Source organism: Haemaphysalis longicornis, unplaced genomic scaffold, assembly GCF_048455015.1.
Source record: "Haemaphysalis longicornis isolate Haplotype H1 unplaced genomic scaffold, Haemaphysalis longicornis Haplotype H1 scaffold_2, whole genome shotgun sequence".
NCBI classification, from domain to species: domain Eukaryota; kingdom Metazoa; phylum Arthropoda; class Arachnida; order Ixodida; family Ixodidae; genus Haemaphysalis; species Haemaphysalis longicornis.
Genome location: NW_027526295.1, coordinates 71,787,567 through 71,859,655, shown reverse-complemented (window position 1 = coordinate 71,859,655; position 72,089 = coordinate 71,787,567). Strand labels below are relative to the sequence as shown.

The following is a 72,089-nucleotide window of genomic DNA, read 5'->3' as shown; positions in this document are numbered from 1 at the left end:
CCACTCACTCTCATTAGGAAGTGTGAGATGCGTTTGGCATTACAGGAGGCGATGGTGTGTGTTGTGGACGCCTTTGTTTCGCGATTAAATGCGACGTTATGCTTCTGCGGGTGGATAGTGCTTCCCATGGTCTGGATTATCTTTCTCGAGCGACGTACGACTCAACGTCGCATGGGGTATGTGCAGTGTGCGTGGCTAAAAGCCATCTCGGCTTGCGCGCCAGAGTTATGCGACTTGCTGTTCGTCCACGCAAACCGCTTGCGAGGTGAGTGCCGAATTTACGACGGGCAGGAGGAGGCAACCCATCGTCTGTCAATCGCGGTTCAGACTTGCAACGCATGTTGTGACGTTGTGTTCGTTCGAAACGCAGCTCTGGATTGTTTTGAAGTGGAAAAAAATGTATCCGTCAAAACCGGGCATTCGGCTCAGGGCGTTCTCTGCGATTGCACGAAAGTAGTGCCACGGGGCTTCAACGTTTTCTTTATGGAACGTACTCCGGTAAGAGAATATCCATGTCGTGTTATGGCCGTGTTGCATTCAATACGAACGGTTAAGCGTTTGTTTACACTTGTTTCGTTTGTCGTAAAATGTCCAAGCACTCCGGCACTACGCTGGCAGATCAGCCGGCGAGTCGACGCTGAGCAGACGACTCATCTCTTTGCCGGAAGTGCGTGAAAAAGCTGCCCAATAGCAGGATGTCTAGCTCATGACGAACATCGGGGATTCGATGATGTAGACATGTGAAGATGGCGGCGTCCAAAAACACGAAGGAAAGGGTGAGAAAAAAGCGACAAACTTTGCAACAAAAGTGTGAGCTTTCCGCTGCGCGTAAAAGAGTAATACTTGGCCCAGATGACCTTGACGACCTAATCTAACGATTGCGCTACTTCATTTAGTGTGCTCAAAATGCCTTTCAGGGCCCCTTTAAAGTGGGCACACTCAGCCCAATACTAACAATCGTTGTGCACACCTCATTTTTTTGCACCAACTTTTTTGTTGTTGCATCAGTGGAGTCATTATGGGTTCCCTGTTCTCGCTGGGCCCCTCTGCGATGGTCTTTCTTTACAAGTGTAGGAGCCTTTATGGATGTCTCTGATCATAACTCAAGCACCAGGGTACACCGTGATACTGGTTCGAAAAGAAATGGGGTGTCATCAGATACCTGGACTTACATCGCAACAGCACGAAACGGTAGTAATCCGTGGCAGACTTCCTACTGGTAAAACAGTTCTTGTCGCCTCGTCTTACTACAAGCCGATCACTGGATCTGCTCGACACACCTTTTCAATGGATCACCGAGCTCATGCACCAATATCCTGCCACGCAGACCATAATTGGTGGACATTTCAACGCCAAAAACACAACGTGGGGCTACACAGCTACGGAATATCAATTTCTTATCATGGTAAGCGAATCCGGACGGAAAAAAAAAACTTTGTAATTGGCGAACTGGACTTCCTTTCGTGAAATTCTCAACGAATCGTCAGATCACGCAACAGACTTTCCTACTTTCATAAAGCGTATTCAGAATGCTGCCCAAAACTCGAAAGAGCCCATCACATGCTGTGAGGACACACCTGCCATGGAGCCACCTGGCAACCTGTGGAACCGAGCTAGACACCTAACTCGTTAATACAAGCGCCTAGAGAAACTAAGCCATCAATAAAAACTGATTCAAGAATATCAGAAACAATTGGCTAATGGACACTGGCAAGAGCTATGCTCAACTGTAGGCAAAGAGCACAAACTCTTTAAGCTTAGGCGAATCTACAGAGGCATGGCAGGAAAGGGCAAACAACGTCTTCCCCTCTTCTCGACGCTCCTGCTCCACAACACCCAGGAGATGGTCGAGCGGGATATTATAGCAACACTTTTCCTTCCCTTCAGCAAGTACGCAACCCCGCACGTACTATACCTACCATTGAACTAGACTCGGACGACCCAGCTTTAGACAGCCCTTTCCCGATGGCAGAACTTCGCACCGCCATCCGACAAATCAAGGTGAAATCGTCCCCAGGACACGATGTAGGTACGGTGAAACACATCTGTAACCTCGACGAGCCTCAGCTAGAACAACTTCTTGGCCTTATCAACCAGCATGGACCTGCCCTGAAAACCCATCCCTTGGAGGTCAACTCTCCCTCAGACACGATGGTGCAACTGCGCTGGAAAGCGAACTCCATGCCATCAATGATGTCCTTAATTATATTTGCTACGAGCTCAATACCCGACCACCTGCCAAAATACGGATTTTAACGAACTCGTTCGGAAGCCACTTTCCCTGAACCCGCTCGGAAACTCTATACTCTTTCACAAAGAGCTCCTCAAAAGCCACAACGTGCACACCAGAATTGACTGGTTTCCAGGCCGCGAGGAAACCGGATCAGGGAACCAGTCCGCCCACGGGGTGGCACAGGAGTGTTTGAACTTTCCGCCTCCACTGTTTCCCCGTTCAGCCTCCTCACCCACTCCCCCAGCCCTCTTACTTCTTTGAGTGAAGAAAAGTAAAAACAAAACAAAACAACGTAAACAACAGGTTACACCCCCTGGGTATATTGCCAACATTGTCTCCTGCAGCAGATCCGAGGAAGTCTTCATCAACAAGCTATGCGCAGGTGCCGCCTGCACTCCTCACTTTTCCCAGAAATGGACAAAATGCCCCAACGCGCACCCGCGATGACCCTACTGCAACCTGACGCCAAATCAGATCTCCACCATCTAGTGTGGACATGCACATACTTTACCAAACATCACCCAGAGAGCCTAAAAAACATTAATCCCAACACCCTACAACATGAAGCACATACTGGATTAGAAGGATTACGAGCAATTGCCGCTTTTGCAGTCAAGAGGGGTCTGGCGCGAGTAGCCTAACTGGGGACGACCCCGGCGAAGACTTTCAGGCTGCTATAACAAGAATCCCATAACAATATGGTCCTTCATTAGTTGTCCCCTTCCTTCCATCCCTTTCCCCCACGTACGGCTCACGCCCTCCTTGCTGCAATAAAAGATTCAATCAATCAATCAAGTGTAGGACAGCTTCTTCCGCGGCGGAGGTCTAATTGCAAGTTTCTTTTTTTTTTCTTGTTTCCGCTCGACTCAAGACAAAAAGGTATTAAGAAATCACCCTAAAAATAGACCTCGGTCTTCTGCAGGGAAGATAGCCCTCTTAGGGACGTGTTCTCCTAAACTGCGAGGGTGCGGTGTTGTGAAAATGTGAAAGGTGGAGAGGATATGGGAAAGAAGAATGTCCTAAAAAAGAGGAAAGCGTGAATAGTATGTCGGCCTTTAACTAGTGCTGCTGTTGGGTCAATTTATATAATGTAGGAAGTAACTGTAACGGCGTTTCCCGTTACTCTTACCAAGTAAAAAGCGACAGTGTTACGGTTACAAGTTCCCCTAACTTAAAAGTAACTAGTTACAGTTACAAGTTGCTGAAAAAATTGGCTCCAATCCACGCTGTTAACGTGGTTGGACTGCGAAGCTGTAAACGACACCAACACCGATTACCAGTGCGGCGTCGCTTGAATTCACACACGTGGCTCTACAAAAAGTGAAACCAGAGACTCTGGTAGCTGTTACCTGGGATTCGCGAGGGTGAAATCTCGAACACAGCGGGGTCGGCTGAAAGAGAGCGGAGAGGAGCGTCTTTCGAACGTTGAGGAGGAGGGCGGCACGAGCGCGGCTGTGGCGTCATCTCTCTCATTGCCTCCCCCTCACTCTTGTTTCTTGCGTCACCTCCAAAAAGCGCCCTCCTCCTCCTAGGGGATCAATCCAAACCACCGTCTGTCTTCCCGTCTCCATGTGTGGACGTAGAGTAGTCGGCTAGACGACCGGCTCTCGCTCCACTTCTCTTAGGCCCAGGTTCGATACCTGGCGGTACCACTAGTTTGTATAGCCTGGGTGTAGCCAGTAGTAGCCTGGGATGTTTGTTTGTGTAGCCAGTAGTAGCCTGGGAGTTTTCTGCTGACGCGGACCCGAAAAGTTCCTTGGCTGGTGAAAGGTATTCTGCCTCACAGTAAAGGTAACTACATGTTTTCCCGTTCAGTTGAACAATAGCCATACAATTTATTTCAGGCACCAGCGAATTTAATCCAAGTGCCATCTAAATTAATCCAAACGACATCTAATTTAATCCAGGTGCCAGCGAATTTAATCCAAGTGCCGACCAATTTAATCCAAATTAATCCACTTGTCAGAAGGTTGTTCAGGAGTGTTTTGTGCGAAATTAGGCACAGCTTTGCGGACTTTGTTGCGCGTGGTGTGGTGAAAACATGGTGTTTCTTGATCCATTATGTGCAAAATACCTTACGCGCACAGCTTAATGAACATTTACTAGCACGCGCAGACCAGGAGAGGGGTCTTGTTTGATCCGTTGGTGCCGTGTGCTGATCGTCGGCGAGGTGGTCAGGAGTGCCGTCTGGTCGCGTATTGTCTCGCCAGCAGGCTTTCCAGTGTAGTTTCACGCTAGCAGACGATACTTCTGACGCGAGCTGGCGATATTGTAATTTTGAAATAATACTTAACACGGCAGAAAAGCATTCATTAATTCAAAATCAGAACGCAATGGGCATTCAAGTAATGTGTCTTTATCAAATGAACTTCTGAAGGCATTTCTACGCGAGGAGCAGACGATGCTTCTGACGTGAGTCATCGACGGTGCTGTCGCAGACGATCAGCTCACAGCACGCGGCATGAGGCAGGCACCAGCGGATCAAAAAAGACCGCTGTCTTGGTCTGCGAGTGTTAGTAAATGTCAATTTAAGCTGTGCGCATAGGATATTTTGCTGCAAAAAAGAAACCAGCGGCAAGCACACGCAGGACAAGAGAAGGAGGGACACAAACACAACGCTGGATGTGTTTGTGTTGTGTTTGTGTTGTGTTGTGTCCAGCGTTGTGTTTGTGTCCCTCCTTCTCTTGTCCTGCGTGTGCTTGCCGCTGGTTTCTTTTTTGCAACAGTATGAACCAACAAGCCCAGCATTTCACTCTCTTGAGGATATTTTGCGCACAGTGGATCAAGAAACATTGCGCTTTCACCACACCACGAGCAAACACAGTTCGCAGAGCTGCGCCCAAGTACGCACAAAACACCCCTGAACAACCTTCTGACTGCTGGATTAATTTGGTTGGCGCCCGGATTAAATTGGTTGGCATTAGGATTAAATTCGCTGGCACCAGGAATAAATTAGATGGCATCTGGATCAAATTAGATGGCATGTGGATTAAATTGGCTGGCAACTGGATCAAGTTAGGTGGCGATTGGATTAAATTGAGCGGGAAAACATGTAGTTACTGCCCAAAGCTGCGTAGCCCATGGAGTAACGTTGGCTTTTTGCACGACACCCCTGCTCTGCGGAAAAGCCAGACACACAAAAGGCAGCTTGTATGTGTTTGGGTGACTGTTAGATGAAAGTGCAGATTGTTTGATAAAATGACACGCAAGAGCATAAAAGTCAGACACAAAATTTTGACGGTCATTGATTGAGTATGTTGGAGACTAGCTGCAAGTGCAAATTCTTGGAAATTACGATACGGGTCAACATAGTTCAACGTAGGGTCCCCCATCACTTTTTCAGGCCTTGAAAGGTCCCCGACACACTCATGGTTGAGAACCGCTGGCTTATAGCATTACTCGGACACCATTTATCTTTGAGATAACAAAAGCTTATACTCTTGCCTCATACATGGCTAGTACTGCACATCAAAAGCTCGCGTGCACAAGAAGCGTGTAACACACGCTGCCTGATGTCTATCTGCTATCAGGGCCTTCCATTTTCCTTCCCTGTGACCAGGAGGTAGTTAAAAATGCTTGTAGCCCTAGTAAAATAAATGTGCTAGAGGTACGGTTGGGCTATCAGCGCCAGCATGCGTTCGTGCGTGGGCTGTGAAGAGACAACTGACCCAGAGCCCCACACTTGCGCTGTTACGAACCGTGGAAAGTTGAAAGGCGAAGGAAGGAAAACAGCCAACGGTGGCTGTGAATCTTGCCCAAGCTCTGGCCGAAAAAAATTGTGTGTCTACCAGGCAGGGAGCTCCGGAACCTTACTGGGTACCAGGGTAGCCCAACCCGACTGTGGACTATCATATGTTTTTTTTTGTATGCCGTGTAGAAAATGCAACACTCCTCACACAAAAACATTACCAGTCCATGGAAAGAGGCCGAACCTAAGTTCCCTTTCCTTTACTGCCTGTAAACGGTATCCCGAAGGATGACTACTATAGAAGTCGTATAGTAAAACGAAAGTATACTTTTGTTTTTTATTATGAATACCCGTAACGAAGCAGAGAGGACATAATAAGGTAAACCCGTTGCTGCATCAACATAGAAAGCAAAAAAAGGGCAGTCGTATAAAGCAAAAAATAAAATTGCCGCGGATTGCACTAGTGGGGCAAAGCATGAGAAACAGCAGAGCTGGCGTCCCCTCTCCCTTCGTCGGAGACTCGGCTGTTACCCCTCGCATGGATTTCCGAACTTGCCGCTGAAAGTTCTCCGCGACTGGCAGGCCCGGATCATTCAGCCCGCAGGCTTTCACATCCCTCCCAAAGTAGATTGCGATATCATGCGCTAGAACCGGCGGTAACCGTCTTCGCACACCAGGCGTCTGCAGCGCAAACTCGGGGTCTTTGCTACACATTTAATGCGTGAATGCACGTGAACTGGCGAAGAGAACAGCACGTGTGAGATCACGCCACGAACGCTCAGCAGAGTGTCGAAGCACTTATGAAATATTTGATGCGCTTTCGCGTGACCCGCGGTCATGGAGGGAAGTGTCAATGCTTTCTTTTTGCTTGTAGGGATTTATTCACTCTAAAAATGTAGAAATCAACCCCCCCCCCCGCAATTTTCCCTTTAGTCTTTTTGTGAGGGAGCCCTTGAAATGAAAGTCAGGTGAATATCTTCAGATGAATTGGCTGTCCTCATTGTACCATCGGTACCTGATGTCTGTGAGCCATGGTGAAAACGTGCGATGGCAAAGAGTCAATGCGCTGAAGGCAGGACAAAGCGGATGACGGAAGATTTCTCGGCTTTTCTTTGCTTAGTTCATAAGACGCGGCCTTGAGTCACAACCAGTGCCTCGCGTTAGGTATATCCTGGTAAACGCAGCCGGCTGCAGCATTGAACGTAATAACTATGTCCGGGCACTGTGCCATGACGTGCCTGAATATCGTATCGCTCGACGAGCGACACCCTCGTAACACCATCGAACCCTCGAGTCACGCAGATGCTTACTTCCAGTAGCACGACCACGAAGTTGCTTCTAGAGAAGGTCATGCTGGGCAGCTGGGACCAGTGGCCCCTGCGCACGTCCATCCTCTCAGCCGTCTCCATACTGAAGGCACCGTCGAAGCCACCGAGCACGTAGACCATGTTGTCATGCACGACCGCTTTCAGGTCGCTTCGGGGACTCGACATGATCATCGCGTACGAGCACGCATCAACCGACGGGTCGTAGCACTCGACGCTGTCGAGCACTTCGCGGCCTGTGAAGCCACCCGTGATGTAGATGTGTCCGGCGGGCGAGGCGGCGCAGGCGTCGCTCCGGACTGCGTGCATGGACGCGACGAACTGCCACTGGTTGCACTTGGCGTCATACCACTTGCAGGACGATGTGCGGTCCTCACCGTCGAAGCCGCCCATGGCGTATATGTAGCCCTGGAGGACTGCTACGCTGATGTAGCAACGGGCCACTTGCATGTTCGACCTTGAGGTCCACTTGCGCCGCGACACGTCCAGAATTACTTCCGTGTCGTAACATTCGTGGCCATCGAAGCCATCCTCAAAGTAGATGAGGCCGTCCATAGCCACGCCGTGGTAGGCCCCCTGATGCGTTTTCTGAGGCTGGAGCAGCCAACGACTGTAACGGCAGTTGTACGTGAGCAGGTGGTTGGTCGCGCCGCTGCTCCAGCTTCCGAACATGAAGAGTACGTCCTTTAGAGCCCGCGGCGCGAGCCATCGCCTCTCGGAAAGGTCCGGTCTGGTCCTCCAATAAACGTCGCTCACTGACTCCTGGATCATCATCCGCTTGATAACGGCCAAAACGCCGAGGGCCTCCTCGCTAGCTCGTACCAGCGGATCCCTCTCGACTTTCGTCCAGTGTGCGCGGCTGCAGAAGGCGAACCTTATCAGCGGTAGGAGTCGCGGCAAATCGCCTCGCCTGTCCTCGACGTTCCCGGCGATACACCTGAGAATGGCCCCAAAGGCGCACTCAACCTCATTCGGCGCGAGAAGCTCGTCATGGTGCAGCACGCGGATAAGGTCGTCGGGAACCAGTGATTGGAGCTCGGAGTTCGCGGCCCACACCTTGTCAAAGTTTCGCACTATGTAGCGAAAGGCATCGCCACGAAGGATTGCGTACCCTTTCCTCCTAGCCAGTTTGTAGGTGCCGCCGCAGTTCTTTGATTCCAAATTCTTTCCCAACAGCTGAAGACAGTGGTTCCGTACCGCTGCGATGCCCAGCGCCTTGGCTATATCGAGCACCTCGCGGACGTTGCGAAGGCCTACGCGCTCGTGAACCGGGACCCGGTAGGCAAGGTCCATGAGGAGCACTAACATTTCTGAGCTCAGGTCACTTACGACTGCTTCGCTGAGGGGTGGCCACACAATGTCCTCGAGCTCCGGTACCGGTTCGTAAAGGAGGCACGTTCTGTCTTCAGAGCCGGAGCAAAACGCCTCATAGCCCGCGTATCTGGCGGAGAGCACGAAGCGGTAAGCCCAGAACTCGGCACCGTCGGTGGTCCGGAACACGACATCGCAGTGCTCGCGGGCTCTCCTGAGCGCTCTCAGCGCGGGAATGGAACGGGCCGTGAACTCGGGTTGCAAGTTGAGCTGGCAGCCGTGATCGCTGAAAAGCTGCCTGGCAGGAGTCGCTGCCGTGTTGTCCTCGCAGGCGCCGCGGTCGTCAGTGCCGGCTCCGGTTGCTTGCACCCTGGGGCGGCCGAGGTGCTCACGGGTGGCACGACGTCGGAGCTCACGAGGGAGGGTCATACGAGCGCGGATGTCGCTCTTCGAGCAGCAGTGCTGGGGCGCACGCGTGTTTCCCAGCTGATCTGCGCAATTGCCGGTTCGAATCTGGCCAGTAGTGCGGAGTGGCGCGAGCTGCAGTCGTTGTTGTTGTTGTTGTTGTTGTTCCTTGATAGTCGTTGTTGTTGTTGTTGTTGCGCCTTTTGGTATGGCACATACCCAATCAGGGGATCGGCCAATCAACAGAGGATGGTTAAAATGAATGGAATTCTTTTCTAATCACGCGACTTTTAGGAAAGATAATTTAGACCGGTTTGAAAAATTTTTGAGAAAAAAAGGAAAAAAAAAATCCTGAAAAATCAAAGCGAGGGTGACCAATCGCAATCATAAAGAGAATCGTTTTGAATTTTCAATGTAGCGCAGGAGGGCAGAGCATACATCCCGGCGGCAGAACCCCGTTTCGGATGCCCCGAACGATAGAATAGCCGGCACTGTTAGGGATATCCCCAAACTGTTAAGCGGCACCTCCAGGGACTGACGTCTGACTCGGGAAAAACGTCGGCATATCAAAAGGAAGTGATCGACAGACTCGTCTTCGTTGCAATAGCTGCACAGAGCTGTTGGCGCCAGACGAGACCTGTGCAAATACCTATTTAACTTGGGTACTCGACAACGTAAGGCTGTAATAATCACCTCTAAGTTGCGTGAAGGGCACCATTCAGGTTTCCATGAAAATTTAAGATGATTGAAATCCCTTAATGATAATAAAACCGATTCTTGCTGTACTTGGAGTTTCAGCATCCTACGGTACCTAGCTGCTGTTATTAAAGGTGTCGGCTCTACGACGTCTACTACAGGCCCAGAAAGTGCTACCCTTGCTAGAGAGTCGGCAGTCTCGTTGAATGTGATCCCTGCATGACCAGGAACCCAAAGAAGGTGAATTTCAGTGAAGTGAGGTGGCAGGAGTGACCGAAACGTCCGCAGAAGGGGAGTGTCTTTAGGGGAAGAAAGGGCTAGGCATACAGAAAAAGAATCGGAAATTATCATTGGAGATGTAATTCACACATCCAGCTTTCGTAGCGCCAGGGCAATTGCCAGAAATTCCGCAAAGAATATCGGGATAAAATCACGCAGACGAACCGAAAAGGTCCAGTTAAGGGAAAGGGAAAATATTCCGATACCGGATTTTTCTTCTCGTTGAGAGGCATCTGTATAAATTATAGCACCTGGCTGCATAGAGGCCAAATAATCTTCGAGAAGGCGATTGAGTAGCCGGGCTGGTAAAAGTTTAGCATTTTTGGGGAAAATGTTCCGGAAATTGATAGAAAGAGGTGAACTCCTGTCAGTATATGGAATAATCTGATTTATTGCTACACCCAATGGAGAAAGGAAGCTCTGTATCAAAGTGCTTTGTGGACATAAGGACCTGGGCCATTGGTGCACCATAAACGCACTTGGTTCTGCAATAAAGATAAACTGCTCCCTGTTCACCTCAGAGCTATAAGCTCTCAGAAAAGTTTCAACCGTCAGAATCCGGAACCTATTAAGCAGAGGAGGAACGCGCGCTTCCAAGTAAACTACTGCATTTGCTGCATTCTTAGGCAACCCTAAACAGCAGCGAAGAGCCTGGCGCTCCAGAATAACCAGACGATGAAGCTTATACGCGGCGCACCCAGAGAATAACACGCACCCAAACTCTAAAATGGGGCGAACGTACATTCTATATATCATAAGAAGGGTCTCTCTGCGCATGCCCTTCTTTCTATGACTGAGACTTCTCAACATCCCAACAGCACGTGCACCTTTGGCCTCAATGAGGGCTATATGTGGGGTCCAGTCAAGTTCACTGGTGTAAATAATCCCGAGGTACTTTAAAGAAGGAACCTGAAGAATTATGCACTGTCGGTAACTGGGAGTAATGTTAACAGGACCTGATATTGGAAAAACTAATAAGTAACATTTGTTCACATTCATAGAGAGACAAATACTGTTCAACCACGAGGCAATAATACTCAGATAAGACTGCAATAATTTGTGAAGAGATTGAATGTCAGGTGCTGATGCAAAAAACGCAATATCGTCGGCATATACATATGTAGAAACACCAGAAACCACCGGAATAGCGCTTACAAGGATGTTAAAAAGAACAGGGGAAAGGACCGCCCCTTGCGGAACGCCCCTAGACTGTGGCCGCTGTGAGGAGGTAACATTAAATTTTACACAACTGAACTGCCTGTCTCTCAGAAATTCACAAATCCAAGCTATGATATACCTTGGGAAGTTTAAGACTTGTAACCGGGACAACAACACAGGGTATTCGACGCTATCAAAAGCTTTTGCTACATCTAGGGTTACTAGGGCCGAAAACTGGTTAGTGCGACGGGCAAGTTTAATCCGGCTTTCAAGGTCCATATGCGCACTCCAAATCGAACACCCAGGGCGGAAACCAATTTATCTTGGGCTAAAGATTCTAGAACTGGACACCAATTGCATTATGCGCTGCTGCAAAATCCGCTCGATTAATTTAACCACATTAGATGTCAACGCAATAGGCCTGACGTTTTCAATCGAGAGGCCCTGACCAGCATTCTTAAGTACCGGAAGTATTTTGGCGAGACGCCAGACATCGGGGATCCATGCATGTCGAATAGAATAATTGATCATGTTAAGTAAATGATTGGGAGCCTCGTCAAATAATAACTTCAGCATTTCAGTTGTAATGCCATCTGGGCCAGGAGCTGCAGCAGTCAATTTAGTCATGACGTCAGCGAGCTCTGATAGCGTTACCTCTATGAAGTCGTCTACCACGTCTGGCGGAGTAAATGACATCGCTAAGAAGGATGAAAAACGAGCTTGAAGCCCATCAGCTATCGACTCTAGGGACTCTGAGAGTTCACCTGACGATAGCACCACGGAGTCTGTATTATCTGGAGAGGGTACTGCTTTCCGCGATCGAAGAAAGCGAAAAAGCGCACGCTTATTGTTAGGCTTGGAGAGACACAGAGATCGATCTGTGTCATAAGTCTGTTTAGCATTAGAAACAGCGCGTTTGAATACCGCTGAAAAATATTTGTAGTTGCACCAGTTAAGCGGGGATAGGTTATGGCAAAGTTTCTTCCAGGCCGCCTTTCTACGTCTAAAGCAGCGAGAACATTCTTCGTCCCACCAGGGACTCGGCAATACTGACTTCTTCGGCATCACTTCAAATAATGACGACTGAGCTGAAGAGGAAAGGGCGGAACAAAGGCCTGTCGCACATTCAGCTTCATTTTGTGTGACCAGAGAGGACAGGGACTCCTTCAGAGAGGTTTGAAACCTTTTATATTTATCAAAAGAACGGCTCTGGCGGTTAACGGAACGGATGGGACACCCAATGTCAAAAACTATTGGGATGTGGTCACTACTCGACCCGCCATCAACGGTCGACCAAGAAGGCACTGAAACACCTCGAGAAGATATAGTTAAATCCAAAACAGATTGCGTTTGTCCCTTATGGTAGGTTGGAGAATCCGAATTTATGCATGTTAAGTTGTTATCTGTAATCCAATCCAACAAGCGATTACCGCAAGAATCCGTCCGGAAGCCCCAAGTAACGTGGTGGGAATTAGAGTCTCCTGCAAAGATAATGGGAGGTACAGCCGAAGCAATAGCCAAATCAAGTGGTTCGGAATCAACGACGCCACTAGGAAAGTACACGTTGGCCAATGAGAAGGGGAGGCAACCAGGTAGCTTTAATTCCAGCACTAAAATTTCACAGTCTGGGCGTTGAAGTTGGAAGGACACCTTCGCGGTGTGGGCAAACTTTGTAAATATCAAACTTAACAGACCGCCACCTCGGGTTGGCCTGTCTAGTCGAAAAGTGCGGTAATTATAAAGTCCAAATTTTTGGTTGCTACTAAGCCAGGTTTCCTGTAGCAAAATTACGTCTGGGGAAAATTGGGAGCACAAACAAAGTAAATCCGCAAAGCCTGCCGAAACGGAGCGACAATTCCACTGAACGACTTTTAGAACCCCTATGATTCAGAGAGACCGGCTGCAGCAACTGCAGCTTGTAATATCTGATTCTTGGGCTTTGAAACAGATTTACCTTTCTTGGATTTTGCTTTTGGCTGCACTTCCAGGGTTTCGGTACTAGGTGATCCGGAACGTTTACTAGACTGAAGAACAGTCTCCATAGGCCAAGCCTGAAGCTCCATGTCCGAGTCTGAAGAGGGCGAAAGGGGAGGAATATACTCGTTGTCGGCCGTAGGACCACGAACAGACGAAGTACCAGCCTCAGCGTAAGTAGGATGTTCCGAACCACGCACCGAAGTAGCGAGAGTAGACGAGACTTTAACAGAATCCGAGGCAAGATTAGCTGCTGAGAGCAGCGGACCTTCAGGGACGGTGGAAACTTGCTGGATCACTTGGGGAGAGGAGGTACACAAAAGGGGAGCGGGCTGCAAATGTGGCGCCAGCTGAGTCACCACTGTGCGAGACACGCACTCGATTATGGTGGAAGTTAACTGGGTGATTACTGAAGAGACACCCTTCTCAACAGCCGCTGCTACAACGGAAGCAAAAGCTGGGTCAGCGAGGGAAGACTGTTGGAGCTTGGCAACGGCTTGTTCAACCGCTGCAACAATGGTATTCACTACGGCTGCATCAGCGAGTGATGGAGAGTGTTTGGCCGTAACTCCAGCATAACCATGTGTCCTTTCTTTGACAATTGTAACAGCATCCCCGCGCGAGCAGCGACGCTTACCCATGACCTCGACAACTTGGACTTCTTGAGCTCTCGCAGGGCAATTAGAATAGTCAGCAGGGTGTGCCGCTCCACACAAACAACATTTGGCATCTTGGGCAGTACATAGCTCGACAGAATGGCTCTCACCGCATGCGCGACACCGGGGAGACGATTTGCATGCCTTGGATGTGTGGCCAAAACGCCAACAGTTGTGGCACTGAAGAGGCCGGGGAGAGAGAGGTTCCACACGGTAAATGAGAGGCCATACTTTAATCTCCGATGGACATTGCGTCCCAACAAATGTAGCAATGACAGATTCTGTTGGCACCCTGTTTTTCTCTACAACACGGCTGCAACGGTAAACTGAGGTGACTCCCGCTACCGAAAACTGCTCTAGTACCTCCTGAGGTGTCATCTGAACATCAACACCTCGAACGATGCCCTTCACGCAAGCAAGGTGAGGGGGGATAAATGCACTCTCCTGAACAGAGGTAAACATTGTACATTTCAAGAGGTCAGCGACACAGGTCTCGTCTGACGATCGGCACAAGACGCCACCTTTGCCAAACGGGCGGACCTCCGTAATGTGCTCGAACTTCTCAGTAGCCGCTCGAAGTGCCGCCTGTACAGCCCGCGGGTTTTTCAGCCGGACGAATCCGCCACTTACTGGCACCAAGGCCACGGGGATGCTGCCCACCCCACTGCGCTTTAGGGCTTCCAATTGCATGTCCTGAGGACGAATCGAGGCCGCCCAGGGGGAACTCCCCCGGCCAGGAGACTCAAAAGACATCCAGGCGCGGAAACCAGCAACCTGGAAGAAAAGAAAAGACCAAAAGAATGGCGGGAAACAACCGCTAATCCGCCTGAAGGTTGGCCGATCACGTAACCAGGAAAGCGAGAAACCAAGCAGTTCTTTCTGATGCTTATGGCAATACTGCTGGTAGGCTAGCATTCGAAATTGACGTTCAACGGCATGTGTCTTAAGGGTAATGTTTCATTCCGAGGTAGGTGCAAGCCATGCACTTGCGGTGCGATGTGTTGATATAGTGCTCCCTGCTCCTAAAGCGACTTGAATGATACTAAACTACCTTCATTTACGAAAACAATAAGCACAATTGAGATAGCAGATAAGAGTACATCTTAGAGGGAACAACAATCAGGGGGTCTTTCAAAAAATAAGCATTTCGGTGGCTTGAACCCAGGCCGTTCGGTCCAAAACCTACGATTCTACCTTAGGCTACTCAGTCCAAACAGCGGAGTTCGTTTAGCAGTTGTTCAAAAGGAGTGAAGGCGTGTGCCAAGTGAACGTGTAGGTGGCGCTGAGTGCGGAGAGGAAGTACTTGGCTTGTTACAATTGTTGCTGCTGCTGTGGTGTGGCTTGCACGCGCCGGTGGGTTTCTCACAACACATTCTGCTGACGCTTGTCCCACGCATCTGGGACGGCGATATCACGGCAACGTTTCAGAAAGACCCCCAAGCATCTTACTGTCGTGCCGGTTAAGCTTGGTTCCAGCCAACAGAGAGGCCTAGGCCGCGGTGGTTACATTCGGCGGCGCGGGCGCGCTCAGATACATGACCCTCTAGTTCAAGGCGTAGTTGTTCAACCACTTCGCCCAGTTGGTCAATTTTAAACTGGCTCTGTGTAGTTGTTTGTCAGCATCGGAGCTGGTTTTCTGTGAGAGCTAATTGGAGAGCAGAAATAGCATCAATTCCGAGGCGGGATTTGCCTGTTGGCACCACATAAAGCAGTAGGTGTTCTTGGTGATTTTGAAACATGACAGTTGCTGTGAAACGTTTGCAAACAGGCATGATGGGACCCCAGCAGTTTTTCACGATCTGCGGTGAAGCTTCACGCACTGTTTTTGCAACAAAATAACCTTAAAATATCTTCTCGGTTAATATTCAGGCAGCTGATCCTGTATCTACAAGAAGGGAAAGCAAAATTTCATTCACCTTGACGTCAGCGTAGAATCCGTGGTGGGATGGAGCGGACTGATGACCGAGCTGGTTGATCATCGCGGGTTCCTTGTTGGTTGGGTTACCAATATTTCGTACCGGTGAACCTGGGTGCCATTTGACACGAGTTTCCTCCGAATGCGTGGCTACAGGACGCGTCGTAAGGTAGGCATTCCTGAAGTGGCCTCTTTTGTAGCACCTAAAGCCCGTTTTTCTGAGGGCGGGGCACTGCTTAAGCGAATGCCGCGTCCTGTCACAACGGCCACATGTTGTCGGCGGTGAACTTCGGCGTCTGGTCCTGAAGGTGGTGGATCGAAATTCGCGGTGTGGAAATCGAACCGGTTGCGTTCATTGAATACCGTTGATTGCTTGAACTATTTCTTCTTTCGCTGCACGATATATTTTAAGTAAGTCCTGGACTTAGGGTATGCCTTGGATAATTAGGATGGCTTTGTCAAACATCAGGGGCGGGCTTTCTGCGAGCAGGCGTTTCAGTGTGGCGACTTGGATACGTTTTGGCTCCTTTGAGCATTGGTGGTTATATACATTTTGAGGCCCGTCCGTTGCCTCACGTTCTACAGAAAAGAGCTTATATGACCTTTCAGGCCATTTCAGCCGTCGGGACGAACTAAACAAACAGAACAGAACAAACTATTCGGCGGATTACGGTGATCTAACAAAGTCTAGAAGAGGTCCCCAAAAATTAATCACTCAAATACACGACCGCACAGCGCAACTAACTGGCACAATACGTGTCACCTAATTTCGTATAAATAGTATGAAAGCGTGCAATAAATTCTGTTGGTATAAAGTGTAAGGTTTCAGTGGTTTACGGGAGTTTGAGATTTCATGTGGAGCGGTGAAAAGTGTGTATGACGATGTATAACAGGCACAGGAATGTAAAGAGGCAGCGAAAGTGGTAAAAAATTGTGTGCGGTCAACGCCCGTTGTAAGTTATTCATATTATTTGAACGGTTTACCTAAACTAGCATATTTTAGCCTTTTTATAGACAGTAGTTCACGGCTGTCGCTGTCCCGCCCCACAGCAAACGAATAAAATGCGAAATGCGTGACACGGTTTTCTACCTTACGGAATTTCTGCATTTTTCATTCGAAGGTAATCAGAAATTACTTAGTAGCATAGCCTTGATGCGATGGCGGCTTTACTTGGCTCCTTTTCCAACATTCTCTTTAAGGTGGCGACTTTTTTGGCTACTCTAGGCGATTTCCCTGCCAATTTTCTGTCCGGGGCTTGGAAACCCTGTTGGGTTGATATGTAACGGGGTCTGGCGACACCACAGCAAAATATTAATGAGGGAGATAAATTTTTCGCCAGAGAATTAGGGCACCTGTCAGTAGCTAAGGTTTTGTAGTGTCGTAGGCATACAATAATGGTTCGGAGTTAAAAACACAATCTGGCAGGTCATTGATGTATATCAAGCAATGACGAGGGGCACAAAACTGCACTTCCAGAACTGCAACTCGGCCTCCCCCAGGAACGCCTTTGTTTAGGGGTTTAAAGCTGGATACATTTTGCGAGACGCGTGCTGCTATACTTCTAAAAGATAGGTAGCTTTGAACTATTGGCAGAACAGGACATATAACGCCTGTTGCAGCCAGCTTAGCTAGGTCAATTTGTATTTATTTATTTATTTATTTATTTATTTATTTATTTATTTATTTATTTATTTATTTATTTATTTAGAAAACACTTCCAGGCTCCAGGTGGAGCATGGGGTAAGGAGGCAATACAAAGAAGAGGAACTTGAGGGCGTATAGGCAACATATAGGAAAGGGAAATATCAGCAAGATTGTTAGAACATCTTCATACATTTTTAATGAAAAACTACCCTTAAAATTTATGAACAACCGAATCAAGAGCAAAACTCAAGGAAGGAATAAATAGGGATACAACGGTATCGTTATAGAGTATGTGGGATGCACAAGCAAAAATAATAGCAGAAAATTTGCGCATTTAAGATGTTCTCGGAATCTGTCACTTCTTTATTCTGAAACTAATCTGTCTCTTCTTTATTCTGAACGGGTAATGTAGAAACGTGTGTGTTCAATATCAGCACAAAGCAGAACTTCCCCCAGTTATAGCATACCGATGTAAATAAAGGTGATGTTTACTATGAACGTTTAATTTCCGCGCGTGCGCCTTCAAAACGCAACTTAATAGTCACCCCAGTCATTGCATACCCAAGGAACGGATGCTTTTAATTAATCTCAACGCGTTGTTACCTAACGTTTGTATTCAAAGCCAGAGCCTAATCAAACAGCCCCACTCTTCTTCGCAAACCCATCTGATTGATGGTTTCATTTTCTCAGCGCCAATTTCCTTAAGGGCGGGCTTATATATTAGGAAACTAACAAATCCGAGTTGTTAGAACACACCAGTGTCGTTAATGTTCTTTTTCTGTATAAACACGTAATCGTAATGTTCTTTTTTACACAAACACGTAATTTCCTAATGTGTGTATTCAAAGAACAACCCAATAAAGCCACCCACAGTTATAACAGACGGGCAGTCGGACACTTTCCAGTAACGGTAACTATATATACTGCGACAGTACAGTCCCAAACAGATTTGAGTTTCTCCGCTCTAATTTCGGGATGGCCCGATTTCTCTTTGCAACTCGTTGCCTTGGAAGTGTGCTGATACTTCTTTTACCCAGAATAATAGGCGCTGAAGAAAGTGACGTGAGCCGAGACGCCAAGCTAGATCCGGTATGTTCCAATAATCTTTTTTGTCTGACTCAATGAACTGTTCACACGGTACCCTGGCTCTACACTTTCTCAAACTTTGCACTGGCAAAGATTTGAGCGGGGAATGCAACAGTTATGCTCGACATTGTGGAAAGCAGCCTTTACTATATCTTAATTTAGCGAAGCCGGGTATCCTCACCCGAATTGGATACCTCTGGCTTACGTAGCCTCTTGATTTTTATGATAACAAGGTAACTTAGTGTGTTATAATAGCTCTTATTGAAAGGCCTTACAGTTTGTGATTGGAGACCACGCTCCCTATTGTGAGTTTTCCAGCAAATCTAAACGCAAGTCCGCACAAGGATCTTGTTGAAATATCCGCATCCTAAAAACGGCCCGGCTGACAGAAATCCGGCAGCTCTGTCGTTGCCTTTTCCAGGAAGAGAACAACGTTCACATTTGATACACCCTGCTTTGCCAACCAATTTTACCGACTGTAATGAACTGGTTTTTTGCAACCGCCGCATTTAACAATGTTATATGGCTGCTGTCTAAACAACATAAGTGGTAGCTGGACACGCACCATATGTCATCAAGTTTATCAAGATCAAGATCAAGTTTAAAGCTGTAATATAGTTTAACAAAACAAATGATTGAATGCTAGCAGCTTAGCTCTCAACCGAAAATTTAATGCGGCATGAAAACATCTGGGTGGGGGCTTGCGAAATTTCACAAAGTGTAACAAAAAACATTCTGCACAACACATTGTGCTCAAAAATACCGCGAGCGGGACAATTTGGTTTGTGTGTAAAAGTGCTGCTGACTGTCACTGTTATTTCCCAGCGCATGAGCAATGTGTGTTTTCTGGGAGAAGTTCAATTCAAGTGTAAAATCATTTCTTTTGTGGTGTGTGTGAAACTTAAACTGAACTAAAACGTAAAATCGTATCTTTTATGCTCTGTACGTGTCATTCAAAAAATTAAACCGTGTAAGTTTGTAAGGATATACTTGAGGCACGGGGATGCCTATGGTAGTGAAATTGCCCGTACGAAAGTAAAACAAGTACAATATGACCAGACTACTTATTGCATAAGTGAAGCGTCAGTTTGACGCAGAAAGCACGCTATGGAGAAAAAAACCAACCACGAGCTTAGCCACGCCAACTGGCCATCAGGAGAAAAATGGGGGCCGATCGTGACTACTACGCGCTCCAACCAACGAATCGATATCCCCAACTGTTTACGCAACGGCGGGTACACAACAGCAAAGTGGGGCGGCGTTCGTAGAACCGGAAACAATTTGGGTGAGTGCAGTCAGTGGTGCTAATTTGCCACAGAAATAAAAAAACCCGATGAACACGATAAAATACGCAGTGCACTAATGCAAACACCCACCTCTACAATTTATTTTAGTGCCCTGATGTAGCTGCCTATTCTTCTGCTATAAATATATAAGCTTCTGTTGAAAGCAGGGCTACGCATCGGTGCCGAGGCTCATGTGACTGTCGGAACCAACATTCGATTGTCACGGAACGCAGAGACAAACAAACAAATTGCAGGTAGCTTAGGCCTCGACTTTAGGCTTGGAACGCGATAGTTTTATCATTCCCGGTAGTGAGGAAGGCTCGGTACTGCGCGAGGCACAAATGCCGCAGTGCGTCCATCACAGTGCATGACAGCGCACGCGAACGTAGTCCTTTGCACAAGTGAATAGGCGTACGCGCGGTAACTATACATATTTGGGGAGTTGGCGTTTTAGCTGTTTATGAGCAGGCATTTTGCATAGAGCAGCGGCATGCGCTTGCGTGATTATAGTAATAATGGCTGAATATGGCTGCCCACGTAGTAGGGCGGTGGAAAGTCAAGTAAATGGCGTTTCCTATTTCTTTTACTGTAACACTGCCAGCAAATCCTAAACGGCCGACGTGTAAAGGTATTGCAATGATTTGAAACCAACATTTAAAATGATGTGCACAAATGTAGAGAATATTCTGCTAATTCTTACGCGTTCTCATGATGTTTCACTTTTTTTCTGTTTTTCCTGTTCGAACAACAATGTACAAACATGAGAAACAGTGCGAACGAGACGCACAGTAGGAGAGACGCACGCACGGCGGTGACTAACAACCAAGTTTTATTTTTTTTCAGGCGCCTTAAATACAGATTTAAAAAGAAAAGGAAAGGGAAAGGAAAAGAGGAAAACAACAACAAATGAACAAAAGCTCTTGTCAAACAACGCATTGACATTGTCATCAAAAACCCAGTTACCACTTGAAAGGTATATGACTTCATTTTCAGACAGTAAGGCAGACGGTTTGCTTACACATTTGTCGACCCTCTGACTGATGCAAAAGGCTTCATAGATTTCACGTGTGCCTTTGTCGGCATATCTTGAAATGGTGGTGGTTGTGGTTTGCGACAGGAAAAGTAAAGGAAATACATTGGGGATATTTTGAGCTTGGCAGGTAGCTCACCTGCATACAACCCAGTGCAGGGGAAGGGAAGTAAAGGGGGAGGAGTGAAAGGATAATATATATATATATATATATATATATATATATATATAGAGAGAGAGAGAGAGAGAGAGAGAGAGAGGTTTAAAGAGAGCTGTCAGTTCGGGCACATCAGTAAATCACTGCACTCCGTGCAACAGCTGCTGCGTGAGGCCGGTCGTCTCCAGGTAATGGAGCAGATGGGGAAGGCTTGGTTGGGTTGCCGCAGGCTCCTTCGGGAACAGAATGTCCTCCATGCCTGCGCTGGGAAGGCCTCGACGCTGGAGCGCTCGGTGGAGCTCTGTTCTCGGCCCCGTACCAGAAGCAGAGTAGGTGCTCCAGCGTCTCTGGTTCCGGACAGTCCATACATGTAGGGGAGTCCTTGCGCTCGTGTCGGTGCAGACGCTCCGCCACATTGCAGCAGTCGAACCGAATGCGGAGAAGCTTCGAATGATATGACAGTGATTATAATCTGGTTCGCACTTACACTGGCGACAGTGCGCAGCTCAGTGGCCGCCGACATTCGCGTTTAGCGAATTTTAATGAAGCTGGCTGCTTCCATAAAGAAAATTAAGGAGAACACCCTCTCTGTCGTCTTCTCGGCGAAAACGCACAAGGACAACTGCCCCTTCCGAGTCATGTTGTCGGAACGGGGGACATGGCAACGCCACCTGAGCACGTTCCTGTAAAAGTCGCTCTGAAGCATCAAAGTCGACGACCCTTGCCTCGTCAGGAAACTGCATTTGGTCGATGAGGTTCTCTTGACTGTACGTCCAAAAAAAAAACTTGAATGGATTTTCAGTGGATGTGGAAGACTTGTATACTACTCGTTGCCACTGTAGTTAGCCTGTGAAGAGGTGAGCGCAAGAACCTTTTGTGAAGAGGTTAGCGCAAGTATAGATGGGCATGGTGCAGTTATATTTCACAAGTGCGGGGTTTCGTAGACAGCTTTATGGAACTGCTGAGCTATTAAGTTAGCATACCCTCATCAGACACAAAGGGAACATTATCATTGAAAGGGAGGTTATATGCATAGGCTCATCTCTCGCCCCAGTTTTAAGTCATTCGCTTTTATTTAGCACGCTTTGACCGAAGCCTGATGAGCGCTCTAAATTAGATTAACATGACCAAAGTGTACGGGTGCGTGGACGATTATCTACTTCTGTACCAAGTGCCCGAGGCATGCAAACAGAAAAAATTCGTTAATCTAATTTTCGAGGTGTTGCAAAATTAAGTAAAATGTCTGAGCTTGACAAAGGAACTACCCGATGACAACGTTTTACGTTTTTTCGACCTCACAATCAAGTTCAGCCCTGATAATGTGTGCCGGCGTTTTGAACCCCGTTCGTAAAAGGAACTTTTGCCTTTTACTTCGCCTATTCAAAGTTAGTGTGACGAATCCGCGCGCCGCTGTGCTGCAAGCTTCGTGCAGCGCTTTCCTGCTTTGTGGCGGAGCATTCACTACGTGCTCCTTTCGAGTGGGTGCGTCTGTGTCGGTGACTCATGCTTGCAGCGACAGCCAACGAATCCTAACACGCCACAACGTGCATGGAAAAGGCCAGCGCAGAGGTGCCTTGCGTTCTGCGTGATTCAAACTTCAGCGGCGGCAAACGCGACGCGTGGCTACATGCCCGAAGGACGTGGACACAGTTTCGGAGACCTCTTCTTTCGCCTCTCTGGGACTCAGCGTGCGGCACTACTACCGACCCCTTACGAACTCTGGAAAGAGTGTCGTGTGTGAAAAAACGCCCGTCCTTTGCCAGCTCGCCGTCAATTACGGTTACGAAATCATGCTTCCGGATTAGAATTGCGTTTCCTCCCGCTCACGTAGGAGTGAGGGTGTAAACAGCGTTCTTTTGTTAAAGCCCAGTTTGTATTTCGCGCGTTCGGTTTTCTGACTGCCTTGATGGTAGTTCGCGTCGCAGCTGACAGATGGCGCCACCAGTCCACGCCGCGCGCGCCGCTCGTGGGACCTTGTTCTCGGCGGTTGCACTCGGTCTTGCAAGAGATAGCGTCAAACATCCCCCTCGCGAAGGGCACGATCAAATGCAGAGCATTTCCGGGGGCGCACGACGTTAAGTAGTTTGCGTTACGTTAATGTTGTTGCACTTGTGGCAACTGCTGACGAGAGAGCGCTCGTCAGCAGTAATTTGAATGAGTCAACGATATAAGGCGCGTTCATAGCGTCCCATTCTGTGTCGGCTCTGTGGCGCAGTGGGTAGAGCACCATGTACATTGCGTTCCGCCTGCAGGGTCGAGGGATCGAAACCTGGCGCCGGATAGTATTTTCTTTTATATAGTGTAGGGGGAGGGGTGCGGCCAACGACGGCGCGGACTACGACGGGACAATGCGGGTGACATCGTGAGTTACTGAAATGCTCTGCATTTAAAACAGAGGTAAGGCTTGTTTGACCGTTAGAACTAAGCACTTTGGGCATAAATACGTGGTGGGTGCCCCAGGCGCAGAATTTCATTACTGTTGGAGAAGCGAATCAATGCTGTCACTCTGCTCGAGCCCTGTACGGTAACCTCGCCCGGAAAGGCATTGTTCCTGTATCTCTTCGGCTCACCTCTCGCCATGCAGTAAACCAGTGAAGTTTGCCTTCGGCTTCTTGTCATCTTCAAGGCAGCAACATTTGCTGGCCGCGCTCGACCATTACGCTACCACTCCCATGACGGAGGCGATGAAGCTGGGCACGGGGACGCCTTTCCGAATGCAACAACGGGTTGCCAGTTGTGGAATGGCAACTTCGCAATTATTGCGAAAAGAGGGGTGGCCATATCATGTTTGAAGTCAGCATTAACTAGGTCAGGCGAGCACCCAGCTTAATGTATTGTTGACGCTCAAATCAGTAGATTGGAAGTCGCTGGTCATCAGCCTCAGTTTTAAGTGCGAATGCACCTCTTAAGCGAGCCTGAAGCGTCCGCCGCCGTCCGCATAGCAACAGCTGCGGGTGCGCGCGCTCCTCGTCTTCCTTGGCAACGGGGGGAGATGGGCGCGCGCTGCCTGGCCGCTGACATGTCACATACCCACGTGGGGGATTGGCCAGGAATCGGGCGTGAGAAGGGCTAATGCATGCCCCGCTTAAAATGACACGAAATTTCAAAGCTCAGATCCGCTCTATCAATCAAGTACAACGACAACACAAATAGGTGTCTGTGAATAAATGCATCTTTCTTTCTTTGTAGTTGTGTGTGTGTGTGTGTGTGTGTGTGTGATCTCTCTTTCGCGAACATTACCGAACCGCGCAAATTCAACTCGTGCATTCGCACTTTCACATTCTTCCCCTCGGGGAAATGCGGGGAATTTTTGTTTATCAAGCATCGCTGCATCCCTGTTACGGCACCTCAGGAAACGAAAACAGAACGAACCGGTACTTACCGGAGAAAGCGAGAACGTAAAATTCCACGCAAAAGTTATTCCGTACGTGCATCACGTGTCGTGCACAGTTAAGAAAATTGCCGAAAGAGGGGGCGCAAAGGTTCTCATCTCCGCGTCCAATAAACTGAGCAAGCAAGCTCTGTGCGATGGTAAATAATGGGGATAAAAAGCGCGGCACATGTAAAACAAAACACAAAACGAAGTACATTCGTTGCTGCCAGCCTGTCATTTACGAAATCGGCCTAACATGCAAGTGAAGCTATGCTGGTCAGACGGGAAGATGCGTTAATGTACGGCTCCAGAAGCATGCAAATTCGCTGAAAGCGAATGTCGGTGGCCACTTAGCTACGCACTGTCGCCAGTGTAAGTGCGAACCAGAATTTGATCAGCGTCATATCATGCGAAGATATGCTGACAAGCGCACACGTGAAATCCATGAAGCCCTTTGTATCACTCGAAGGGTCGGGGAATGTGTAAGCAAACCGTCCGTGCTACTGTATGAAAATGAAGTCACGTATATTTCAAGCGAAGAATTTGGCTTTTTGATGGCAATGTCAATACTTTGCTTGATAAGAACTCTTGTTTATTTTGTGTTGTTTGCCTCTTTTTCTTTCCCTTTCCATTGCTTTGTAGATCTGTATTTAAGACACCTAGAAGCAATAAAACTTGGTTGTTAGTCAGCGCCGTATGTGTATCTCCTACTCTGCATCCCGTTCGCACTGTTTCTCATGTTTTTAGCATGCATCAACCAGCCCACTTACTCCTCGTTCTAAGAATATAATGTAAATTTACGAAATTATAACGAATAAATCTGTTAACTTTATCAATTCGGCGTTTTTGTGCAAACACAAACCAAAGAACAGAGTTTCGTTTTGTTTTGTGAAATTTGTTTGCTTCGTCGTGTGAGGGAGGCGTATAATGTTGAGATTAACTGGGAAAACTCAAGAATAATCGACCAATAAAAGAAGTTGAAATCGCGGCTTTATCTGGAGCCGTTGGAGATACAGAGACCCGTCACACACTCAATCGAAATGAAGAACCCCCCCCCCCTTTCCTTGTACACGCGCTGGTTACGTCACCTACTGAAAAAAATGTTAGCTTCCATGATCTTTCCTTCACACAATTTTAAACAAGGCTTTATTAGAGAAGACAAAACGTCTCTTTTTTGTTATTTTTAAATTTCCTAGGCGTTTTTTGGTCGGTGTCTCCGTTTTATTGAAACCTGTCTCCCGACCAGACGGGCTTCCGTTAAACCCCCTCGACTTCGTGTATAGGATTGGCGTGAGTGAATTCGTTAGGACAGTGCGCAACGTCTATAACACTCACTTAAACTTCAACTAGTTACCTCTCAAAACTGCGGACTCAAACTTTCAACAAAAAACGTTGAGGTGAAAATACATGGTTAATACTTCAGAACGACGCAAGAGTTTTCTTCAAATGCTTTTCGGCCGAGGCAAGATAAAGCTAGAAGTAGGATACCTGTGCTATAGACAAGTGTGTTGCCCTCTGTACGTTTTCAAAATTTTATTTCGTATTTTGTTTGCATTGCATTAGGCTTAAGATTTTTCCACATTGTTTCTATAGTTACCCCACTACAACTGCGAGACGTTTGCTTCGCCTTTATGCATTTATGGGCAGATACAAGGCTGACACAGTTGGTGTTAATTTCACATTTTTCCCGTTGTGATGTGCCTTTGATTTACTCATATTTTTTGCTCTTTCTAGTGTAGGCAGAGTATAAAATAGACATTTTTTATTTCGAAAGTTAGTTTACGAATACGTTTGTTTTATTGTCCTTTACTTTCAAATTTTTATGTAAAAATGTTTCAGCAAAAAATTTTGCTTTACAGCATTACAGCGATTGACCACAATAACGAGTGTTTGTGCATGACTGCGTTAACCTTGTAGCCTACCCATTTTTTGCAGGTACAATGGATATGTGGTTGCTGCTTTTTCACAATTACTTTTCTTGGGAGAGGCATTAAAGAGAGAGAGAGAGAGAGAGAGAGAGAGAGAGAGAGAGAGAGAGAGAGAGAGAGAGAGAGAGAGAGACGTTGTGCGTGGTATGAGTTTTGTTTGTCTTTATTTAGGCATTATCATCATCATGTTCAACGTAGGTGACGTCGAGCTGTGGTTGGCGTTCCGCTTTGATTATGACCGCCTTATGGTCTGTGAAATGTAAAGTCAAGGGCTGTTGTAGTGGATGAACCCTAAAGTTGCTGAAGATGAGGTCGATGCACGTTGCCCGGATGGTTGTGGGCTGCTTATAATCACGGCACACCGAGACTCGACGACGCACGCCGCCGCCGCCGATGATGAAACGTCGAAGCGTGAAGCGTGCTCGTCTCGTACCGGCCCAGGAACAGACCGGCAACACTGTCGCTCCAGGAGCCCTTAAAGGGGAAGCGTGCTCGTCTCGTGCCGGCCCAGGAAGACACCGGCAACACTGTCGCTCCAGGAGCCCTTAAAGGGGAAGCGTGCTCGTCTCGTGCCGGCCCAGGAAGACACCGGCAACACTGTCGCTCCAGGAGCCATTAAAGGGTTAGACACCACCGGGCGTTCAGCAAGCCGAGCATGCGCAGTGGGGGTGTGGACGGCGCAACAACAACAAGGGAGGGACATAGCCCCGACCATGAGAGAGAGATGCTTCGATTCTAAAAAACTTTTATACCCTGTTGTTAGATGCTCTGGAATGGCCGCAGTATAATAATAGTGGATCGGGAATGAAGTGGCAAGAGTAAAATTTTCTAGCGCACGTTAAAACTTCAGCCGCAGCCCGGCATGCACCACATTGGAGTATTAAAATACTTTAGTAGCGATGAATGTTTAGAATTTTGTTATTAAGCTGTTATTGCCCACCGACGGCAGTAATATTGCATTACCTTTTTCTCATGTTTTACGTAACGATACCTGGAAGTGTTTTAGGCAATATTGAGCAACCGCAGTTTTGAATGCTTGCCACGAAGACATTTGGAACCCAGTAAGTAGATTAATCTTAGTGGAAACAGTAATATTCAGTACATCGCAGCAAGAAACTCGAATATGTGTCTTGCTTGCCTTTTTTCATAGGCTGGCCTCATGGGCAGGTTTGGCCACCCGGTCGAGATTCACAAGGTGACCACCGAAGACGGCTACATATTGGAACTGGACAGGATGCAAGGAATGGGAGCGGCCAGCAAAAGAGGGGCCTACACGCCAGTGCTTCTTGTGCATGGGATCTTTAACAACGCTGGATGCTGGGTTGTAAATTTTCCTTCCCAGAGCCCAGGCAAGAAAATACCAAGAACGCGGCTTTCTACAGATATGCCCGTTCCCGGCATGACCTTTTATTTTGATTTTGCGGCCCGTCTAACTACACGAACTGATTGATATACGCGAGGTGTCTGTCAGATTACAAGTTGAGTGCTTTAAACGGCAAGAAAACTCAAGTACGAGGAATGTACAATTGCCTGGCTTGAGCGATCGTAATAGCAATCTGATTTTAACACAGGTTAGGCAAATTATCATAAGTGGTTCATTCGACAGTTATTTGGTCGTTCACCAACGATAATCGAGAGCACGATCTACTTTATTTCAATAAAGTGAGGTGCGAAGGCACCAATTCCGGAAAAAGAACTTTGTACACAAACAAATTATTGTGTAGTGCATTCCAAATACGCCACTAGTAACTGTTGCATATACAAATAACATCTTGTTCCTGTACTAACCGCGAACACGGGGCTTAAAAAACAAAAAAAAATCACTAGGAATATCTCAGGGTTTCAAATCGGGCTCTCATTGGAAGACACGTCTCCCAGAAATCTTAGCCAACAACTCCTGCCTTACACAGAGGGTATGTAGCCACATTAGGTCGTTCCACAGACGAGAAGCACCGGGTGTCGACTGGTGTTCAATGAGCGATGTGCGTCGTGTTGAATGTACACATTGCAGTCGAAGAAGAATTTAGGAAACAGGACAGCCCAGAGGAAAAACTAAATCGGAACTGGATAGGGTGCAATATCTTCATTTAAAATCCCATTAGGAGCTTCCAAAGAAAGACATAAATGCAAACGATTTGAGTCCTCAATAAAAACGAACAGCTGATTTCACGCGCCGCTGATTACGGAGCTCTTTGTTAAGTACATGCAATATCCATCCGTGATGTGTAGCTACGCAACCAATTATAACATAGCGTAACTAAATTAAAGAAACATCCCAAGTTGCGTTCGGGTTATACAACAAAAAAGTTCTATCGCCGCGTTACTAGGCCCGCATTACACTCGTAACTCACGGTATCGTGCACAGCTTTTCAGAACACGATATCCGATATGGCCACTCCCGTTTTGTCGCTCCGTATCGCGATGCCGAAAGTGAGGGGCGCTTAGATCCGAAAAACCTAAATTACCCTCCCCCTCGCTCCCCCCTCCCCCCAGCCCATTTTTTTTTTTGCGGCCGCGTATTGACGAGACGGGCGCAAGGAATAAAGTTTTATTTAGCAAAGATTCAAAATACAAATAGGGCCACACAGTGAACACACCGCTTACGTCTGATCCTCAGTCACCCTCACTACCATTCAGCCGCTGCTCTCAGTACCCCCACATGTCGTCTTCTGTTCCGTTGAAGTAGTTTCTAATTAAAAACTTTATAAATGACCTCGCCCCAGCGTCAACTTGGGCCCACTTCCACGCGTCTGCCTTGCGATGGTTGCTTAGAAAAGGGAGTGCTTAGATTTGCGTACCCACTTTTTTTCCAAGTTTTTTTACCGAAAGTAGGAGAGCGTGCTCAGTTTCGGGGCGTGCTTGGAATCGCGAAAATACGGTATATCGAATTCTTTTTTTGGAACTCTTCTAAAGTATGTTAATACTGCACGTACAAAAATATACTTTTATTTAGTGCCAACACAGAAACGAAACAAAGCCGGATAGGAAAAATAATTAATACCTTATGCTCAGAAGAAATACGGCCTCAAATAAAAACACTAGGTAGTTCGTATATGTTAGCTTTTTATTGCTTGGTACATAAATTTGCTAGCATTACCAGCACATTATTGTTTGAGATAGTAGCGTTTTCAATTTAAACTACGGCTGTGTCGAGCTAGTGAATGCGTGACATTATGGGGAGAACCTATTAAAGTCTCCAAATGCTGACCTAATTGAAGCTGAATGTGTATTCAAATGCATTTATTGCGATTTTTGCAGTGATGAGCCAAACCTGAAGCTTTAATTTACAAAAATGCCTGCCCTTTATGACTACATGCAGAAGGTAAAAATGCAGAACAAGCAAAAAACAAACTTTGAAATAGCACTTGTGCTGAACCGCTGAAAAATGCGTCTCGTCCGATCTATGTATACTTCGAGTCCTTTTCGTTGATAGAAACCTGCTCTACGTTTTAACCACGTGCGAACCTTTCAAAGCAAGTGGAAATTGCTACAATCTCTCCACAGAGTCGTGCGCAGGAAAACATAATCTTTGTCGTGTCCCACCAACGCCCTTTCGGGGGAAAAGTGAACGCGAAAATAAGAATGGAGGCAAATTTCTGCCGCAAGCCATCAAGATGAATGTTATGGTTTTACCTTTACGTCTCGCAGGGCATTTGTAGCCTCTTGCATCTCCAAACAAACTCTCCAAACAAACTACATAAAGAGCAGGCAAATGAAGCTCCTACTTTACAACAGTACAAGTAACGAGTGCCACTGCCTTTCTTTCATTTACGTGGCCTAAAGTTTTAAAATGTTTTTAAGTCTCTTAATGTCATTCAGAAATACTGAACATTTTTTTACGGTGTGTGGCAACTCAGAGGCACCAGCGAAGGTACAAAAAAGTCCATTCCAAACTACCTCCACAAGCTGTTTGAAACCTCTGCTTTTGGACCAATGGTTGAATTGTCACTCAATTTAAAGTTGCCGAAAAATTGCGCTAGTTAGCGGTGTTTAGTTTCTCTTCAGCATGTGTGATGGAGGCTTTTCACTGCTTTTGCAACGCGGATTGAGTGTGTCACTTGTTGCACAGTAGAAAACCATTTATCTGGCTTTCGTGTATTGTTTCAAGTAATCGAAGGCTTGAAATGGGAATTATCTCTGCAAATGCTCATGCGTGTTGAGATCACGACGAGCATTAGCTGTGGCCATGAAAACCCCGTTTTTCTTTCCTCACATAACCAAATTTAGGTTTCCTCTTGGCCGATGCTGGCTTCGACGTGTGGCTTTTGAACACTAGAGGAGCTCCGCAGTCCAATTTTCACAAGACACTGACAAGAGACGACCCAAAGTTCTGGGAGTGGAGGCAAGTTTTCATATGAGAAGATAATGTTCAAGCAACCGTACGAGCATTTCGTTATTCTACGGCAGCAACAGGGTTTTGCTTAGTATTTTAACCAAAAAGTCACCTTTGCAAAATAGGCTGAGTTGGCTGTAGTATTTTTATGTTCGTATGAATATTGAGACTGCAGCTAGTCACTAAATATTAAAACTACCAATACAATTGCCCACCCTTGCAAAAAAAAAAATACCAGCGCCAACTGTGAAAATGTTAAAATTGCTTTCCCAAGCGTATTTTATGCACATTTTGCCGGAGCGCTTAGAACGTTTGCTTTGCTACAACAAAATAAAATATTTTTTAACAAAACATATGAGAAGTCTTATACGAACACTAATATTTCGCCAAAATGATACCAACAATTTCTAGGGTCTTTAGTTGGTTTGTAGTTTGCATTCGGTACCAATGTATTACTTAGAACGGGAGGATTAGAGCGCTACTCTCAAGTCTTCACGAGTGCATTCTCCGACCGATTTGGGAGTGCTTCAAAGTTTTGAGCCATTCCTTTAAACAGTAAACTTTAGTCACTTAGTTTTGCATCAACATTCATAAAAGATATTGCAGAATGAGTAATAGACCGTGGCTTAACGTTACATGTGCTTAAAATTGGAGTCTTTCTGGCGTCCCGTTGCATCAAAAAAAGTTTTACCAATTTTGTAGAAAGTCCTAAAACGGTGTTAAAGTTGTAAACTTCACTTTCGAGCCATTAGTGCACATAAATATAGGTCACATTTTTCTGTTCGGAAAGTAAGGATGCTCTCAACAAGGCGGGGGAACAAAACAGCGCAAGGGAAGCTAGTGAAGCACAAGTCCGTTTTTGTAAGAAGAGTGTGACGTTCCTGAAAATTGAGGAGAAAAGGGCACCGTTTTACCATATGCTGGACGGGCGTTGATTAATACTTGCAGTTACGGCTTTCTTTTCTGTGACCGGTACAAGTTTATGTCTCATAATCACAAAAATCTGCCGAAATTCAGAGAATTGTCTACAAATGTGTAACATTGTTATGCCGCTTGTCTAGAGTGAGTCCTTTACAGCCAAATATGGCTATGAGTAGTGAACGACGTTGAGTTATATTATTATTTTTTAAGTTGTATTTTGTTCTCTCTCGCGAATGATGTAAATACGTATATACCATTTAGCGATTAAGAGCTGTTACTTCGCTAATTATATATTTCTGCTTACTGCAGAGTTGGTGCATTTACGCTATTTTTACACACATTACAGACGTTCTTTTCCGGGATTTTTTTCTTGATTCTTTGGTTGTGGGGGGAGATGTATCAGGTGCATATTTCTGATTTTGTTGGATCATTCTTACGAAAATTTTATTTGTTTTCAATTTTTTTATTCTTCGGTTTTTCCAAATTCTGTTCAACCAATTATCCACATTTAAGCTATTATAACGATTACGGGTGTTACTTTCTCCAAAACTGCATTTTTGTGGACATGCAGGGTGTTACCGGGTTCGCCGTTATCGCTGTTTTTTATTCCTATTTCGAAGGCTCTTTTGCATACTTCTTTAGTTTATTCTTGGGTCTGAGGGGGGGGGGGGGGGGAGATGTAAAAGATGCACATTTTCGATTTTGTGAGGTCTTTTTTGTTGAAATGTTATTTTTCCTATTTTTCTTATTGTTAGGATTTTCAAAATTCTGTCGGGCCAATTATCTCCATTTACGCTATAATAACAATCCCACGTGTTACATTCGCCAAATCTGCATTTTTGTCGAAATGTGGGGCGTTACTGGATTCGCCGTTTTCGAAATTTTCTTGTTGGTGTTCTGAACGTATTTTTGCCGACTTTTTGTGTTTGCTTTTGGGTTTGTAGAAAAATGTATAAAATGAATATGTTAACAGCGATAATATTTAGCAAATCGTAATTTTTTGTGCGCGCAAAAGTACCAAGCGCGCGTACTTGAGCGCGGGCCTTGCGGCGACAGCCCGGCAATTAACAAAACCTAGAGAATGCCTAGCCCTCATGTGTGCATGCCTCGCGAATACCACCCAGCGTCCCCTGCGCACGTTTGTCTATCCAAGCATACCCACTTAGGAAGACTGGCCAAGATTGCGCCGACTGCACGGCCATTAAACAAATACAAGAAAATGCCGAGCGCTCGTGTGCACGTGCCTCGCGGCGACCACACAGCACACCCGGCGTAGTTTGTCCAGCTAAGCATACCCACTTAATGAGATTGACCAATACTGGTAAAAAAAAATCAAACATTCAACGTAATAGTGGCAACACTTGCTCGGAACGAGAAAGACCGGTCATTCAGTGCGCCCCTCCAAGGTGATGTCCAATAATTATCACTTCCAAAAACAATGAAAAGAGTTCGCACTCATAAGCAACGATGATGGCCGTTGCGGTCGCGAAGAGGAAGCAAATCGGCTGCAATCGGGGACTTAAACCCTGGTGATGGTTGTGAATTTTGCGTACAGCTTCGCTACCTGCAAATCTTACGCGGTAGTATGAGCGTCCTTCATTTTTTTTTATTTTGTCAGATAATTTTTGTGAAATTTTCATTTTTTTTTATTTTTCTTGTTTCCTACTTTTTTTAAAATTATGTTCGGCCGACTATCTACATTTACGCTATTACAACAATTTCAGGTGTTACTTTCGCCAAATCCGCATTTTAGTGAAAATGCATGGGCGTGAGACGGTTCACCACTTTCGGTGTTTTTTATTCGTATTTTGAACGTCTTTCTGCTGCTTTTTTCGTTTATTGTTCGGTTTTGAGGGGATGTGTCCAAGATGCATATTTTTGATTTTGTCAGATCATTTTGTGAAAATTTTATGTTTTATATTTTTATTATTATTTGGTTTTCCAATTTCTGTTCGACCATTTATTTCTATTCACGCTGTTATAACAATTACAGGTGTTTATTCCGGGAAATCTGCATTTCAATGGAAATGCAAGTCTTTACTGTGTTTATTCTGCCCACGTTTTTCAAACACTTCCTCTGTAGATTTGAATGCAACAACGGGAATAAAGTAAGAAAACAAAAATAAGATATATATCGCGCGCAGACTATCTTTTTAAAGTTTTTTTACCTGTGGGATATAACATCCCTGGAAAAACATTTCTGCCTACACTACTGGTCATCGGGAGTCGTTCGCTGCTGTTTCGCCTTTTTTCTTGAATGAAAGTTGGCCTTTAAGCGCACTAAGGCGTTGGCGTTGCCGACGACATAACTGAGGGAGCGATTTACAGGCACTGGGGAGGGTTTTTGTGAGCGAAGGCGGAACGCAGCGGACACTGAACATCGGTGATTACGAAGGAAGCGCGGCAAAAAAAGCAGCGGTAAGCGGATGATAAAAAAAAAAGAGAGTGTGCCTGCTCGCGCTTTCAGGGGCGTTGACGTCGGCTTCATTTTGTAAGCAATTAGGTGAATGTGTAAAATGATGCATAATTTGAAACACAGCGCTGCATTGGTCGAAGGTCTGTCTGCGGCGCTACCAGAGGGGTATTTTACTCTACATACCTGCATGTGCCTCTCAAACGGTTTACCTCAAAGTATTACAGAATCAGCTCACCTAAAGAGCCGCGCTCAACTTTCTCCGTAGGAAGAAGCATTCACCTGTTCTGAGATCAACGCGTGTGAGATCAACGCGTGTGCGGTGAAGATTAAGATGACAGAAATTAGAAAAGATAATGCCCCTTTGAGGGCAAGACTAATCTATATATATTGTTTCCCGAGGTCTGCTTTCACGAGCCCAAAGCGAAAATATTCGACCTCGAAGTCCGATACATTCTCAGCATTTTTAACGAAAATGCAGTGTACTTATTAAAGTGAGTTAGGGCTCATCGCCTTCTGATGGTTAGAGGGCACTTCTCAGCTGGCTGAAATCATGGTAATCCCCAAACAGCTTTGTCGTCTGTGCTATCACGTGCTGCCTCTGCTGATAAAAAATGCTCATGTGAATAATTTTGAAAATTATGCAACAAAATATCTCGTATTTGCTATTACGACCAAAATCAAAACATTCACTTTTCTACTAATGGCGTCACGATATCGTTGCCGTCTATTCCTTATAAATAAAACAAAATATTTACGAAGTGATGAATACATTTACAGTTTTGACGAAATTGGAAGGTACGACCTTGCGGCAACTGTGGATCACATCCTTAACGTGACGAAGTTCTACAGGCTTGGTCTGCTCGCATTTTCACAAGGATTCACATCGTCCCTTGTTTTCCTCTCTATGCGCCCGGAGTACAACAACAAGGCGAGTAGCAGAAAAGCTGAACACCTACCAAAGACTTTGATGTACGAGAGACAGAACATTCGAAACTAGTAAGAAAGACACCTACAACTTAATTAGCAACGCATGCAAATTCTTGGTTTCTTTACAAAGTTCTGCTTTAACCATGCTAGAAATAGTCTTTTTTTATCGTAAAATATTGTTTCCCCTAGAATACAACAAAGTTTGTAAAAGAAAAACATGCACCTTGTTTGATTGATTGATTTTGGGGGTTTAACGCGCCGACGCAACGCAGGCGATGAGGCGCGCCGTAGTGGAGGACTCCGGATTAATTTTGACCACCTGGGGATCTTTAACGTGCGCCGAAATCTCGTACACACGGGCGTTTTTGCTTTTCGCCTCCATCAGAAAAGCGGCCGCCGCGGCCGGGAACATGCACCTTGTGTTTTGTTTTCAATCTTCATTACTGCCATAAAAAGGAAAAACAACCGAGGGTTTCGCTCTTATGTATTTCACGGTGTACATAAGACGCCATGATTTTCAGCTACCTTGGTAGTTTGATCAATGCCGCGCGTGTGATATTAGTTATTGTCATTTAACCTCACAGATCTGCAACTTTTTAAATGAACGTCACCACAAAAATGTTAAAGGTTACGGGCTTCAGTTTTTGTCTCTGCGACAAGCCTAATGAATGAACATACATAGGTTGAAGTAAGTGTTCTACTATGAATCAGACGTTTTCTGGTGAAACAATAGACGTTAAGACAATTAGTGTTTAATCTGATGATAATCTCTGCTGCAGAAAATGTTTTAGTTAGGATGTTGAGTTGAAATTGAACTTAGCCGCTAAAATCCGTAGACGCCAATGTTGCACCTTACATCAAACCTGAAAATCTCGTTTTTTTAGTTCGAAGGTTCCAGCTCCAACAAACTCTTTAGCCAGAAAGATAATCATTTTTGTTTGGGGACTATTCATGTTAAACACTGGTTGAATATATGAATATGAATAATCTGCTCAAGAAACCTTTCCATAATTCGTTAGCGTTAAAAACAGTTCGCAAACCGAATGGTCATGTCATTGGCAGAAATATATGTTCCGTGTTGCCGCACGAAAAAGATGCTGCATTGAACCCCAAGCACCTTTAATGGGCACTGCTTAGTGGTTTAATACTGTAGCGTTACTTCACGTCAAACGATGGCTGCTGAGTGCTTCACATCGGCCGCAGTACGGAAATTACAGAGTTTCAGGCAGTGCACGCGGTACAAGAGCGAGAGCATCTATTTTGATTCCAAAAACGCGTTCCGCCGACAACAGATTGTTTTAGATGTCGTCTTTATCGCTTTTTGGGCGTAGCATAGGCTTTGAGGTCCTTAAGGAAGTTTCACGTAGCGTGTCCTTTATCTCCGAGGTCATCGAGGGTTTATTCGATCTGAATCTTACTGTTAGCTTCATGTGTGGTTGGAAAATGGCACCCGTGCTATCAGTTATAGTGAAGTGAAAGAAGACAATGAAGGGTTTCGAACAAAAACAACTTCTTAGAAATGGCGGAGAACTGCGGATATACGTTTAATTGTTTCAAGTGGCTTAACCTGTTATTTCTGCTTTAAGCTTGTCGTAGCCATATTGACTGGTACCTTAAAATTCCAGGTGAACATTTTGGTGGGGTATGGTGCTGTCGGAAACATGACACACTTCACGTCACCGATACGGGTCTTAGCGCCCTTTGTGGAGGCGATAAAGGTAAGCCGCTAAAAAAGTATTGATACGCGCTCGCGTTTACAAGGAAGAATCTATGCGACCTCGGGAAGGCCATACATCATTACCGAGTTTTTCTGTTGGGTTGTCAAATGTTGTGGGCATGGGTATGCTTATCTGAAGCAGCTTAGCAGCTTTTACGGCGTCCGTAGTTGATTATTAGTGCAAAGCAGTATATGTCTAACCCCCCCGTTTTCATTCCGGTGTCACCGATTTACTTGGCGCCGCTCCGGGGGGCTCCTCCTCACCACCGCTGACACCTCTTTCACAACTATTTTTCCTCTCGCCTGCACCGATGCCCCTTTGGCAAGTTGCACAGCCGGCAGCTAACGGCGGTATGCGGTTATCAGATGATTGCGAAAAGTAAACTGAAACACGGATGGGCGTAAAAAATGCACTGACGATTACTACAACCCCTGATATAAAATTTGCGCGCAGCGCGAGCTGGAGTCTTCTCGGTCACGGCGCATTTCTGGTGCGCATCAGGAAGCGTTTGCGTGGTCAGCGAACGTACGGCGGCGTGCGCTACTCTGCTGCTACCTCGCAGAGCGCCGCCGCCGCCGGTTAGCATGTTGCAAATTGTGTTAGAACCTCCGGCGCACATGTCACGTGGTTCGGATTAGCCCCGCACAAGGGAGCTGCGAGCATGTTGTTGCATATCGTGTTTGAACCTCCCGCGCAAACGTCACGTGGTTTGGATTAGAGAAGAATGGAACAGCGTCTGGGGAAAGTGTCAAGGAAAGGGCGCTCCTTGGTGGGGACACATGAAACATGTGTGAGGGAAAGGCAATGAGAGAGGTGACGCCGTAGCCGCACGTGCCGTACTCCAGTTCACCCTTCGCTCGACGCTTCGCTCCGTTTTCTTTCTTTCGTCCCTGCTGCGTTCGCTCACTGGGTTACGCGGACAGACGCCGCTCCCGCGAAGCCCAGTTAACGGCTGCCAAAGGGCTGCCCTCCAAAAGGACCGAAACCCGCCGTCGCGGCGTCTGTCACTTCTAAGCACGCGCACATGACCGTTTGCCGGTTTATGCGGGCGAAGGTTTGTAGTGAAGAATAGAGGAGGGGAGGTGTGCACGCGCAGCTATAGGAGTCATGCCCGTACTGATGGATCGCATGTCTGTTGTGCTGGTACGAGATTTAACCGTGGACGTCAAACGACCCAGTGGGACCTGTGCGGAGTCCTTAGTGGTCGAGCGGATTGGTTTGTGTGTTAGGCTATGTTCAGATTATCGACACAAAAACCATATCGTGATCTATGAACGTAAAAAATGCCATGTGACGTAGTTCGGTTGGCTGAAACGTGTAATGACGTCATTCTTTAAAGTCATTACGACAGTTGCGGCAACAATCTGAACCCGGCCTTACACAAACAGTAAGATGCTTACGACGCAGGAGGGGGGGGGGGGGGGCACAGGCAGTTCCATGTTTATCTGCATGAAGAAAGCTTGGATCCTGGAGAGGTTCATTCAGCTAATTGGCTAGGAAATATCCTCCATCGCAAATTTCGATAAACGCGTTTTGTTTCGTGCACTCAGGTGGACTGCATCCGGCTTTACAGGTCATCCTTCTTCACAGGGTGGAAGGGAACTAATTTTTTGCACCTGGCGTAGTAGTAGTAGTTATATTAAATACAATGACAGGAAGTAGCTGAAAAAAAATTCTATTTTCTTTTCGCTTCCAATTCCCTTCCATCTAACCATACCCTTGTAACTCTTTCCAAGCTCTCCCCCAGAAAGAAAGATCGCTGTCTGTTAAAGAATGTGAAGAAGACTATTACGAGGTAATGTTGGCAACGCCCCACGGGGCTTGTTTTGAAACTGACTAACTGCGTATATTTACAGTTGTTATAGAAAAAGGAGGAAAATAATGTCCACAATGTCAAAGATGCAAAAACATGACAAAAGCTATGTATAGCTATGGCTGCGTTCCTAGTCAACACAGTTCTGTCCCGAAAGGGCCTCTAAAAATTAAGTACCACAAAAAATGTGCTAAACCTAGCTCTGCCACAACGATGTCGTAATGCCATGGGCAATCAAATTGCTCGTTAAGCTCAGCTGTACTAGAGCGCAACATCTAGAATTGCGTGGGAAATTTATACAGGCCGTCCTGGCGGCTACGGGATCGATTCGACTCGTGACATGCGCTTTAACGGCAAAAGTTATATTCATATGGTTTACAGATAAAAAAGCTCTAACGGTAAATTCAAAACAAAACTAAGCGTTTTTTTTCAATGCGTGTGATGTTATATTTAATATAGCCTTGTTGTGAAGCTTGTCGTGGCGCTTTCAGTTCCTCTTGCCGACGGGCTGCACAGGGGAAAGTGGACCGGATAACCAATAAGCGCCCATTCATGGTGGCTTTTCTATTGAAAAGGGGCGGAACGCAGAGGCAAAGTTGGCGTAACCTTGGTGTAAACCATAACAAACTGCGTTACGTAAAGCACAAATTTTATTTTCGCACTTTTACGCGAAAAGAAATACAAAATTGTAACGCGACGGATAGAGTAGGTCCGAGCAACCGGCGGAGTGACGCAAAACAGGTAAAGAGGTCTCGACAGAGGATACGCATAGTATTTTGTGGGCGCAGTTAGCAAATGCCAAAATAACTAGGAATATCCGGAAAATAATCCCGCACTCGTCATATGCAGTTCCGATTTAGGCCTCTCAGAGTTGTGCCGTCCTTTCGCTTGTGTTTTTCGTTTCGGCCCTCTGAAGAGGAGGTAATCCTTTCGCGTCGTCGAATATTGTTTCATGTATAAATATTATTGCACTACCTTTCACTGCAGGGCGTGAATGACCTACTTACTGGAGGCGGGATGCTTCTATCCAGCCCATCCACCAGAAAGTTGATTTCAACTTTCTGCGACTCCCCGATTCGCACCATCTGCTGGTCGCCTTTGGCCCTTGTGATGGGAGTGAACCCCAGGCAGCTGAATGCGGTAAGCGGTACATTTACTATTTGCCTCTTGTGCTGCTAGTTCGGCGAAAACAATAAATATCCCGTGGAATGAAAATCCGGCGTCGGTGTTGTCCAGCGTTTTCTGGTGCAGGAAAATGGCACCCAAATTCCCGCGGCCTGTGACGCTTCATTTGAATTCACGATGCCTGACTGAGAAATAAAACCCAGTGGAAAGGATTGTGCAGGTCTCAGAAATAAAGCACGCCCAGAAGAGGTACTTGCGAGCTCGCGCGGAACCAATGCTAAAGGCGCAATCCTCGGTAATACTTCCGGGTAAAGTGGATTGGTTTGAGCCACGCATCGCAGAGTATCACACTCCGACCGCTTCGGCTTTAGAACATCTAGCGGACTAGCAGTTACCAACAATTCGTCAGTACTAAGGTTCAATTCGACACTCAGCCGAAAGCAGTTAAACTATAATGCTGCAGCATTCAGAAGTCAGAGGAAGGGCGTTGATGTCCTCGAAGATTTATTTATCATCAGAAAATCTTGGTGTGCAGATGGCGGGAGCCGGGAAAAATGACTAACATTACAAAATACCAGAACACATTTGTATCGGACAAGCACACCACCACCATCATCAGTTCTAAAGGTGTAAAGAGAATATTAGAAGCTGGTTTATGAAACGTTTACTACTTTTGACGTTTCCAGGTATGAAACCAACGATGACGTGACTCCCCCCGACACTTGGGAGTGCATTGGGATGAATAGTATCGTTTGGCTTTCTAACGTGGGTCACCACTTTTTCTGCATAAACGCGTGGTCCCACCTGGGCGAAATGACGCCGACGGCAACACACATGGCCCCGCAGACGAGTCATTGACCTGTTGGGTGACCGCGTGGTCACACTACGCGGACGGCGACCCGAACTCTTTGGGTGACTAAAGTCGGAGTGCAGGGTTGGTCACTGTCATGTGGTAAGAACCCATACCCGGAGGGGGATTGGCCCAAGAAGAAGATGACGGAAGAAAATACGAAGAGAAAGAAAATCGGGATGGCAAGAAAGATTTGGAAGAAACCAATGAAGGACATACACAGAGTGATTAAGAGGGGGAGGAGGTTGGCTGGACCAGCGAATAGGATCCTCCTCCTCCTCTTCGATTACCCTGTGTTTCTTCTCCCAACTTCTCGTATAACTTCTTTAGGCACGGGTCTTTCCTCTGAAGATCCGCGACCTCAGCAGGCTCTATGTCTAGCATCTGCACTGCCGGAACTTTGAGTGGAGTCACGCGCTTCTTCGCTGCTGTCTGTCTTCTCGTAATTACAGCTCATGAAATTCTCTTAACCTGAACATCCCCATCTTCCCCTGGGGCGCATGTAGACTTCGCATCTTTTCGGGAAGCGCTGTCTGTAAGGTGTTCTGGCACATCTGGTGATGTTAATGAGCCCTGCCAGGTGAGGTCTGGGTCGTCGACCTTCCGCACTTCCGAGACGTTTCCTAGAATCAGGTCATACAAAGGCTCATCCAGGCATAATGCTAGGATCATCCCGGAGAAATATGGAGTCGAGACCTTGACTCTTGCTTCTGGTAGCTCTCTCACAGTGCTGTCAACCAGGACAACCGAAGAAGACATGCCAGTGAGGTATTCCGGCATACTCCTGATGATAGCAGTGTTCGTGCCGCTATCTCGTAAAACGCTGATGAGCTGGCCGTCAATTTCTCCGTAGACGACTGGCATACTAGGTTCTCCACCCAGCTGTGTTTTCATTCGCTGCGTACCGGGAATCATTGGTGCCTCATAGAACGCTGGTCTTGGCTTGACAACACATGCCGCCTTGCCTCGGGGCTGGAACCTGCACTCGTCCGCCCGATGTCCCCGCCTATGACATATCTGACACACCATAGGCGTCGACTGGTTACGGTTATGACCAGTTCGGCAATCCGCAGCACGATGTCCTACTCGACCGCACAGGAAACATTTCATCTCGGTTCCAGGACCTGCGACTTGATTTTTACGTTGTGAATCGGTCTCTTGTCCTGACCCGTTTTCCTTTTCTTTGCTTAGGTTCCTGAGACCCTGCGCTTCTAAGAATTGGTCGGCATGATCCGCAAGCTCGCCCAGAAAATTCAGTTTCCTCTCCTTCAAGAAGATTGCTAGCTTGGTATTGCAGCAGGACAAAAACTGTTCGGCGACAATTCGTTCTCTGACCCCTTCATAGCTCTTATCTGTGTCCGACATTTCTATCCACCGCTCAAAGTAATTGGTCAGTCTCGAAATAAATTGTTTTCCTGTTTCTGAGTCTTCTGGTCTGCAGGCTCTAAACCTCTCACGAAACCCTTCGGCCGTTAGCCGAAATCTCTGCAGGAGCGTCTTCTTCACTTTCTCATAATCCATTGAGTCGGAAGCTGGCATCCGTCCGAAAACACTCAGCGCTTCTCCCACTAAGCAAAGGCTAAGGGCTGTGGCCCACTCACTCCTGTCCCAACCTTGACCTGTCGCTATCCGTTCAAAGCGCTGTAGGTATGCGTCTAAATCATCCCTTTTTTTCATCAAATGGCGCCATTAGCTTGCTAGGACAGATTTTTGGTGACCGTGACGGTTCCCCTCCGCTAGACGACCAATCGTGTTCTACCACACTGTTTCGCTGAGTCTCTGCTAGGCGTATCTTGAGTTCCAAAATCTCCTTATCTCGTGCGGCTTTCCTCTCATCTTCTTGTGCTATCTCTCGTAACCTCGTATTTTCCCGCTCGTACAAGCTGAGTGCCTCCTCCTTGGTCATACCTAATGTACCTGCCAAGCTTAAAATCTTCTCGAGATCCATCTCTCCACCGGGTGAGACGTGTGGTTGGGCAAGGATAGAATCCTGGCAGGCTCGCCAAAATGTTTGTCACGCGTCTCACGCGGCAGAGAAAGGAGGCTTGGGTTCATTCATTTCGATGCCAACACAATATATTTATAAAACATCAAAACCTCAAACGAACGTGATCATAACAAACTCACAAGCATATCACACTACACAAATAAAAAACAAGCATGACCTCACACTACCAACACTCTACTCCTAAAGTCACTATAACACATTAACTGTCTCTGTCAGATTCAAAAAAATCCTACCGCCGGTACCACGGTGCGATGCCGATGACGTGGCCCAGTGGGTCGGTTGGCTTATGCGTCACCAAACGTCGCCGAACGTCGCGATGGCCCGTGCTGGTGCGTCGTGGTCCGGATGACCGCGGTGCGATGCCACGGCTTCGCTGAGCAGCGCGGCTCAGCAGGAGGCCAGCAGAGCGAAGCTGCTGGTAATCGGTGGTCCCGAGCTGCCCGCTGCCAGACGGTGCGATGCCGCTGGTGCGTCGTGGGGCACGGCTCGACGGGTCGCCGGCGGTGCGATGCCGCCGGTCAGCAGGAGGCCAGAAGAGCGAACCTGCTGGTAATCGGTGGTTCCGAGCTGCCCGCTGCCAAACGGTGCGATGCCGCTGGTGCGTTGTGGGGCACGGCCCGAACTTGTCACCGTTCCTCCACGACCTCGTTCCACTCCGTCTACTCCAACTTTGTTCTCTTCCTCTTCACCTCGCATTCTATCGTGTGAGGATCCTATTCGCTGGTCCAGCCAACCTCCTCCCCCTCTTAATCACTCTGTGTATGTCCTTCATTGGTTTCTTCCAAATCCTTCTTGCCATCCCGATTGTCTTTCTTTCGTATTTTCTTCCGTCATCTTCTTCTTGGGCCAATCCCCCTCGGGGTATGGGTTCTTCTTACCACATGACAGTCACATTGACCTAAGAAGCCAATAAAACTGGTGGAGCGACCAATCTGCTGGCGGGTCATTGGCAGGCATGCCCTCCCACAGCAGGAAAGAGGAGCGCTCCTGTCGTGTCTTCCAAGCAAACACGTTCCTGTATACCCTAACAATATTCCCTTATTCTTGCCGATGCAATATGTCTCACCGTTCCCCTTCTGCAACGCGCCCTGCACTCTGTACCAAACGATGTGGGAGTGACAGCTTACCGCCACTTTGCCCAAATTCTAACTCATTGGTTAAGTAGTGGGAGAGAGAACTTCCTAGCTGTAGCGTAGGTCGGCTTCGGCTGATCCACGGCGCTGAGACGGCTACACGTTCCAACGGGGTCCTGAGCTGAGGAAACCGACCACTTCACTTGTGGCGCCGCTGTCGTACGTGCAATACGGCCTGCCTTGAGGGGTAAAGGTACCGGCGGGGGAAAACAGGTGGCTTTTAGTGGTGCGGTGAGTGCGCAACAAGCTTTACAAGATGCTGTACAAGGAGCTGCTCAAGTGCAGTCGGGCGCGTCCGCAGAGTTCAACGGAAAGTTCTACAGCAGACTAACGGAAGGTCCTACTAGGCTTCCGCCTTCACATTCTGAGCAAGTTGGCAGCAGACCCGTAATTGTTTGCGTCAATTTGCTCGTAATGCTTTCACATTTTACATAACTGATTTTTTTTTTAAATTTTAGCGAAAGATATAACAAAGTTTCTTGCTACGAAATAAATAAGAATAAGTATATCAGTATTCAGAGAATCTTAGTTCTGGAAGTGGATGTGCACGCGGTGAATATGATTGAAGGTGTTTTAATTGATGGTCATGGCTCTGGATGTCTACCAGTCATGTCAGCAGTGCCCCAGAGTAATATTTTTGCGCGGTTGCGTATGCTGTAATGACACTGGAAATGTAGTTAGCACCTCCACCTCTCCACCCCCAGTTCATGTGCGACTGCAGATGAATGTGTGTTATTCCGTGAAATTTAAGTATAGAAGGTAGAATGGCGCTTAGCGCGCACCTGGGAGATTCTTGCAGCTGAGGCTAAGAACGGGACATGTGTACCTAAGCTGATCAACAGCTTCAAATATTTAGGCCTTATATTTTTCTCTTAGTACCTGCACACCGACATGAGATCAGGCCCTTTACGAAAGCTTTTTTATTTGAAACGCAAACTTCTTCATTCGCCTCCATGTGGAAAACTTGGTTGCTAACAATCATATGTTTAACCGGAGGTTAAATATGCTGTTGCAGAATGGGAGTCGCACATTAAATTTAACGTTGAAAAATTAGGAAGGGTTGAAGGAAAAGCTGGTAAATTAATTTCTTAACATTTGGACGTACGAATTCTCTCTTCGAAATAATGATTACTAACAACCTTCTCAAACCTCAGTTAAAGATATATGTCTTTGTGTACTTGTTAACCGTGATTTGGCTATCGATCCCTCGCTGTACATATCCGCCGTGTCGACGAGACCCACGCGGCATCACCACCGAAGAGTTCTAATACCGTACCTTATGAAGAGTGTCACCTACAGGTTTTCATTATTCCAGACACCCTTTTCCTAGTGCAACTCCGTCACTGAACCACACGCCATATAAAAATATACATTGCTTAACTGTGCATTTTTGTTTGTTGCATGGTGGCAATTTCCAACCAGCGCCCGGAGTTTACTTGTTGCCAAATGCGCGACTTTTGATGGTTGTGTGATTTTCGAATGATCGTTATGCCGGGACACATGGGGGATACGCAGAATGCACTGAGTAAAAAAGAAAATCAGTTTCAAAGCATCACTGCTATCACGTGTTGATTAAGCTGACTGCTGCAACGCCTTAGGGACAATTCCAAACAAAGTAAAATACCATCCGCCAAAGCTTCCGCACAGATGTGGTGGCGGCTATCTGCTGGTACAGGACCAATAAGCCACAACGGTGCCTCAAGAACACTCTCGAGGAAAAAGCAAGATGTAGCTTGGAATCTCCGTCCAGCTTTTTCCACGCACCCTTTCCTCTTCCCGCGGCAATCATACGGCCGTTCTTTCTCCGCCACTATCGTTGAAGAGCAAACCGAGCGTGAAAGCGCAGCAGTTTTCGAAATATGAAAATTCTTCCCCCACAACACAAAAACAAGGCAGAACTTGAACTCATCTCTTACGTGAAGGTTCAGTTTGGGATTACCATGTGGAGGCTCTTTTCAAGGAACAATGTCAGAAAGGTCATAAAATGCCAAGGGCCTTAAAGGAACCATGAAGAGAAAACAAAAGTTTGTTTTATTCGAAAGATTAGGTGTTTCATAGTATCCCAAGCGCTTTCCCGGAAGCAAATGATGCTTTATTCACTGAGAAATAAGGCAATTTAAGCCAAAATTTTAAATCTCCCGCTAAAATTGAACATTCCGTGACGTGTACAATGGCGTCATAGAGCCGGTCCATGAAACAGATACTTAGTATGTCGACTCCATATAGCACCCACACGCGGGAGTCGATCGAGACGGCGGCCATTTTAAAAATACTAGTAAAACCTAGTGCACCCGCAGCCCTAGTCATGGAATCGCCTGATCCGGAGAACAAAACTCTCGCCGAGGAGCTGGGGCTTGTAGGAAGAAGAAGAAGAGCTGCGCTGATCTGACGTGTGTTCCACTGGCTCCACAGATTTTCGCCCAGTAATGTGGTAATTTCGCTTCGTTCTGCCTTGCATCCAAGACTACCGGACTCATCAAGTTCTTGCGATCATCTGGACACCCGCCTTGACCACGTGGGTTGAATATTTCCTGATTTATCTGTTCATAATTCCCGAGCCATGCCTACTGCCATTCGGTAGGCGCAGCCAAGGAGTTCATCATGCAAGACACCTCTAGCCCCGTGCCTGTGCGTTTAGACAACACTTCCTCGGAAGTAGATATGGATTCTGATAACACAGAAGAAGGTCGCTCAGTCGGTAATCAAGAACCTCAGCCTTCAACCAACACAGCCTCGGACACTGAAATGGACCCCGGTATTACAGAAGATCACTCAGTTGAATCTAATCATCACGAGCATGACTTCATCGAGGTGGTCTCCCGAGCTCAACGTCGCCGGCAGCGCAGTGTCGCCGCAGGAAACCCTGCCGCACCCATGTCACCACCACGGACCAAGCAAGCCCCGGCACCCACAAGTAAGTCTTCCGTCAGGCCTAAACCATTGCCCAAGGACGATTTCAAACTAGTATTGCGACCCCAGGGCGGACTCCCGCTTGGCAACATTCAATATGCTGATCTCTCCCTGGCACTATTGAACGCCATCAAGGTTACGTGGCGTCAGGCAAATCTGCGCCTCCGAGTGGACGTAACTCAAAACACTGCCACCATCAGTACTCCGTCCTCTGACGTGGCACGAGGTCTCAGTCAAATTAAACACCTAACCCTGGAAAACAAGCAGTACCCCGTCCAACTTTACGGCCAGGCCCCCGACGACTCCGTCAAAGGCGTCATCAGTGGGGTCCCGATCCGACTCACTGAAGCAGACATTCTCCACAACATTGATCAGTCCTTGGATGAGGTCTACACAGTTCGAAGACTTGGCACCTCATCTACAGTGGTTCTGACCTTCGCAGGGCCCAGGGTTCCTTACACAGTCCGGCTGTACGGCGCCGAATACCCATGCTCTATCTACGGGAAAACTATCCCAGTCTGCTCTACATGTCATACCGTCGGCCACAGAGCCACGGCTTGTCCTCGCCCAACCACTCCCGTCTGCCATAATTGCGGGATCAAAGAGCCTCAGCCGAACCACCCATGCTCGCCTACCTGTGACCTTTGTGCTGGCGCCCACCTGTCCGGGGCACCTGGCTGTCCTAAGCGTTATGCCGAACCGTTTGTTCTTCGACAAATACGACTCAGACAAGACCATGCCAGCACATCTACTTCTCGAGCCTCCTCCCCATTTCGTGGCCGTCATCGAGACCGTTCAACAACTCCTTCAGCACGGAGACGCAGCCATTCTCGAAGCAAACAAGTCGCCCAGTCCCGGGATTCAAAGCCTTCACCCGAGACGGAGTCCAACCAGCCAAAACAAGTAAGCTGGGCCCAACGGGTGTCTCCCACAGCTCAACCCCAGTACCTATTCACGCCCCCTCAACAACAATCCGAGCACCCAACTGCCTGTGTTGAATGTAAGCGCCTTACTCAAATTTTGGAACAGCAAAACACTTTAATAGCCTCGCTCCAAGCTCGCCTTGATGCCCTCGAGAAAGCTGACTCCACTGCTAGCGAAAAGCGCAAGAAACCTAACCCTCCTAGTCCAACGCCAGAACCGTGTAACTCACACCCCTCAAAACAGACCCAACAGCCACCGCCAAAACCGCAAATCCAAGACATGTTTTCTACACTCGCTACACAGCTGGCCTCCATAAACCAAGACCTTCACACTATTCGGGAAGAAAATCAGAAATTACAGCAAGAAATTGCATCACTTCGCACGGAATATAACACATTCAGGAAAGACGTCGCCTCAATCAGCACTCCATCCAGCTCACTCGAGCACAACCATGATCTCGGCCCCATCCGGCAGGAGAGGACTACAAAAGGTTCTTCAAGGACCCACACCCGCGCCGTCCCATACGCCCGAAACGCCGACAATGCCATCCCAGCTTCGTTACCTGATGGCGCGGAGACAGCCTAACCCACCTTCAACGACACTCCTACAATGGAATTGCAGAGGCTTCAAACAAAAAGCTGCGGCCCTTACTCAATACATCACCACCCTTGATTCTAAACCAGCAGTCATTGTCCTCCAGGAGGCGAATTCTCACATCAAGCTCCCTGGGTATATCCCCTACGGCCCGCCAAATAATTGCTCCACCCTCATACTAATTCGTAACACCATATCTGCAGTTGCACACGTCACCCCACAACGGGGATGTAATCATGTGTTCACCGAGCTCCTATCTCCATCGATCAAACGTAAATCAAGCCTCTACGTTCTGAACATTTATTGCCGCCCTACCCAAAATGCCCCCGATATTTCATCCACAATACGCGATGCCATCGCTATCGCTAAAACAGGGCCCCTACTTATTCTCGGTGATTTCAATGCTGCACATCCTCAATGGGGCTACACGTACAAAACAAAAAGGGGCGTCCTCCTGGCGCAAGCAGTCGATGATTTTCAACTCCTGCTGCTTCATCAGCCCGGCTTACCAACAAGAACGGGAACCAGCACAGCGAGGGACACTTCTCCAGACCTCTCTTTCCTCAAGGGCACCTTGGATGTACTATGGTCATCAACTCACGAGAACCTTGGATGTGACCATGACATTATCCAACTCACCATTCGCAATCATAATTACAACGTCAAGACAGGGGTCATCCGCCTCACCAACTGGGATGCTTTTCGCAAGGCCAATTCGTCGCGCCCCATAGACCCGGACCAACCTTTCACCGACTGGATTGATGACATAATTCAAACAGTCCGACTGAACACAAAAACCATCGCCACTTCTTTCCAGACACCTAGCGTGGATGCTAAACTTTTACATCTCTGGGAGGCCCGTCGACGCTTAACAAAACGATGGAAACGGCAAAGACATAACCGCAAACTCCGCCTCAGAATTGCAGCACTTAACAAAGAAGCCACTGAATACGCCAAACACCTCTCCAAAGAGAATTGGCTTCAGTTATGCGACAGCCTCCAAGGTACCCTCACCACTCGCCGAACATGGCATTTGCTAAGGTATCTTATGGACCCGCTTTCCAGCAAGAATGAAACTCAGCGGTCTATTACCCGCACCCTACACTCATTCAACGGATCGGCCCACGACCTCATACAAGCGCTCACGGCTAAATACCTCAACACCTCCCGCCACCTCACCCCACCCCCCTATACGGGGTCGACGAACAATGACCTGGATAAGGACTTCCAACTGTACGAACTAGAAGCAGCTCTCTCCGAGTGCAACAAAAATAGCGCTCCAGGTCCAGACCAAGCCACTTACCGGCTTCTTGCCAATCTGGATGGCGACTCTCTCGATCATCTGCTCCACCACATCAATTTATGCTGGGGCTCAGGCCAACTCCCTCCCCAGTGGAAGACAGCTGAGATCCGGTTCGTACCCAAGCCTAATAAGTCCCCTCACCTAGATAACCGTCGGCCCATTTCTCTAACCTCCTGTGTGGGAAAATTGGTTGAACGATTATTATTGAAGCGCCTTCAAACCTTCCTTGAAAACAAGGGTCTCATTCCCAACACCATGTATGGGTTCAGGAAGCATCTGAGTACCCAGGATATTCTCCTTCGAATTAAAGAAGAGGTCCTTGCCCCGGCTACACGTCACTCCCCGCGAGCCATTCTTGCCTTAGATTTGAAAGGCGCATTCGACAATGTGTCGCATTCATCCATACTATCCCGTCTAAATCAAACAGGCTGCGGCCACCGCACGTACTCATACATTGCTGACTTCTTAACTCAACGCCAAGCTATTATCCGGGCAGGAGATGTTCAATCTCAGCCTATTGCACTGGGTGATCGGGGCACGCCTCAAGGTTCCGTCCTCTCTCCACTACTTTTCAATCTGGCCCTCCTGGACTTACCCCATCGACTCGACGCCATCCCGCACGTTCATCACGCACTTTACGCTGATGACATCACAATATGGACAGACACTGACTCCATTGGAAAAATCCAAGACTCACTTCAACAGGCTACGGATGTCGTTAAGAAATATGCCTCATCAGTCGGGCTTCAATGCTCGCCACAAAAATCGGAACTTATCGTCGTACGCAAACATCCCCCTGCTTCACACACACATTGAACCGATTTGTATCCACCTCGACGGCCATACCATACGACCCAGCTCCTCACTCCGAATTTTAGGCCTAATCATCCAGGCCAACACGCGTAATGATCAAACTTTATTGAAGCTCTCCAAGGCGTTTCAGCAAGTCTCCAACATGCTTCGACGCGTTTCGAACCGCTGCCGGGGCATGAAGGAGAAAGATCTCATTCGACTGGTTCAAGCTCTCCTGATTTCGCGAGTAACCTATATAACACCTTACCTTACCCTCACCAAAAGTGACACAGAAAGCATTGATCGATTAATCCGGAAAGCTTTTAAGCAAGTATTAAATCTACCTATGAACACTTCGACGGCCCGTCTCCTACAACTTGGCCTCCACAATACGGTATCCGAGCTTATTGAAGGTCACCTATCAAGCCAACGGCTCCGTTTAACACAAACACCTGCAGGGCTAGCCCTCCTAAACAGCCTTCATATCACATGCCCGCAATCTACTGTCTGTCAGCCCCTCCCTGACCATTGGAGAAGTAACATCCAGGTTCGCCCTTTACCCAAAAATATGCACCCTGACCTCCATCCCGGCCGCCGACAAGCCCGAAGCCAAGCACATGAGAATATTTATGGAAAAAGAACAGATGTCGCCTATACGGATGCTAGTACCTACCCTAATGGTCAACACAAAGTAGCCGCAGTCACCACAAAGGGCGCCCTCATTACCTGTGCATCAATCAAGACATCATCAACCTGGGTTGCCGAGGAGCTAGCTATAGCCTTAGCCCTCATACACACGAAGTACCCAATCATTATTACGGATTCCCAAGCTGCCTGCCGAAGCTTCTTAGCCGGGAGAGTGGCCCCTTCTACTTTAAAGCTACTTTTACCACACCAACCCAGCCGGAAAGTTAATATCATCTGGACTCCTGGCCATTCCTCCCTGACGGGCAACAACTTTGCTCATCAGCAAGCCTGCGCCCTTTCTCTCCAGGCTTCCGAGGAAACCACATCGTTAATCCCGCTCGTAACGTATCAGAACATCACTCAATATTACCGGTCCGACAGACAACACTTCCCTCCTCCTCACCCTGCACTATCCAAGGAAGAAGAATCGCTGCTCCGCAGACTACAAACCAATACCTTTCCTCACCCAGTTCGCCTGCATCGTATATTTCCAACTCAATACTCTGCTGTATGCCAGTTTTGTTCAAAACCCGGAACTATAGCTCATGTTATAATACAGTGTGTGTGCAATCCCAAACTTCCACCTCTCCGATCCCCTCTTCCCACCCCTGAGCTGTGGGAGAACCTGGTGACCAGCGACCGTCTGGACGTCCAGCAGCTCCTGGCATCCAGAGCGAAGGCTCTCTGCTCACTTGATGGATTCCCGGACTAGGGAATCACTCCCACTTTAGAAAGCTCAAATAAACGCTCTCTCTCTCTCTCTCTCTCTCTCTCTCTCTCTCTCTCTCTCTCTCTCTCTCTCTCGGGCTTGTATTTAACAACTTCACACCACAAAAACGCTCAATGCTTCTAAGTGCACGAGCGGCAAGATTTGTGGGATACGCGGTGGACGGGAAAGCGACCATTCCGCGATAGCCACAACAGACGAACGCCCAGCCGTCGGCACCGCTGCCTCGTCAGCCCCATCGCGACGGACGAATATAGACTGGTACGTATGTGCCGTATTTTGATTACGGTTAATAATAGTTCAATTTCAGTAGCAGTATCACTTATGCCAGTTGGCCGGTGTCGTGTATGGAAAGCCGTTCGCGCGAGCTCTCTGCTTCGACCAGAAAGATACGAGCGTCAATGCGCGGTGTTTACGGCATTTTTTTCCCCAAGGTCAGAGCGATTTGACGAAGTCGGCGACGAGCGCCAGCATGTCCCAGGAGTGAGCTAACGTAAGGGTCCCTGACGTAACTGAACAAACTGAAGTTTTCAGTGGTTGTAAACTGGAAACGAGCTCGTAACGACAGCAGCAAGCCAACACCATTCGAAACTTACGCGACGACTGGCACTATCTCGTCGCTTCTTGCTGTTCCTTACTCCCCTCGTTTCTATTTTTACCTTTGCTGGTTGGCGATATGACGGCCAACCTCCTGTGAAGGGATTACGATACGAAGCAAGGTCGCGGCTGTGCGTGCTGGAACGGTTCGTTGGCCCCGAAGAGCCTCGAACCCGAAAATTCGTCTGCGGGACGGCGAGATGTCGAGCTCGGCCGGCGCTAGTTTCGTATGCATTGGCGCACAGGCTTGCGAGTTCGTTCGGACCTTCAACCGTTTACTCCACTGTTCTTTGTCATAAAAAGAATGTGCAGTATGTTTCACGGGCATTTAGCTCGCTATGCAAGCTGTAAGCCCTGCCTAACATGCGTTTGCTTTTGCCGGCCTCCGCCAATCGCAGAGCATTCCCAAGTGACGACATAGGTTCTGTTGCGGAAAATGAGCTGGTGGGTCGCATGGTCATTTCCTTTTTTCCTAATTATGTAGCTTATTTGAGCGAAGTTTGCGTTATGAGTGGTGTCGTTATGGTTCTAACGAGGCAATCTTTCGAATGAACCAAACTTGTGTTTTCTCTTCATGGCTCCTTTAAGGCAGCTCATCCAACCCACGTTGCTGTGCTGAAAGCTTCTGAAATTCAATCGATCCAGCAAGCAATTTTCAGCCAACAAGCGATGGCATCGAGCACATTATCATCTTCCAGGAATTTATACAAAACTTCGCCAGCGACAGCCTGCCCAGACACGCCGAGAGAAAACCTACAGACATGCTCCAACACTTCATCCCTCGCTAGCTACCTATCGCGCATAGTCGGCGTTCTCCCACTCTGCCGCGGAACAGTCGCTCCTCAGGCAGTCCTAAGAAATGGCCTGAAAGATGTCATAAGAACAATAAGTGCATGAACTACTGCTAAGACTTCAAGAGCCTCCAGGAAGTGAGAAAGATACCGCCATGCACTGGCATTTTGGTCTCGCCAAGTACACTGCTCACTTTAATTACAATTGACCTTGTTCCTACCTGCAATCTACTCAACCACACCATCTGTGAGCGTTGAAGCATGTCGGGGCTCTTGAGCGTGGAGCGGTGCCAATTTTATAGCACAGATACAGGTAAAGCTCTTGAGCCCGTTTTGATCTCACGTTTTACCCCAATCCTCCTTAGTAATACCAATCACTCTCAGAAGTAGACTATACATTCAGAAGTATTCTATGGTTACCCTAGGACATCGGATTAATATACCCTCTTCGATCCGGCGATTTCGCCACATGCAGCAACAGTATATATTGTTTTTCGACCGGCAATGTAGTAGTGACTTTTTCGTGATGTCCTGAAATCAAGTTGAAACTATCTTTACCTATGCAAGTTAACAGAGTGCAAGCGATCGGGCAGGCCCAAATCACATGTAAGTAACGCCTTGAAGCGATTGGGAAAAAGGCACGCACGTTTCATTGTAAGGGATGACGATGTGTAACTTGAAACGATTCCCGAAAACCCCTGCCCCAGTTATTGAAAGTATTCTCAGCAGCCGATGAGGGAGCTGGGCACGTGACCTGCGCAGTTTTTTGCAAAGACGTGCGCATGCATGGACAAGAAAATGACACATTCTTCCAATTGATCCCGCTAAGAAATCACTTGGAAAATTATAAGAGACACCGTAACTTCTTAAGGATATATTACCAGCGTTACTGGCAATTTACCTTGAGGGAGTATGTGAAAACGGCGGGTGCGTAGGTTGATGCCGCAGCTAATGAGAATTAGTGAATCGACCGCGACCTTCTGACGGCAGGTTGTATTTTCACTGGCCAAAACCCTGAGTGGGCACAAAATACTTTATACTTATATCGGAACAAAACGGTGAATTCTCCCTGAGCTTCGGCGCCAGCTGCTGCCACCACTGGTCAGTCCACCTGGTGCATATGTTGTTAAGTCTGAATGCAGCCTTTGTTCAGTACCGTAAAGTACCATTGCCTTACAAAGTCAGAAGTAACGCCGAATGCATTAGTAGCCCAACTACGAAAACAGATTGGGCTCGTTAAATCTCATAGCACAACGCTAAGACTCCCGTCGGGACATCGCATACCCAATGGGAATGTGAGGCCACCGGGTACCAGCATTCGCAGCGGCGTATTGATGGCGACTGAGTTTGGTATGCTGCAACCTCTACCAATAAGATTTTTGCTGCCATTGTAAGGACATCACCTAATAATGCTGCATTTTAAAAGAAACGGTCGCGTCAACATGTCGCCTCAAGCTATAGTGCTAGTTCATACTATAAATTTAGCGTCTGGTATGTCATTGAAAGAATTACTTCAGCCGTACGCTAGAAATGTGGCGTATAAACTGATGTCAGCTCGGGAGTTGGAAATTTTAAAATCCGCGCTGCACTTTTTCGAACGCAGAGCCGAATTGCTGTGTACGATGCCAATGTACCAGTTGGTTCCTCAAGTCAGGCGGCCTTTCATTACACCCAGGTAAGAAATATTAACCTCTAAAACGCAAGAAACGTTAAATTTCCTGAATAATGTTGTTGATAAAATCCGTAAAATAATGTTGTAAGCATACACATTTTCGCGAAAAGTTACAGCCACAGCAAACCTGTTGAGCTCTGAGTTTCTATTCAGAATATTAAAAGCCACTTACGTATTTAGGTATATTCAAGTTTTGGGTACTACTAGCACCTACTTTAGTGTCCACAAAGGAACAGAATAAAACCATAAAACCATTTTTGAAACAAGCGTTGCGTAAGTGTATTATATATTTGAATTAGGTTGATTGAAAATTTAGATTTGACACATTTGCGAGGAAACGTACGTTCGCAGTGCAGGCGTGCGTAGCCTTTCGCTATTCATTCGGTATTTTCTGCTGGGTGAGTTTTGGGAGATATTTTCGCTATTTTCAGTTGGGTGATGTTATAGCATTAGAAAACGAAGCCTTTAGCTTGAAGAAGTGTTTGCATGCAAAATGTGGTAACGAGAGCCGTTCACATGAGCATGACGGAACGGTCATTGGAGGCCATCAATCATTGAACTTGATAGATTCGTTCATAGGGGTGCGAAAAATTCTCAACTTGGTTCTAATGCAGCCCTCCTAAATCATCATAGGGATTTGGAATGAAGGCAAAAGGTTATGAAGGTTAGACCTGCAAAATATTTCATGAGTGGTTGGTCAACATCTTGTCGCATCAGGGTGGATGCCGACATTATCCGGAAAAGATATATATATATATATATATATGCAGAGTTGTGCGGTAATACAGACACATGTATTTGAATTACTACTGCTCGTAACATCCAGACACGCCTTACCTAAGTAGGCGAGTTTAACGATCGCGATTCAACTGTGCCTCCTCTGTTTCAGATAGTAGTATGATTTGCACCTCCTGAGAGAATGTAAGGGTTGCTTTTACCTGATTGAAATAGCAGTAATCAGGACTCGAGAAACCACGGTATCCTCGATGTTCCTCAACCACAAATACAATGTTTCTTCTGCTAGTTTTGTACACTAATCGTGGAAAGTAGCTGCCAGTTACGCCAGTACCGTTTCTAACCAGCGATGGGCTAAAAAAAAATACTCATTATAGCTGCCGTTTCACTCAACAGAGCGTAACTCCTAGAACAGGCCTCCATGAGAGGAGAGGCCGAGACGAGCTCAAGAGATAGCAGCAACGGCTGCCTTGCCTACATACGACCGTAAATGCTAGCGTATTCGAACGTTAGAGCCTCGGACGTAGACATAGTTAGAAATTCCGAAACCGAAAAAAGGTAGCCATCATAAGCTCCCCTAACAAAATGCTGTGCGCTACGCGTTTCCGTGGTGCAGAGGCTTGTCGCAATCTAGCACAATGGTAGTAAAATGCACCACTTCGAACAGTGGCTTTGAGATCAACTTTCTGATAATCCTCTCCGGATATCTGGGAGGGGCGTATGGTAAAAATTGGTTACTTTAGTAGCAACACCGCAAGGTGCGCGAAGATAGCACTTGCGCTATTGCTGACCACTCTTCGCTTCGGACCAATAGTCAAGAGTATTTTTTAGCAGCGGAGCTGTTCTAGTGCTGGCCCTGACGACAGTCTCTGCTGGTGTTGTGTCACGCTCTTTCTGGAGTATGTTTCTCCGCCGCTGGAAAACCGGTTCCCAGTGTAGAAAAAAAATGTGGTTGATCCTTCTTTCATAGAAACCGGTAAAAAAAGAAAGTGAACTGTGCCTTCACAGGAGCATTTGAATGTTTATTGTGCATCGATGTGAACTTGAACATAGCTATTTATATTTCGTCGGTATGCCACCGCTAGACGATTCAGCATTAGAGACTGGATTACACGCGCCGGAGCATCGCGTAAATCGGATTGAAACCAGAGGCGCTCGCAACCGTGCCAACGAAACCGAATGAGGGATATCAGCTAATCGTTTGGTGTAGTCACGGTCCGCTACAGCGAAAGGAGCATGATTTGCGGGTAGGCAGCAGTCTTGTGGGTGTGCTTGGCGAGCGACGTCCTGCTGGCGGGTCGCTTAGCAAAGGTGCAACCACATTGGTCCTGCTCCGTGGCGTGTACGCCGGACGCTTTCGTTGCGACGAGCTCAGCTTGTGGAACGCGGCGGCGGCGTTCCACAAGCTGATCGTTCCACATAGGCGGCGGACGGTTAAAAACAGCAGCTTCCGCTGCTATACGCTGCCCTTTCGAGGCGCCAACTATCGGCGCTCATTAGCGTCATGATGCACTCTTTCGCTTCACCTCTCCTAGACGGCAGCACCATCTGAATGAAGAAGTTAGAGGTAAGGACAACAGGCGCTTTCTTACAGTGATCCGGGCATGACTTCAAGGTTCAGTTGACCGAGCTCTTCAATCCTTCCGTTGCGGCCAGACTGATCGGGAACTTGAATCCTAGCTCCGCCGCGTCACTGAAACTTTTGCTGGTGATGTCATTTCCGTGACGAATATTACGTCGGTGAGGTTTGTGTACCCCGGCGTAAAACTGTCGTGTTAAAACTCATACAATTAAAAAAAAAGTTCTACAGCTTTAATATTTTGAACAACACGGCTTACATTTCCATGAAAAATGCCTTCCCAACAATGCATTCATGTTAAGAGGTGAAGCCTTACTTAAGAAGATTGCTGTAAGTTTGGCCTTTGTAAGCTGGCTTTTCCACATTTTCTGTTGTACAGTGAAGCATAACCATCTACGAAGAGGGCATGCTTACAGAAAACGGTCCTAAATCTTGCGTTTTAGATGCAACGCATCTCATGCTCGCCCCTCTGTCCTTCCTGCGTCTGCCCGGCGTTGTCCGCACAGCTGCGCCTCTCCTCCTCTCCTCTCTCCGATAGCGAACACTCTCTCCCTAGCAACTGCGGGTTGGCGCAGCGCGCTCTCACTCCGTTGCTAGGCGCCGGTGGGCGGCGCTGCGCTCGGCGCGGCGCGCGCTGCGCATGTGCTGTACTCTCTCTCTCTCCGCGCTCTCCTCTCCTTCGGGCGCTGTGAACATAAAGCGGCATGCCGCGCTCCGGCGGTCTCAGTCGACGGTCGTCCGCCCACCTCCCCTTCGCGTGAGAATCCCTGCCGTAAGCATAATCAATACGATTGGAAACGCCAATGGAACCCATGAGATGCGTTGCATCACACCAGGGTTCCCGCGAGGGGAGGTGGGCGTAATTTTTTAAAGTATCGCGAAACAAATTATATAAATCTCAGCCGTTAAGACGACTCTACCATTATACCCAACTTCATTACTTGTCAAAATTAGTTCAAAGTGAAGTTGTAAATGGTTTAGAACAACTGTCTGCTATTGCCATCTAAGGAGGGCGTATGGTTACAGAAAACGGCTGTAACTGTTGTTTTAGCAAAACTATCCGGAAACTAACGATTGCCCGCTCAGACGACTCTACCATTACGCACCACAGCTTCGCTGGTCACCCTTATTCAGGGAGTGTAAGGGCACTGAAATTTTTTCGTCTCCGCGGTATTTCCGCTGTATTGTTTTGTAATAGTTGGTGGTTGGTAAAGCGCGAAAAGCTTACCTTTTGAGCTATTGCTGGAGGCTCAGGACATTATGAAAGTCAGGTGCTTTATCTCCCGTTTTCGCTAATGTAGGCAGCCTTGGTGATTGGAGATACACATGAACCCCCAGAAATTCTTCCGACCAGAACACTTACAAATTAGATGAAAGTGCATTGAACAAACAAGGAGCTGCACACGGCTCCAAATTTTACTTAACCAGGCGTTTACGCAACATACAACGAAAAATGTAAAAATACGCATAAGGAACGATATTCTGGTATACTAATTGTACGTATAGGCAAGCGCCCATACTCCTCCGTAGTACTTGTGATATTGGTTTGACACAAACAGCAAGTGATATGAGGTTCCCATTACCATCTATAGTACATTTAGTATTGGAATTGCAAAAATGAACTTGCAAGTAACGTGACATTATGGTCATTTCGTTTTTCAAACTTTCTCTTTCAGTTATACAGAGCGCAAAACTTTGTCAGGTTTGATTACGGCAAAGCCGAAAACCTTCGTCGCTACTCACAGGTATGTCTGACGCATGTTTCTGATTCGGTATACTTGCTCAAAACCAACCCTCTTCATAAATGGTGTTTATCAAAATATACAGATGACAATTTTAATGAAAAGGTTTCCGCAATTCGTGATTTCTCCAAGTGTAATCACACGTCATGGTTTTTAAGCAATGACCCTCTCATTGCTTTGTTTTTTTAAGGCCAAGGTCCCTTAGGGGCTCAGGCTGTTGCCGTTGTCGTCTTATGTACTCACGGTACTAAAACACCGGGCCACTCGTTTTCCAACGCCTTGTGATAGAGCGTAACGTGTACGGAAAAAAAAGTGTAAATTAAATACAACCGGTTCAAAATAAACCATCATGATTTCACGATTTGCGTAATGCTCCCTTCCCGCTTCAGCAATTGCAAAGCACAAGCAGAAGCTGTTTGTAGACGGGTTATAATTTGTGTTACACTGAAATACTCTCCAACTGTCTACGCTAGGCCTGATCGGGTGGGGTTTTCGGTCGAAGCAAAAAAAGGCATGCTTACCTGGTGCCGGCCCCTCGTTGATCACCGAGGGCGAGCCCCCAGAGAAAGCCACTGCACTCGCGTTGACCCCAGCCACTGCCCCAAGCTGGGGCAGGTGGGGCGTGTAGAGTTCTTAAATCCAGTTCAGCGCAAGAGAGGGCGCCACCGCCTCAGCAAGCGCGCGATTGCGCCTCTCAGTGCTTCTCCGGCGCCCAATGAGCACGCGGCGTGTGGCACGAGAGATAATTACAATCTTTAAATACACTTATACACTGCATGCTTCGCCCCTCCCTAGGTTTCACGTTAGTGGAGAAGGCCCAGATTTTTTTCTTTGTACCATCGCGACAACAGCCACTGTCTGGGGAAATGCGATTTCAATACATACCACGCGGGATGGGGCTTCTCTAAAATGCACACCAGAGGTTCTATGAGGGGGCAGGTATGGCACCCTTGATACTATTTAGCGATCTTGGTTTTGCGACGCCTGACAAAGTGCACGAGGGCGAACGGAACCGAAGTGTGAGCCTGACCGGAATGAACCCGGGCCATCTGGTGGTGCTTACCGGGCTTTTTGGGGTCTGACCTCCCCCGTATTTAGATATATCACTTGACGTGAGTCTGGACTGCACATAGACGGTGTACTCAATTAAATGAAGGGCGTGTTTTTACTTGTGAGGGAGCAAGAGCGTTGGTAATAAACCTAAATCAATCAAATATATGGAGACAGACATACAAATAAGACACTTTCCCCGAATAAAGATGTGTAATTTGCAGTCACCATGCGAGCGCCTGAACATTATGTGGGTGGCTACTGTACAAGCGTTTAAAGGGGCCCTGAAAGGCATTTTGAGCACACTAAATGAACTAGCGCAATCGCTAGATTGGGTCGCCAACGTCACCTGTGCCAAGTATTACTCTTTTACGCGCAGCGGAAAGCTCACACTTTTGTTGCAAAGTTTGTCGCTTTTTTCTCACCCTTTCCTTCGTGTTTTTGGACGCCGCCATCTTCACATGTCTACATCATCGATTCTTAGATGTTCGTCATGAGCTAGACATCCTGCTATTGGGCGGATTTTTCACGCACTTCCGGCAAAGAGATGAGTCGTCTGCTCAGCGTCGGCTCGCCGGCTGATCTGCCAGCGGAGTGCCGGAGTGCTTTGACATTTTACGACAAACGAAACAAGTGTAAACAAACGCTTAACCGTTTGTATTGAATGCAACACGGCCATAACACGACGTGGATTTTACCTTACGTGAGTACGTACCATAAAGAAAGTCCCGTGGCACTTCTTTGGTGCAATCGCAGAGAACGCCCTGAGCCGAATGCCCGGGTTTGACGCGTACATTTTATTCAACTTCAAAACAATCCAGAGATGCGTTTCGAACGAACGCAACGTCACAACATGCGTTGCAAGTCTGAACCGCGATTGACAGACGATGAGTTGCCTCCTCCTGCCCGTCGTAAATACGGCACTCACCTCACACCCGGTTTGCGGGGACGAGCAGCAAGTCACAACTCTGGCGCGCAAGCGAGAAGGCTTTTAGCCAGGCACACTGCACATACCCCATGCGAGGTTGAGTGGTACGTCGTTCGAGAAAGATAATCCAGACCATGGGAAGCACTATCCACCCGCAGAAGTACAATGTCGCATTTCATCGCGAAACGAACGCGTCCACAACACACAGGAGGCGATGCACACACACACACACAGCTTCGGTCGCTGCATTGGCTTAGCTGCAAGCTTCGTTCGGACAATCAGCGATGCTACGACGATACAGAGCTGCGTGAGGACGACGTGCTAACCACTTCACGTATTTAAAAACACAGGGGCAAAGAACTAGGTTCATCGGAAGCAAAAAATCTTTCCTCCATTATAGTGCCTGAAATATACTGGCTAGTGTGCCGAGGGCGGGCTCCAGGCGGGCGCCGGGAGCGATGTACGCGGCCGTCTGCCGCTTGGGGCGCTGCCGTGCGGGAGTGTGCGCGTTCATCCGGCCCGAGCAGATCGCGCGGTCACCTCCGAGCTGCGTAGCAGACGGCAGCGGCAGAACTTTCCATTCCCGCTTGCGACGAAAGCGAGCGAAAGCGACGGGAATTCTGTCGCGCAACCAAAATTTGTCCCGACCATTCGACAAAAACGATCGTCGCGCGACAAAGCGACGGAATTCCTGCCGCTCTCACTCGCTTTCGTCGCAAGTGCGAACGGGCCTTTATGCGCAATCTCAGCCCCACATAACACAAGCTCTTGCTTGTCGCCTGAGCATACGGTTGATATCTGACTACGTTACACTGTGCTTGCCAGTGTATTTAAACGATGTCACTAGGTTTGAAACGTACGCGCTCGGCGTGCAGCTTTGTAAACGCAAGCGGTTTCACATACGCACGCTATTTTGCTGCTAATAGAGTTTTAGTACAGCGTTTGTGGCCTTTGCATACGCTAAACGCTAAATTTTTGTGTCCCGCTACGTGACACCGCGATGGGAGTTTTAGTAGAGCGTCTCATCAGTTTTGCGTAGCGACACACTAATGCATACGGCGCCATCTGTCAAATGTTTTCCGAAATGTCTCGCCGGCTGATCTGCTAGCGGAGTGCCGGAGTGTTTGGACATTTTACGACTATCCAAACAAGTGCAAACAAACGCTTTCCCGTCAGTGTTGAATGCAACACATGGGTGCAGCTTGTCAGAACACGGGTTCTCGCTGATCGAGTGCAGCGTTGGTTTGCTCTTCGCCTTCACGTTCATCGCCGCTGATAAAGCGATCCGATCCGGCGCGTTTTGTGCACGGGTTCTGTGTCGGTTGAAAATGTCTTTTTTCACATGCCGCCGGTAGTAGGAATTACAACCACCGCAAAATAACACCCGGCACCAGCGGGGCCACATCTGAGACCGCGCTTTGTGGATAAACAGTGCGCGGTGCACCAAAGGGAACGAGCGCACGATTCTCCCCACGCGGCTGCGAGTTCGCCGCCGATACCAACTGCAGCCCTGCAGCTACGTACACCGCGAAAGGGCAAGGCCAGGCCGCACACATGCGGCCAGGTCATTCGTTCGCTTTTCCAGCCTGTGTCCATGGTGTCTACAGAGATGAAAAAGCCGAAAGAGCTGGCCCGTAGCAGACGGCAGTCTGTGGGAGCGCAATAGCGGAAGTACGTCACCGCTGAGGAGCGGAGCATCATGGGAGGGGAGGCCAACAGCGAAGAAACAGTTGAAAGGAGGAGGAAATACGGCGCGACGATAATTCGCGGTTTTTGATTTACGATTTCTCAGCTAATACTCATCGCTTTAACAAAATTCTTGCAGGAGGAGATTGCTAATACATTGCTTTATTTGGTTACATGTACATCCATGCATCGGCGGAAGGCATTTCAGGACCCCTTTAAGGGATCCTGTGTGACTACAGAAAAAAATCCCGGGTCATCTCCTCTAATGTGAAACGTGGGGAGGGGCGAAGCTTTCGCCAACGGAGATGAAATCATTGGAGGGTAGAGGTACACAGCATTACTGTAAAAGTCTTGTGTCTTTGAAGCAAGAAGCTCTCTAGCCCGAGATGGAAAAGAATGTCCCGGTGTTTTTTAGTACGCGTTACGAAGCGCTCCAGCGCGAGGCGTAAACGAGTGTCTCGGTGTTTTTTAGCACGCGTTACGTTCTAGCGCGAGGCGGAAACGAGTTTACCGCTGTTCTAGTACCGTGACTACATGAGACGTCGATCACTACGACGTATACGAAGACGACGACGACGAGGACAGGAGACGCCAACAGCCCCAGCCCCTAAGTGGCTCCCCCCAAAATAGTTCTGGGGAGGCAGATATGCGAAGCGAGTGCCTCTCCAAGTTTCTTTAATTGCTCTGTCGGGTTTAGCGAGGGAATTGGTACGTGGAACTTATGGAATATGCACCGGTCAGTGTAAAAAAAGACAAGGACGTGCAATACCACACATGGCGTTAAGATTACGATAGAGTAAACGCCGAAGCCGTACAGTTAGGGGTATTACGCAGGCAAGAAACCTACCGTCACCTATCCGCGACAGGGATCTGCACTTCACCATCTTCTCGTAGTGCACAGCATCTCCCAAACGTTTAGAGAAGCTCTCTTGAAAAGGCATGCCCTCCGGTCACATCAAGAGTCCGTGCGCTTATCAGAAAAATAGCAACGGCGTCGACTTGGAAGTGCGCTGGGTCCCGTCACAGATACGCGGCGTTAGAAATTAGGCCCGCCGCGCTTGTACGAAACAGTGCGTGAGGAACTCCTCGAACCATTTCGATGTCCCTAGCCCCATTTCATCCTGACCTCATTGAGCGAAACTGGTCTGCCAGACGATAACATCGGGGTCAAAAACGCGAACTGGCACCCACAACTTCGCGCCGTAACCGAATGACCTACCCGGAGCACAACTCTTGAAACACCAGGCTCTTGCTGGACCTGCCCTTGAGGTCGGTATCATCAGCAAGCTGCGTGCGACAAACCTAAGAGTGGGCCCACTGAATCAGGCATAGGTAGATGATGGAGAGGCGCAGCCTGTAGTCCGTATGCCTGCAATGGGGGCTTGAGGTCAACTATCGCATACCTGCTGTAGGGCTGGTGGGGCTGAAGAAACAAATGGAGTAGTTTTGAAATCTCTAAGCTGGGCCACGCCGAAAGACCACCAGCATTAGGAGAAAGAAATGCGTCTCCTATTATGGTAGTTTGGCCTAATCCAGTGGCGCACACTCGTGCAGCGAAAAAATAAACTCGGTTAAGTCATGTGCTGCACTTCTACATTCCATAGTCGTTCAAATTCCGCTGCCCTTGCATCACTCTCCTCCGGCTTCCGAAGTGAGCGCATCATACCGAAGCTACCCGAATTATCTTACGCATGCTTTGCAACTTCCGGGCCAGGCTGGCGTGCTGAAATAAAGAAAGAGGTGGTCTTTATAGTTAAATGATTGGACGGGAATATTTGGTAGGACACCACAGTCAGAAGAAAGCGGGAACAACCAACATGACCAAAACAATGGCTAGTGAGGAGTCACTTATTTGTGACGTTGCCGGATCAAGGCTTCTGCTAGTTCTTTCGCATACCTACTGGTGATCAAGACGTGTGTTATCTGACCCCCCCCCCCCCAATGAAAATGTTTCAAAAATCATGTTTCAAACATGACGAAATATTTCTGAGCGAGACTTGCACGGGAAAAGTTTTGAGGGGTTTTCCAGAATACCTTGAAGCTTCGCACGTTCACAAAATATTTATTCTAATTGTACTACTTCACTGCGTACGCCTGAATAAAGCGCTCTACAACCGGCTAAAAAAAGAACAGTATTTTGCAATTACTTAAGAATGACGTGAATTGTTAATGGCACAAAGGTTGTAAAAACAGACAGGCAAGCTTCACTAATTGATAAAGGTTCCTGCTGACTACCGCATTTTGAGTCAGCAAGTCAATTTCAGATAAATTAGCAGAAGACCATCCATAATGTATCATAAATCAGCTCAGATAATTTGTTATAAGAAGGCAAAAGCTATGTTAGGGTAGAAAACGACAGGAGGGAATATTCAAAATTAAAAATATATCGCGTACAGGGGAAATCACCTCTTGGACGTAGAGAGTACGTTATCAAAAGTTGTATATAATTACTTCTCGTCTATACGGATACGCATTCAAAGCTTTCAAAGGATCTCATTCAAAACTTGCGCCCCCTTATGTAACACCCCCTGTGGGGTCTTTAAGGAAATAAAGTGAAGTGAAGTGAAGGATTAGTCTTCCTCACACTGTTTTATGGAGAGTATTTTAATTGTCTATTTTACGACGATCCCGAGAATAATACGCTCGAAGCGCAGGTACAGCTGTTCGGACCCCACCAGGAAACTTGAAAGACAAAACGATATCAAATTTTCCCACTGGAAAAAGATAATGACTAAGAATAGCCTGGCACACAGCAATACAAGTCTTCCTTATGCAACGCTCTCTCAAGACGATGTTTGTTGGCTCGGACTGCGAAGGAGTATTCTGAGTCCACCATACTGCCAAATTCTGATGTCTATGATGGCGATGATGTCTCTTCTCTACATACTTTTCTCTATTTTTTTGGTGAATAACGTCCGCTTGCTGTTCACGCGCTTATTCCATTTGCTTTGTTTTAAACCACAGGCCTCCACACTCCAGTAAATTACACAAAAAATAAAAAGTGCGCCTAGTGTTTGTGTTGTCTGATAAGTGTCTGTTTTAAAATGCATTACTCCGATACCTTGCTTACTTACGTCCTTATTCTGCTTTGCTAAACGAATTTCTTTTTTATTGTCTCTATCTTTTCGCGCTATTTGATTTATTACTTACTCGATGGACTCATATTTACTCAGCAGTAACCAGCTGGAAATGTAAAGAGTGCCCTTTGCAACCGTTCTACTGTCTCACTTTTATACTAAAACTGAGGCGCTAAATGCACTTATCTTGTTTTATTCATCCAATTTCGCTGTCCCTTCACGTCCAGCGAGGTTCTCTTGTAAGATGTACACTTACTCTCTTCCTGAACTCCCAAAGGCAGGGGACAGTTTGGGTACCTTCTTCCCCCGCAACGTTTAACCACAGGCCTCTCACATTAAATTGTTCGCTTTCTTATTCCTTGCATTTATTCAGGGCGTGCAAGGTATACGCTAGCACTAAAAGTGGAAAGGAAAGTTAGGAAACTATCACTGTTTATCACTGCCACTGAAACTATAATAAATGAATCGGAATCACCTAGCTTAAATAACATGGCCAACAAGGCGATGTGCAGAGGATCAATTTTAGCTAGTAGATAATGCTGCTTAGAATGGCGCTCTCAAAGGTCATTTTGGACACGTTTTCGGACGCAAATGTATCAAATTGTAATTGGGATTCTGTGTCTGCTTAGGAAAAGCCACCCGTATACCCACTGGAAAAGATCCAAGTTCCTGTGGCGCTGTTCAGAGGTTTGGCTGACATTGGCACCCATCCCAAGGACTACGAAGACCTGAAGCAGCGGTTGAGGCATGTTCTTGTGTATGACTACACAGTGCCCGATCCCCGTTTTACGCATCTTGATTTCATATTCGGATTCGATGCCACGCAAATTCTGCACGTCCCTATGATAAACGTTATGCGGAAGTACACCGCGTGTGATGCCTAATGGTGATTAAGTATTGATTTTTGCTATAAAACAAATAAATTCGCTATGATTATGTCAACACAATGGCACGTTCTACCACTGATATTGCTGAAGATGTTATGGCCGTATACTTATCCATTCTTTGTATACGTGAAAAGAATGTATCAATAAAATGTTATCCACTGCAGTCCTCAATCTGAACGCAGAACCTACAGGTCTTTTGTTGCTCCTTGAAATGTGCTTGCGTCGAGGGTAACAAAGGATTGTCTGCAAATTCACAGACGTGTTACTTTTGTACGCGATGATGGTTTGGCTGATTTTCTTACTTTTCTTGCCCTTGAATAAACACTTACCGCAATGGTAGTGTACAGTAACGTAAATCGTAGTGGTGGCAGTATCTATGGGTACTGGTGAGCACATATTTGCTTGTAACACACTGAAACGCAACATTGCAAACACGAAACATTAAAGACTGGGGCAGAATATATGCGGAAGATCAGTACCATACAGATACGACCAGTGTTCTCGCTAAAATTTGTGAGTCCGGTAGTTTATTGAGTCCGTTATTCGGAACGAACACGTAAGTCAGTTTGCGAGGGTGGTGAGTTTGGAAGTTGTGAATTATGTATTGATGAACATGCTAAAGAGGGTACGCAAAGAGAAGAAACGAACAAGACAGCGCTGTTATCAAAAACCGTTTTGTTTCAAAAATATTGGCATTCGCATATAATTTACCCTTTCAAAGCGGAGACGACGCTCGAGATGCCGTGGTGCTCCCAATACACAGGGATCAAAGCTCATGGTTGTATTCATTGGCGAGGCACTCATGCAGGCAACCATGTGAGTGTGCCGTCACTATATACGTCGGGCTCCTCGGGATGGCCGTACTTATCCGTGGTAAGCACATGTGTGGTGGACGTTCCAAACTCTACCCCACCGAACGAAAAATATTGGTTCGAGTCAAATGTGAGTGCCATGAGTAACCTATCTGTTGACACCACCGCTGAGAATCGGTTGAAACGGAGCAGAAGGCGCACGCCAGTATTTTTTTTTTTTTGCGGCGTGTAGGCGCAGTGGCACAAGTAGCGCCATATGCGTGGCGCTTCGGCCATGTCATGGCCTTTTCCAGTAAGCGGAGAAATGGGCAGCTGAAACGTTCAGTGAATACCATCTATAGGCATTTTATTTGAACGAAGACGGAAATGATTGAGCCGCCCCTCGCTTCGAGCGTTGTCCCTAATCTCGGAAGCTCTCGGCATTTACACCCTGTCAAGTCCCCAACTTGAGCTCGAGCTGCTTGCTTAGTTGCGTCGGCGCTTGCCGTCTGGCTCTTCCACTGGTCAGCTGTTGTATTCAGAGGTGGGGTAGTTTTGGGTAGAGTTGGTGTGAGGGGGCACTGCTATACATTCTCGTATAGGGTGCAAAGGAAAATGCTATGTTTGGATTTCGATCTATTGGGTAGGGTAGATTGCATACATAGGTGCCGTGAAGGAAGGCGTTGGTATGGATTCTCTGTAAAGTATATAAATCTGTATTGTGCAGCTTCGGTTGCGGGCGAGAGAAGTGTCTGATGTAGTTGAGATTGAGCAAAGCCCGCTGGGAATCATCCGAGGCATTTTCGTCCTGGAGGACCCGGGGTGTGACAGCGCGTGCTGCCTAATTCTCTTTGAGATCTGTGTGACGAGGAGCCCGCATGGTGTACAGGGCCGTCCACTCTAGGTGCGAAGACGGCGCAGCGTGGCCCTACTCCGCGGAGTGCCAGCGCACAAGCCGCGGCCACGCATAGAAGCTCAGCGGCGCAGGCGCACAGGGGCTTGGAGGCGGGGCTTCGGGTCGTCTGCTAGCGCGGGAGCGCGCCGTGCTTGCTTTGCTGTGAAGCTCGCCCAACTCTCGGCATGCTTGTAGCGCCTTAGCGCGCCGCTACGCGTTGCGGGAAAGCACACTTCGCTCGCTGTGGCGCGTTTGTAGTTTCTGCGTAAGACAACTGGGCGCTTCCTTTTAAATGCAGAGCATTTGTATAACTCACGATGTCACCCGTGCGTGGGCGTCCGCAGCAGCCAGCCTCCCCCAACACTATAAAAAGAAATAACAGTTACCGGCGCCTGGTTTCGATCCCACGACCCTGCGGGCGGAACGCAAGGTACATGGTGCTCTTCCCACTGCGCCACAAAACCGACACAGAATCAAAGGCTACGAACGCTCCTTATATCTTTGACTCATTCAAACTACGTCGTCAGCGGCGTGCGTTGGCGACTCAGCGGCGTGCTAGCGGCGTGATAGCTGCGTGGTGTACACGTGATAGCACCAACCCCCCAAACACTAAACGTTAACGCAATACACCCACCCCCTATGCGACGCATTTACTCGAGTCCCCACTCGCGAGGAGGTGGGCCCATTTTTTTTTCCGTGCCACCATCCAAGTTCAATGCATGCATTGTTACAAACATTTCATGACTGGTTTGGTTGGGATTAAGGGGTTTAATGCCGCAAAACGACTCTGGCTATGAGGCGTTGTAGAGTAAAACTCTGCAGTGATATAGCTCGGCAAACGCGCTTTCTTGTATTTCGCCTGTGCTGAAACGCTGCACCTGCTACCGGGATTAAACATGGATCTCCCGGCTCAGTACAGCCAAGCACCATAACCAGTGAGCCACGGCTGCGGGGCATTCTCGGGTCTTGACGACATTCTGGAACTAAAGAGGGCTACGGAGCAAAGCTTTATTTTCTTCATGTGCTCTCTAAAGCGGATGGCCATATTTACCTGGATATGGCATCTGGATCACTTTTTTGTCAGAGTGTTTACATGCTCAGTGCACCTCCGAAGCGCTCGTGGGTTGCTCGACGCGACTTCGAATGTGCCCAACGAACTCATCGAAATCGAAAACAATTGTCGTAAATATGCAAATGCGCGTGCTTGTGTATATTTAAGGCATTGCTTGCATTATTAAGCAGGCTGTACGACGAAGCTATAATCATAGTGCTGAACCGCCTTATAATGAGTCGCTAAATTTTATGGTCCCCGCTGAGGTTTTTCTGCAAGCACAGATCTATCTCGTGTCAGGCGGAGTTTAGCGCAAAGAACAGGAAACAACCGTAAAGAACCACAAGAACAGCTGCCAACTAGCAATAAAACTTTTATTGCTGCTGAGGTTACGAAGGTTTCACTGGTGCGAGACGTCTTTCGCGCGTGGGGTGAGCTTCCGGAGGCACCCGATGGTAAGTAGCGGGTCGGTTCCCCCCCAGCATTCAGGACAGCCTGCATTCTGTTCGACAGGGAGCAGCATTGGGACCGGCAGTTGTTGCTGTTAGATCTCAGCCGCTCCCATCCATCGTGGACAATAGCCCACAGCACGTCCGCTGTGAGGGAGCGGAGTTGTCAGTGGGCTAGAGTAGTCTACATGTTGCCCCAGACATTTTCAATTACATTTGGTCAGGCGACTGTGGAGGCCATTCGAAGACTGCCACTTCGCGACTCTCCAGCAACGCTGCAACTTTCTTTGACTTGTGTACTGGAGAGTTATCATGCTGCAGCCTGATGAAGTCCTCTTCCGGAAATGGTCCTCCAAGAAGGTATGGGAGCAGCACATCGTCGAGGACGGCGCAGTACGAATCCGCATTAAAGCGGTTCTCGATCCTCACGAGGGGTCCCAGACTTTCTGCTGTCACGACGCCCCAAACACTCACTGCAGAGCGACCACTGGCTGCGACTCGCTGCATGTACTCCGGCATATACCTAAAAGAATCAAAATATTTTGTGGACATCAGTATAAAATGCAAATGAAACCATTGGCTACAAAGAACAAGTATTAAACGCGATTACTTTTAGCTTTCTATGATGGTTATGAACGGGGAAGAAGTAATTTTATTTAAACGCAGTTAGGTTAAATATGCAAAACGCGGTCTCTCTTTTCTCAGTTCATGTGTTTCGGAGATTATTACATAATCCCAGATTTTGGCAGAACATCATCTCTACGTATGCCACTGTGTGCGTAAGTCGGATTTCTAGCTGCTATTTATTAAGAAGCAGTACATTCCACAGGACTTATGACCTGAACTTGGCTAAACTCAAATTGTTGTACTGGCGCCAAGCCCCGATTATGATATTTGTGTTCTCAATGCTTGGTTTAAAATGTTTAGCCTGATAAGCACGACGTAAATTATAATTTCATCCCATTCTACCAGGTCTCTCTTTCCCCACGTGCAGCTTTGGGATGTTCAAATTATTATTATTATTATTATTATTATTATTATTATTATTATTGTTTCGAGAAACTGAGAGACCCTGCGCTTTGGCCGCGGCACTGCCTGTTTAAACCGTTCCGCGGTGAGTTGTGTGAACAAATGATCTATGTCGAGGAACACCGTTTCGATGGCGAGTAACTGCAGTTTTGATTTTTTCTACCAAAATATCCGTGGGCTACGTACTAAATCTGCCGAATTTTTTTCTAATGTAGTTTCTTCTTGCTTTCCAGTAATAATTCTTACAGAAACCTGGCTGTGCCCGGAAATTAGCTCTAATTCCTTCTTTCCCCCAAACTACCAAGTCTTTCGGCATGACCGCGACCCTTCGTGCGGCAAACAACGGGGAGGTGGCGTTTTGGTTGCCCTACACGATTCGATTAAATGTAAACGGCGCCTGGACCTTGAATTGGAAACTGAGTCTATCTGGTTAGAGGTGCTTTGCTCTCGGGCCAAACGCCTCTTACTATGTACTTACTACATACCACCCGAGACAAATGCCACTGACTTCAAACATGCCCTAAATTCAATAGAGAATGTTGTAACCTCTCACAGTGATCACGATTTTCTAATAACTGGTGACTTTAACGCACCCGGCATTACATGGGAAACTCAGCTGGTTGATCGGGCGTCCCATCCGATATCACACAAGTGTGAAATTTTGCTAGATTTTATTTCTTTCACTTCGTTACAGCAATGCAACTTCATTAGGAATCGGTGTGGAAACGTTTTGGACATGTCTTTTACTAACATGGAACACGTTGAGGTGTCGCGTAGTTATATTGACCTCGTAAAACCAGACAGGTTTCACCCCCCATTACTCATTTCAATTTCTAACGTATCCCTTGCCCACCACAGTCCTCCCGTCAACCCACCAGGCGTCCGTGGTTACAACTTCGCTCGTGGGGACTATATTGGCTTGTTTCACTTCCTTGCTGAGAGGGATTGGTCACCATTGGACACTCTCAATGACGTAGACGAAATGACTGATTTTTTCACCGAAGTACTTCACGATGGCTTAAGCAGATTTGTACCCAAAAAAACTAAAAAAAGTAGCAATTATCCGTACTGGTTTTCATCTGAACTAAGAAAGGCCCTTGGTAGAAAGAATCGAGCTCACAAACAAGCAAAAAAAAACTGGCCAAGAGAGGTGGCAGAGCGAGTTTCGTCAACTCAGGTCGCATTGTAAAAATCTGCTTAAGCGCGATAGGTCCAGTTATATAGCCGCGGTTGAAGCCGATGCGCCGCGCAATGCTAAAGCTTTCTGGGGTCATGTCCGTGCACAAACTTCCAAAAACAACCCTGGAGATATTAACCTCATTGACAAGAGGGGTGACATCATTCCTGACGTTCCTAATGCTTTTGCTCAACAATTCAGTTCAGTATTCGGCAAGAAAAGTGCAGCCTGCCCCCCTCAAGTGTTTCCGGGGTATGATAAAAGCTCGGAATGTTTTATTTCGGAAAGTCTTGTATCAAGAGCTCTAAAGCGAGTTAAGCCCTCATTTTCGTGCGGCCCTGATAGCATTACTTCGGCGGTACTGAAGGCGTTTGGGGATCTTCTTGTTCCGGTCTTGGCGCGATTATTTCGAACGTCACTCAATACCGGCAAGTTCCCTACTCGTTGGAAGACTGCGCGGGTTGTTCCTATATTTAAGTCAGGGTCAAAGTTAGACCCCACAAACTACCGCCCGATTTCTATTCTCTGCGCTGCTTCAAAACTCTTTGAGACTGTACTACATACAGTACTCTCTTTCAGCGTAAAAACTATATTATTACCTCAGCAACACGGCTTTCTCGCTGGGAG

General features: G+C 47.3%; 1 protein-coding gene across 1 annotated transcript; it reads left to right on the top strand.

Annotated features, from left to right (window-relative positions):
* The first annotated feature begins 27,304 nt into the window (after positions 1-27,304).
* Positions 27,305-41,463, top strand: LOC144168058 (lipase 1-like). The gene is made up of 5 exons (XM_077697144.1): positions 27,305-27,494; positions 30,373-30,487; positions 34,593-34,743; positions 36,368-36,460; positions 41,440-41,463. Exons 1-5 carry the CDS (start codon positions 27,305-27,307, stop codon positions 41,461-41,463), a joined length of 573 nt encoding a protein of 190 aa, XP_077553270.1.
* The last annotated feature ends 30,626 nt before the right edge of the window (positions 41,464-72,089 follow it).

Coding starts and splice junctions, on each gene's coding strand:
- LOC144168058 (XM_077697144.1), top strand. CDS start 27,305: ATGGGCAGGTTTGGCCACCCGGTCGAGATTCACAAGGTGACCACCGAA. Junction 30,488..34,592: donor CCAAAGTTCTGGGAGTGGAG/GCAAGTTTTCAT, acceptor ATACATTTACAG/TTTTGACGAAATTGGAAGGT. Junction 34,744..36,367: donor GCCCGGAGTACAACAACAAG/GCGAGTAGCAGA, acceptor TTAAAATTCCAG/GTGAACATTTTGGTGGGGTA.